Source organism: Salarias fasciatus, chromosome 9 (genome assembly GCF_902148845.1).
Source record: "Salarias fasciatus chromosome 9, fSalaFa1.1, whole genome shotgun sequence".
Lineage (NCBI taxonomy): Eukaryota > Metazoa > Chordata > Actinopteri > Blenniiformes > Blenniidae > Salarias > Salarias fasciatus.
This window is the reverse complement of record NC_043753.1, coordinates 19,312,449-19,383,632: the sequence shown is the minus strand read 5'-3', so window position 1 is coordinate 19,383,632 and position 71,184 is coordinate 19,312,449. Positions and strand designations below refer to the sequence as shown.

Below are 71,184 nucleotides of genomic sequence, written 5' to 3'. Positions count from 1 at the left end.
CTCCAATGCGGCCGATCCACCTGCGATCTCCTGCCAACGTCCAGTGTGTCCAGCTGATCGTCAACCCCCCCACCCCCACGATGGCCGGTCCACCTGAAATGGCCCATCGCCATCACGAGTCGCGGGGCATCGGGGCTACCAGGCTCGCTGTGGCTGCGGCCAAGCGCCCCAGAAATTCTAAAGAGCAACGTCCTCTACACCGGCAGCTGCAGCTGTGACCCCTCTACGACGGCAGCGGCCGACGCAGGTCCTCTCACCTCCGACCACTGGCAGCCGCGGCGAGCCCGGCTGCCAGTGGTCGTGGGACTCTGAAGAGGGGTGCCCCTGGTGACGCGGCGTTGGTCCCTAAGCATCCCAGATTGGCCCTGCCTGTCCACCATCCGGTGAGGAGTGCCGAGCGTGTAGTATAAGAGGATTTATGGCACATAATGGTGATCTAGGTGGTTACATTCTCGGTTGAAATGTGTTCAATACTGAGTAAAGCAACATATCAAAGCGAGTTTGACTGAGGACCGCTCCGCTTCATGGACATGCAGTGCACAACACGTGGCCACGACTGGTCTAACGAGCTTAATCACCGGGGTTCAGCCAGCTGCTGAGCCCGGCTGATCTCCTGAGTGAAGTTCTCCACCAACAGCGCAGCCACAGCCTTCCGGCCACTCCCGGCATGGCGGTCGGCAGGCTGCCAACCGGCGAGCGGCTGCGCCCCGCTTCGGGCGGCTGCTCGTAAAGGAATCTTCACTGTCTGGGCTGTGCAGCCGCGCGCCGTGCTCCCCGGTTGGGAAACTGGAGGACAAACTGTGTGATTATGGTGACTGACAGGTTAGAGGTGGATAATGTGCTTGAAGCTTCATGTTTGCTGTTCTATTTGAACTGGCTAGCTTAGCTACAAGCAAGCAGCGGTTGTTTGCTCATGTGATCATGTCGCAAAGTTTTATGGGAACAGTAGTCAAAATAACAGAGACTGACAACAGGGTGGTCTTTATTACCATATTTTCCGCAAAAAAGGTGCACTAGATTATAAGGTGTGCTGTTGGTTTTTGAGAAAATTAGAGGCTTTTAAGTGTGCCTTATAGTGCGGAAAATACGGCACTCATGCCGAACCTGGTCACCATCGTTTTTGCTATTTTGGTTTCACCATCAAAATCACTAGAAGCTCCTGAAATTCACCAAACAAACACAAACCGTGTCAATGCTGGCCAAAAAACAAACCAGACATTAAGATGTTGTGATTAACACATGTAGTACATGGTTTTAATAAATTATGTAGCTTCTGTTATGATCACAAACACACATTATGTGCCAATGTTCAAAATAAAAACCAACATTATCATGCATGTTTGGTTTGTAAAGCCAGTCAAAGCCATGTTACTATAATAGATTACTGCTCCTGTTTACTGCTAATATGGTATATGTGGCCTCACAAATCTTATGACTAAAACAGCTTTGTTATTTTCTGCACCTGTGGTAATGTAGTCATCCCCAAAGATGAGCTCCTCTGCTACTCAACCGCCCAAGCTGACGTCCATCTGAGCCAGGAGCTGAGCTCGTGTCTCACTCCAGCGGTCGTTCTCAGGGAGCATGGACACCTGGAGGACTGAAGGAACAGCAGAAACTGTTACAAGTAAAGTTATGGATAAATGTTATTCTGTAAAATAAATTTCTAGAGCTCACATGTCCAAGAGTTGGTCCTCTGGGCATGATCGTGGCCTTATTGATGGGCATTGCATCTTTGGTGCAATAGGCAACGATGGCATGACCAGACTCATGGTACGCAGTAATTGTCTTGTTCTTCTTGTCTATTTCAACACTCCGCCTCTCAGCCCTGCCATGAAAAAGATACACAAAGAAGAAATGATTTCCAATCAAAGGTCTCATCCTGTTTTGTGCACAGATCATTAACATAATGAGAGACGTGCTGTGGAGCAGATCAAAGCATTGTGTGTATTCACCCATGAGGATCTTGTTCTTTGCCACCACCTTTAATTAACAGTGTTTTTATGAACCAGAAGAAACGAAGGATGGTACCTTTTGGCAGCTTTCCACACAAAAAGGTAAGTTTCTGTGGATTGTTCAGAAACTCAACAACATCTTGCAGCTCATACTTTGCCTCCTTTACTCCTTTGACATGCTCAAACGTCACATTTTTCATCTGAATGAGGTCCACTGAAGAGTCCAGACCAGATGTTGTGCAGAACCTCACTGTGAAATCAGTAAAATTGCATGTTAAGGGTTTGTTTTACAAAGTCTCATAATATGATTAGTGCTGTCATGCGATCAAAAAAATGAATCTAATTAATAACAAGATTAATAATTTATTAATGTAATTAATCACATTTTAATATCATATGTGCTTTAGGTCCCCAAGTGAAGAATTCGAATTCTAGGACGTTACAAAATTGTAGCGCGTGGCTCATCAAATGAATACACTGAGAACAGAAGATTTGAAAGCCACATTTTTATTGATGATGAATGAACGCTAAGTCAGGACGTGTTGTCCAAAATAAATTCTACGCCCAATCAGGCAACTGAAATAACACTTTCAGTGTGTTTCATAAATGAAATTCAAACAAAGAAAAAGTTGAAGTACATCCCAGCAAACCAATTCAGCCTGGTGCGCTATTCAAAAATGCAGTACAAATATAAATAGAAAAATTCTGAAATAGAATAAGACTGAGTCTCAAATAGCCACTGAAGCGAACTAAATACAAAATGCTCAATACTAAAGCTAACTCAATACAGCAATTCAAAATGAATACTACAAGTACAACAGGCCTCTAAATAAGACAACAATTCCATTCACATTGAATTGCCACTCAAGTGTGCTATAATTAATCTTCGATTAATTTTTTTAATGTGTTAATTTGCAGTGTAATTAATTAATCTAATTAATGCATTAAAGTGACTGCCCAAATATTATACAATAAAATGACTGGTTATAGCAAAGATTAACACTTATTTTGGGTTTTTTTTAATTTTTTTTACAAGTATTTATACAGCTGTATGCAACAGAATAATCAAATGCTTCATGCACACTATACTGGGATTTTTAAAACAAACCCATTTCACTTTATATCATTGGAGATAGTGACGGCCTTCATTGAGTCGCACTGTGCATGTTGTGTTGTGCTTTAATTTGAAAGCATAAGAAAGAATGAAAACTGAAACAAACCAGCATCAGAGAAGGAGCCTTTACCCGAGAGAAAAAGAGTTCTTGACAAACCATGAATACCGACAAGTAGAAGGACCAGCAGGATCAGTCTGGTTCTCCTTACTGAGTCTGTTAAAAGCAGAGATCAGAATTATTCCTCTGTAATCCAGCTGCACTGCCATCTACAAGTATTTTGCTGCCGCGGTAACATTCAACGCAAGGGACTCTCTTGACGACATGAAGGTTTCACTTGCCTTCTGTTGTGAGTGAAGGCTTGAGACCTCGTGAATCCCTCAGTGAAGCCTGTCTTGAAAACCTCTTGCTAGTTTTCTGCAAAGTTCTTTTGTGAGATAATTGTATCTGACTGAAAATGAGCCATACTGAGCATTCCTCCATGATTGTCTGGTCGTTGATCTCAGTGTCTTAAAACCTCGACTCTAGACCCAAACTACAGGTTGTGCAGTTGTATTTTTGAGGAATAATGTTATTATTGAACACCAACTTTGTTTTCAATTAACATAAAAAACTCAAATATCAATGCTGAATATTTTTGGAAGTTGGAGTGGGGCTTTTTTAGTTTCAGTATCTTGTGTGTGCAGGTGACTATTGCTGTGCATAATTACTAGGCAACTTAAAAAAAAAAAACAAATATATATCCATTTCACTTATTTATTTTCACCAGGGAAACCAATATAACAACTCAAAATTTACAAATATACATTTTTGGCATTAAAAACAAAAACAAATCAGTGACCAATATAGCCACCTTTCTTTGCGAGGAAACTCAAAAGCCTGCCATTGTTGAATAATTATACAGTATTCTTCATATTATGTTTATCCAGTACTCATTACATTATGTTATTTAGTATTATTCATATTATGCATGTTTTTGTTTAGGTATAGTGTGTTTTCGTAAACACGTGTGGAAAAAATGTATCCTTTTATTTTTTTCTGCCTTAGTCACTCTCTTTTAATTTTTTCCTTTCTGGTTCTTCTTTTATTTACGACATTCACTTGGCAGCCTGCCAGGGGCAGAGGTCACCTAGTCTGAGTTTTATTTTTTCACAGATGGAACCCACGTGACGAGTGGTGCAAAATATATTGTTGTGGGGAAGTCCCTAGCGTGTATAGGTGAGATGTATTGAAAGTCTGAAAGTCCTGATAAGATGCACCAAGGGGGGGGAGGAAAGGTGGAAAACAAAACATGCAGGTGTGCCAGTGTGCAGGTCACTGAGTGACAGGTCATAAAGTTGAGAAAAGCCAGATGCAGGGGAATTCCCAGAAAAACAGTATAAATAGAGGGAGCTGAAACTGTCCGTGCGCCAGTTTCAGACGGTCAGGCTGGTTGCCGGGAGTTTCAGTAATAAAACTCTCTATTTTGCATTGTGACTCTGACTCCGTCTGATTTTTTCATGGAGGAATCAAGAGTGGATACAATTAAAGATTTTTCTGAAAAATGTGTTTATGGGTTTTTGTCCATCGCAACTGGCCTAGGATACTTTTTAAATAAAAATCCACGACACCATCCATAGATTCTGTCAGTGTCTTGATCTGTTCACGATCAACATTGCACACAGCTGCAACCACAGCCTCCCAGACACCGTTCAGAGAGGTGTACTGTTTTCCCTAGCCTCGTAAACCAGCCCCGCCCACTCCTCATCCACATTTGGACTTTGGAGATGGGGAGGGTCTGGGGACAAGGCAATAGAGTATTTGCAGTCAGGTGACCCGGAAGCTGGCGACCGGAGGACCACCGCCATATTGGAGTGAAAACATTCGCAGTGAAACAATACGCGGTTTCATTCATATACACTAGCACATGTTCGGTGTTCTTTAACGTTGAAAACGTTGACTGATAAGGAGTGTAGGGATATTGTTGTGTTGTCAGATCACGAGGACAATCTTGACATAACACACAAAGACCATTACCGGGAGAAACTACGGATTTCAGGTTTGCAGCATGACCCATATGCACAGCTGAAACTCAAGAACTCCATGATCTGGAGTACGCAGACATTTACTGTTATCTAATCGACACTTCTTCGGCACACACAAAAGCAGCGATGAAGGTGTACAAGAGCCTGAATTCATACAAGCATTTTGTTTCAGGCTTTGTCGGAGCACTGGGACAGTATTGGATCGGCAGCAACGTTCTTGTAAAGTCTAAGGTGCAAGTCTAAGGTGCGTAGATCTGCTAACTTACATGTCAGTGTTGAATTCCAGGCCAAAATGGAGTTGTTCATCATGTAGACTCACAGTCAGCTCTTTTATGTTTGTTTCTTAGGAAAAGCGATCATCAGCAACATTGAAATAGCCCTAAATTGTTGACAATACAGAACTATACTTAATTGTTATAATGCACTTCCCACCATTTACACACATTCTTGTCTTAAAAGACTTTATTTAACAAGTTGGTGACTGAAGACAGCAGGTGCAATAACTTCCGGTATTTCATAATTCAGCTGATTTTTTTTTTTTTTTTTGACTGTACAGAGTAAAGCAGTAGACACTGAAGTTATTAGCTGCAGTGTCTGTGACAAATACAAGTCACTGTTTTAAACCACAACATTTCTGACATCATTGTTTTAATGTTCCAGATTGGATAGTTGTTTAGATTGGAATAAAAACATATTTGATTAAGTGTGCACACGCCGCGCACGCACGCAAACCACACCCCCCTCCGAAGTGAAGCTATCCACTTCTCTCTCCATTCTACATCGGCCGGAAAATTATAGTTACTAAACGTAACTACAGTTCTATGAGTGTCTGCGTGCCCACCTATGGGCTTCGCTATTGGTACTCTCCCTGGCACCAGCCAATCACTGAGACAGATCCGAAAACTGAAGCGCCAATCCAGCATTGCGCGCTGGCACACTGCCATGCCCCTCACCAAGGAGATATAATCAATTTGCGCCCGCTCAACTTCCTTCTTCTGAACAGCCCAGGAGAAACAGAAGCAGGACAGCTGGGCTTGCAGGTAGGTGGGTACGCACACACTTGTAGAACTGTAGTTACGTTTAGTAACTATAATTTCTACTTTGCGTGATGCTTAGCCCACCTACGGGCTTTGCTATTGGTACACTACCAAGGCGGAGGCCGTAGGGATAAATGTACCCCCAGCTGGAAAGCTGACAAGATTGGCGCAGAAAAGGAAGTAGGCAGGCCCTACGCCCAATACTGCCACACCAAACCCCCACAGACACTGGTGGCAAACATCCTCGCACCGAGGCGCCGACCGCAGATGTGTCCAATAAGCACTGTAACACCACGGCAAACATACGCCAGCCAGGACACCAGAGTCACAACGGCAGGCAACAGAACCACACACGGCCTGAATCCCCCCAGGGAAGCAGTAGCCAGTCTGAACAAGAACCAACACAGTTTAGCGACAGAACTGCTGTTCTCGCTGAAAACTGACGTGGTCACAGAATCTGTGCACATATCCATCAGATAGGAGCGCAAAGGTGGATGCAGAGGCCCAAGAGATGGCCTGGCAGATGTCACCCACCGTGACACCTCTGCACAAAGCCGCAGAAGCAGCAACGCTCCGCGTAGAATGAGCGCGAATCACCACAGGCGGCGGGTTGTCTATGAGGCGATTCCGTGTCTCATAGGCAGCCGCGATAGTGCCCCCAATCCAGTGGACAACACATTGGAAGGACAGCAGGGCGCCACGCCCCCTGGCCCCAAACCGCCCAAACAGCTGGTCAGCCATGCGCTCAACGTAGCAATGCAGAGCCCGGACACAGCAACCGCAGCCGAGGGTCGTCTCCTGACGAGCCAGGCAAGGAGCAAATGCCCTGATCCGGATCACTCTCGACCGAAAGTCCAAAGTGATCACCTTGGGATGAAAAGCCGAGTTAGGTCAAAGGTGAACCAGTCCCCTGTCTTGACTGAAAGTCATGCAGGAAGGGTGGACCGACAGGGCGCAGAGATCCCCAACCCTCTTGGCAGAGGCCAATGCCAAAAGGAGGGAAGCCTTGAAGGAGAGAAAGCGGACATCCGCCTGCTCCAAAGGCTCGAAAGGGGGTCCCATGAGACCATCCAGCACAGTGTGGAGGTCCCACGGGGGGACTACATGCCTGGGGGGCGACCGCAGCCGACCAGCCCCTCACAGAAACTGCTCCACCAGTGGGTGACTGCACGCCGAAAAACGCCCAAAGGCTTCGTGGCCCGCAGTGATGGCAGATGCAAACACCGCGAGAGTAGATGCAGCGCAACTGCTATCCAGCAAAGCCTGCAGAAATTCCAGCATCCCGCCGATGGTGCAGGAGACTGGGTCCAGGCCCTTCTCTGAGCACCACGATGCGATGAGGTGCCACCGAGACCTGTAAGCCTTGACAGTGGAGGGGGCCCTGGTGCTCTGGATGGTGGACACCACAGCCGGGGGAAGATCTAGGCCAACTAGTCTCACCCTCTCAGCATCCAGGCCAAGAATCTCCTGAGCAGAATGGGGCAGGACCGCAGGGCGCCCCCTGCCTGCAGTAGGGGGTCAGGTTCGTCGGGGATCGGCCAAGGATCCCCGACTGCAAACTGAACCAGGTCCGGGAACCACCTGGTGTTCGGGGTGTCTGGGGCCACCACTATCACCACTATGGAGGCCCTGTACCCTCACCCTGCGCAGTAACGGGGACAGGAAGTGGGTCGGAGGAAAGGCGTACAGGAGGCCCGGAGGCCAGACCCTGTGCGCGAAAGTGTCCATCCTGAGCGGGAATCTGTCTGACAACCTGAGCGAGAACCAGAGTGGGCACTGTGTTTTCTCTGCAATGGAGAAAAGGTCTGCTGCGGGGGGCCCGCACCTGTGCCAGAGTCGGGCTGCCACGGGGTGACAGGCTCCACTCATCGAGGAGTGAGCCTCCATGAGACATTCTGTCCGCGCCGACGTTGAGAACCCCGAGCATATGTTGCGCTTTCAGAGAGGACAGGTGCCGGTCCACCCACAACAGGATCTCGGCCAACTTGCGATGTAGAGAAGGAGACCTCGTCCCTCCCTGCCTGTTCAGGTACGCCACCACCGTGGTGTTGTCTGACCTGACCAACACATGACTTCCCCGCAGCCTGGCCTGGAAATGGAGCAGCATCCACCTCACCGCAGTCATTTCCAGCACATTGATGTGAATGGGCGTGGAGTCCTAGGCACCGCCCACCACGAGGTGGCCTAGCGTCCCTCCCCAACCTGCGCGAGACGCATCTGTGAACACCTCGACGTGATGCGAGACGCAGCCCATGGGGACTCCCTGATGGAGAAGAACCGGATCCTGCCACACACCGCGGCACTGGCCGCCCTGATGCTCCGCGGCGCGCTGAGCACAACGCACCCCTCTCATGAGGGAGCAGCACACGGGCAGGAGCTGGGCAAAGAATTGCGCTCGTTAGGCGTAGTGGGGGGCGTGACTGCCGTCACGGTCACCCAAACATCCTTGGAGCTCTGCGTCCAGCGGCGGCAGGGGGCCTCTGACAGAGCGGGCGCACCGGCTGAGAAGAGGCTAAGGCCATGCTCCGCACGGCCCCGCGGCATGAGCGCGGCGAGGGGCTGCTGCTCGCCAGAATCTCTGGGTGCCGCCACCAGGCCATCTCTCACTTCAACACTTCGCTCCACTTGTCGAGGGAGAAAACTTTGCCAGGCTAGGCATGTGTCTGTCATGCAAGCGCAGTGAGAAAAGAAGGACTGGTGCTCTTTAGTGATGTAACGGGCCTGACGGCGTTTAATTGTCACATTTTTCACAACAGAGTCGCTCCGCGACTCGGGAGCGTGGGACCGTCTTTGCTGGTCAGAGCCCCTACCCCTACCATACCTCCCTACCCGGGAGGATGAGTAACGGTGGGCAGCTGGGCAACTCTGGCCAGGTGCCGCGGGATTCCAGGGGGCAGACCTCCTCCACTCTGCACGACGCCGGCGCAGTGGATTCAGCACACGGCGGGGCTGGAGGTGGGGGGTGAGCTGCTGTGAGCCTCGGGCCACTGCCTCCAGCTGTTCGATGATCTCCTGACAGCGTTGGCCATGGCACAACCTCCGTTGATGGCGGTGTCGCAGCACATCCACATCAGGACCTCGGCGGTGTTCTGAATCTCCTCCATGTCCTCCGGTGATAGCTCTGGCCGCTCATGGCAGAGCTTATCAATGGAGCCTAGGAGAAAGGTCATATTGTTAGCTAAGGCGAACACCTGATTTCCATTAGCATAACCGCGGTCCAGAAAGGCAGCCATGCACCTGTCTCTTTCAGACGGCAGCACAGACTTTCCGCCGGGCCAGGGACTGGAAGTGGGTAACAGACAGAGCCTCACGGAGTCCTCTATCACTGGGACTCTGGAGACAGGGGGCCAGCCGTCCACACAGCAGTACTCACGGTAGCCTTTCACCGCGCCCTTGGCGGTGAGGGGCGCACACCAGTCACGCTGCACGCTGGCCTGGAATGATGGCACGGCGAGACACAGCACCGCAGGCTAGGACCGAGCCCGAGACTGGGTTGCTAGCCCGAGTGCGAAGTCGCGCTGTGTCGGCTCGGGAGGCTGCGACGGGAGCCGCAGCTGTGGTGAAGAGCCCTGCGAGGTGCTCCACAGGCTCGTGGGGGACACTCAGACGGCTGGCTTTGGAGAACATGGAGAGGGAATCATCATACCATGCAGACTTCTCCGAGCCGGAGGAGCCACGGCAGCTCAGGAGATTCCCGCCCAACTCAGCGCAGTCGGTGAAAGAGGCGGGAATGGTGGTGAGGTCCGAGCCGGTCTCGTCAGGAACGGAAGCCAATGAAACAGTGCCCATAAATGCCGCTCGACGCTCAGATTTTTCGAACAGGAGGGCGAGGCAGGCAGGACAGGAAGGCCGCTGGTGCTGATGCTGCCAGCCCAGGCCGGTGAAGCACCGCTGGTGGTGGTCTTGCCCGAGAAGCGGCATGCCGCAGCCGCGGCAGGAGAATGGCCCCACGCCGGATGGCGACTCTTTTCGGGCCGGCTTGTCCATATCTTCTCTTTGTCTTTGTCTTTGTCTTGAGTCTGGAGCTTCAGATCAGTCTCGAGGCTGAAAAAAAAGAAGGGAGTTGAGCAGGCGCACGCCGATTATATCCCCTTGGTGAGGGGCGTGGCAGTGTGCCAGCTCGTGTGCAGGATTGGCGCATCAGTTTTCGGATCTGTCTCAGTGATGGCTGGCACCAGGGAGAGTACCAATAGCGAAGCCCATAGGTGGGCTCTACACAAAGTAGAACCTGTGAAACGACAATCCTGCCTTTTTCCCTCTGTAGTTGGTACACCCAACACAGCTGAGAACCATGTTTTCACGACTTTGATGCAGACTTCTCTGCTGAACGCGCCAGTCACACTATGCTGCTCTGGGGTTTGTTTTGTTCCAACATGGCGGTGATTGCCTGGCGTGCATTGCAAGGATGGTGTGTGACGTCAGCTGCAAGTACTCTATAAAATAATAATGCGACAGTGCAGTGAAACAGCTGAGTCAATCAGCGTTGTCGCTTTTTGTTTTCAAATTTTTTGGGGCGAATTCAGGTGCCAAAACCGGAAGTGACACCATCACTGCACGTAGCGTCTTCCAAAACAGACATAGCAGAGATTACGGAAATGAACATTAGCCATTGTGTGAAAGCAGAAATAAGTGAAGTTATAGCCAAAATACGAAGTATTACAACAATGAAGCAAGAGGAGGTGTCTGTGCCTGGTGAGTTTCTAACAGGAAAAGACATTTTCGCATGTTGTTGCATATAGAGAAACTAATTCATTTTGATGTCATATTTATTTTGAAGCGCTGATTGGCTGAAGTGTGCGATCAGTCAAAGGAGTAACCAACACCCCGTGCACGAAGTTTGTATTGTGTTGTCCCCAGACCCACCCCAGCTCCAAAATTCAAATGTGGATGTGGAGTGGGCAGGGCTGGTTTACGAGGTGATGTTTGACCTCCCTGTAGATCTCACATTTGATGAGGGACCACAGGTTCTCTTTGGGGTTCAGATCAGGTGAATAAGGAGGCCATGTCGGTAATGCTTCCTTTTACGGTACGGTAATTACCGTACCTTACGGTAGTGAGGTGTGTATATTTCCGTTTTGTTTGGTGTTTTATTGATTATTATTGTGGTGGTAGTATGGTGGCTTTGCAGCTGGGTGCTGGCGTGGCTGTGGTCTCATGTACAGGCTTGGGTGAATGTTTCGGTTGTAATGTTGATTTCATGTGTGTATTTGAAGGTTTAAAGATATTTGTGTTTTGTGCAATGTGTATAGTTGTTAATGTGTAAGTTTCTGTTTATTAATATGTATATTTGTATGTTTTCAGCTCTCATGTTTGGGGTTTGGATGTTACAGTGAATAAACCCTGAGCATTAAGAAGGAAAAGTTGTGCTGTCCTCGTTTTCATCACGCCGAGGGAGGTACAAGTATGGACGTGGATGACATGACAACACCTGGCGACGGCGGTCCTGGGTATTCAGGATAGTGGAGATCAAGGGTTCCTGTAGACGGGTCTGCAGAAAACACATGATGATGTGAATTCACAAGACTGGAGCAGTGTACTTATTAATGTTGATTTATAGTGATTGTTTGTCACTGTTATTTGTATTTTATTTTTTGCAAAAGAAATCTGTTCTGATTCTTAAAAAAAAAAAAAAGTGCCTGACTGCTAAAAATTTGCACTGTTTTGTAAATTGTTTTATAAGAAGTTTAACTCCATTTGATTAAAATGTTTATCTTTGGCAGCTCTCTTGTTTTTGCATGTCTGTCACAGTGAGGTGTTTGGAGTGAGGAAGTATAATATTAATGCATTCATCTTAATGTAATGTGATGGCTGGTGATGGTGGTTTTTGATGGAAACTCTGATCTCCTGACAGATACAGTGTGCTGTTCAGAGACTGTATCACAGACACTGATGGGGTTTGCTGCATTTTTGGTGCAAGTGTGTGGGGTAATGTGAAAGCTTCCTAGTAACGGGCTAAATACTGAGTAATTACCAGGTAATAACATGGAAACAGACCTCACTTCCTTTTACAGTACAAATCCACTTTAATAACTATGCAATTTCCAGGTAGATATTTTTCTATTTACTGGGTAACAAATAAGCAATTACCATGTAATAACATGGAAACAGACCTCACTTCCTTTTACAGTACAAATCCACTTTAATAACTATGTAATTTCAAGGTAGGTATTTTTGCAGTTCCTGGGTAACGAATAAGTAGTTACCAGGTAATAGCGTGGAAACAGGCCTAACTTCCTTTTGCAGTAGTCGACAGTTCAACCGTAATTACCAGGTAAATGTTGTAGTTACTGGGAAATACTAGGAAGTTACTGGGTAAGTAGTAAAAACCATTTGACTACTAGGGAAATATATAGCGTACACACCTAGCAGTACCTAGTAATACCTAGTAAAAAGTCTACATTTCCCAATGATTACATGGTAATTACTTAGCAATTACTTAGTAAGTACTTGGCAATTAACAACATAGTTGCTATATACATTATAATTATCCAGTAATTAATACTTACTACCAGGTAGTTACTTGGTATTTGCCTGGAATGGGCTTGGTAATTACTCTAAAAGTACTAGGTAATTAGCAACATAGTTACCCTGTAATTACATGGTAACTTTACAGTAACTTCTCCTTATTACATGGTACTTACCTTGCAATTACCATGTTAATACATGGTAATTACTGTATCGTAAAAGGAAGCGTTACCGCCATGTCATTATTTTTTCTTCTTTTAGACTTTTTCTGGCCAGCCACGCAGTGGAGTACTTAGATGCATGTGGTGGAGCACTGTCCTCCATGAAAATCATGTTTTTCTTGAACAATGCTGACTTTTTCCTGTACCACCGCTTGAGGAAGGTGTCTACCAGAAACTGGCAGTAGGACTGGGAGTTGAGCTTGATTCCATCCTCAACCCGAAAAGGTCCAACAAGCTAATCTTTGATGATACCAGTCCATACCAGTACCCCACCTCCGTCTTGCTGGCATCTGGGTCGAAGTGGAGCTCTCAGCCACGGGGCCATCCATCTGGCCCATCAAGACTCACTCTCATTTCATCAGTCCATAAAACCCTAGAAAAATCAGTCTTATGATATTTCTTACCCCAGTCTTGACGTTTTATCTTGTATGTCTTGTTCAGTGGTGGTCGTTTTTCAGCCTTGCTTACCTTTGCATTGTCCCTGAGTGTTGCACATCTTGTGCTTTTTGGCACTCTAGTGATGTTGCAGCTCTGAAATATGGCAAACCTGGTGGCAAATGGCATCTTGGCAGCTTCATGCTTGATTTTCCTCAGTTCATGGGCAGTTGTTTTGCGCCTGGTTTTTTAAACATGCTTCTTGCTGTTGACTATTTTGAATGAAACGCTTGATTGGTCAATCATCCCACCTCAAAAGCTTGGCAATTTTAAGAGTGCTGCATCTCTATACAAGAAATCTCACTCACTATTTTTGACTTTTCGAAGTCTGTTAAATGTCTCTTCTGACCCATTTAGTGGGGCAGATTGCTGAAAAAATCTTTCACTTGGTGACACAAGCACCAAAATTGGCACACGGGTGCTTCAGAACCTCCTCTTTCAGAAAAGCATGTTAGCCAACTCAAAAAAACAAACTGGCCACCTTTTTTTCAAGATGGCTGCCATTCATTCCAGTATGAAACAGTATTTGTACTAAATATTGACAAAGTAATGACATTTTGATGATCTGTACAACAAAATATATGTTTTCGGACACGAGGAATCAAATTCTGCAATCAAAATTTCAATATCATTAAGGATTATAGTGATATGATAACAATTATATGAATTAGCACTGTCTCAGTAGTGGTATCTCAAATTGCCATGACACAAGTACAACAGACTGAACTAACTTGCTTGACTTTAACCTAAATCATTGTTTTACTCTTTGCATTTAGGGGTACACAGTTGTGTGCACTTCAGGATGTAGCGATAACATTTGCATGGTCCCTGACATTCACCCGTGCAACGACATTTTGTCAGCTACTGACAAGACTGAGCAATGGGTGGGAGGGTTGACCAAAGAACTTCCCAGGCTTCCCCATGCTTTTTCCAGCCCCAGTTGCCAGGGCTTTCAGAATGCATTTCACAGACTGTTGCCTTGATGCAATCCATATTGAAATTTTCAAGGCATCATTGGCTTTATTATATGAACATACATTCATTTTATATTTGGACCATAAAGAAACTGTGTTAATTGGAGTTCTCTTCAAAAAATGCAATTTGTCAGGTTTGCTTTGGCAGCCATCTCGAAAACTGGCAGCCATCTTGAATTTTCTGATGGCTAACGTACTTTTCTTAAAATGTATGTTCTGAACATCATTTGTACCAATTCTGGTGCTTGTATCACCAAGTGAAAGATTCTTATGAAATATTGAGATAATCTGCCCCACTAATTTGGCCAAAGGAAATGAAGTTGCCTAACAATTATGCACACCTGATACAGGGTGTTGATGTCATTAGAGCACACCCCTTCTCATTACAGAGATGCACATCACCTGACATGCTTAATTGGTAGTAGGCTTTACAGCTTGTGCCACTTGGAATAGGACAGCATGCATGAAGAGGAGATGATGTGGTCAAAATACTCATTAGCCTAATAATTCTGAAAACCCTGTAGATATGTTGGTGATGTTGACCATCTGATATGAATCACATTAAAAGCTGTTTATTTCTCTTTTCTGTGTGGGTTTATTATCTGCAAGAAAAGATAAAATTGACATATTTAACTGCCAATTCTGCATAATACATTATGATGATATTTTTGAATGCTGAGAGATAAAACTAAAGCTGACCTGAACATCAGCCTGGAGTGGACTCTGTGACAGGCAGAAGATTTCCCTGTATTGATTAGAATTTAATCAAATGTAAAAAAAAAAAAAAAAAACAACAACATAAAAGAAAACCCAAACTGTACAGTTTACAAACATTACCATTAGAACCATCAAAACATGTCTGTTGTAATATAATTTTTCTTTTGGTTTCACGATTACTACATTCATAAAACAGAGCAAGTAAGACTGTGACAACATAGAAAGTGATTCCAGATATCTGAAACAAACACAAAATCAAATAATAACATACTGTTCAGGTAAGAAAACTTTGAGATCAAATACACATTGTGCAAATGAAAAGTATAAACAGTCAATGGCATTAAGAATTCTTCTGTACAGTACTCATATTTTTCAACAATTCAGGATCATGATGCTCTAATGACTGATTCTAAATTGCTTCTGGTTGTGACTTTAAAATCTGGTGGAGAGAACATTTCTGTCTTCAGCTGGAGGAAACTCTTCCATTTCACTGTCATGCACACCCTGAGCTGCTTCACTCAGCATGCTGATCACTGTTGATATTGTGGCATCAGGATCCAATAGTTTCACCAAAGGCACATTCACACCTCTCTCCTGAAAGATCAGATTTTGCAGAGTCATGGCCTGCATGGAGTCAATGCCCAAGGAGGACAGATTTGTGTCATCTCCCAGCTCACTCTGATCCAGGCCTATGGTCTCACTTAGCAGAGAGATCACATAGAGTTTTGGTGAGACAACATCAGCTTTTATATCTTCACACTCCATCGCTTTGGATTTTTGGAAAGCTTCCTCAACTAATGCTGACAGACGCATTGTCAAGGCCCTATTTTGAGAAAGGATGTTGTAGCGGATGTTTCTGAAATGAAACCTGCACACAGCTTGTTGGGGTCGGTTGAGCACAAGACATTGCTCCAAGCTTTTATGAACTTCAGGCACATCTAAAACCATCATGCCTTTTGCCTCCAGAAATCGCTGGAAATGTTCTTTGTTCAAAAGCAAGCCAAGGTTCAGGGCACCCCAGTTGATAGACTGTCCAGGCAGCCCAAGCTTGCGCCTGTACTGACAAAACAGGTCTAGAAAAGCATTGGCTGCTGCATAGTTTGTTTGGGATGAATTTCCCAGAAAAGCAGAGATGGAGGAGTAGCACACAAAATAGTCCAACTTGCACTTCTGCGTTGCATGATGCAGATTCAGGACACCATTGACTTTGGGTCTAAAAACCTCCTCGTACAGAGATCTGTCAAGAGTTTCAATCAGCCCGTCACGCAAGACAACTGCACTGTGAAACACCCCCCTAATCGGACAACCGGGAAACTTGAGGTTGATGGCAGAAATAACCTTGTGCACATGCTCAGAAACAGATATGTCACACTCCATGCTGGTGATGCTGTTGCCACACTGTTTCTCCATATTGAGTATCTCTTGCTGTACATCAGGTTTTGGTTTGCTCCTTGAGAGTATTACTATGTACTCACCGCCTCTTTGAGAAATGAACTTTACAGTTTCAAAGCCCAAACCTGAAAGACCTCCTGAGACTATATACACGGCTCTCTTTCGAAAAAGCAGTGTGTTTGTTGGCATCAGTGGAATGGCAGACAGCTTCTGGCCATCACCCTTTTCCAGAGTCACTACAGCCAGTGTCTTTGCGCAAAAGTATGACTGTGGTTTCTCTGAATCAAGGCATCTGCTTCCAGACTTTTCACACTGAAAAGTGAAGTTTCGAAGTGCAAACTTCCTGTCGAAATTCAGGGACCTCAACCAGTGTTGAATGTGTGGCTTGTGTGCTCTCAGGTATCCCTCTTTGAAAATATCTGACACCTGGATTGTGTGTACATGAACACTGCCCTTAAAGTTTTGAATCACTTCCTGAGTTTTCACACCCTCCGTTGGACATTCACAGACGATCACAACATGTTGAATGCCTGGAAATGTTGAAACCTTAGCAGCCAGGGATTCATCCAGTGGAGGCAAGATGACGCATGCTTTCATGTGCCTGACATCGACGAAAGAGTCATTGCATTGTGTGCCAACTGTTACATTCCAGCCAGATTTGGTACAAGCACACGCCAAAACCTCCACCAGAGCAGAATTATGCACTGAGCAAAGGATCCCTAAATTATGTTTGGCTCTTGGCAATGCTTGACGAACAATCTCGAATGCGAGGACAAAGTGGGAAACATTTGGTGTTTTCTCAAGATATGGGAACCTTTTGGTGCGGTAACAAACATCTTCTGGGACTCTCACCTTACTAGTAGCCACCACAGGATAACATACAGCAACATGGTCTCCTACTTTCAGTTTCCTTACATCTGTTCCCACTGCCGTAACAGTCCCACTGAAGTCAAGAGCAAGCAGCTTGTGTTTCTGAGATGAATGCTTGTTCCAGTACAATGTCTGACCAAATTTTAGATGTGAGGAACTGACAGGGAAATAATCAAATGTATGGACACACAGTTTCCTTGGTTGGATTTCCACCAATGTCTCACTCATTTCCTTGGCATCTAGTTCAAAGCGAATGGCACTGAGTTGAGTTATATTGTATGCATCATTTGTTTGAAAGACACATGTTTCAGGCATTGAAGAGTTGTAATGGCCCTCTGAACTGTCAGTAGTTTCTGGAGGGGTACGGACAACAGAAGGCTTCAATATCTGCCCATCTTTTACCACTAACTCTGGGTAGCTGCTGCAAGGATATGACCTGAGGACCTCAGACAGTGCCTCGATGTCCTTGGCAGAGACAGTGCTTATATCAATGAGCTGAAAAGAAAGCTCTGGTATCTCCGCAGCGAAAGATCTTGTCATCCCAGCCAGAGCAAAACCTGGATTTATGTGGTCTACGGTGATATCAGATGAACAATATGTTACTGCTCTAATTGAGTTTGGGAAATGGATTTGTTTCAGGTGAAGGACAATTTGTCGGAAAACCTCACAGCAGCTTGTCAAGTTCTGAAGAACAACATCGGCACCATGTGAAGTGAGGTTTTCTTTGCCCCAGAGAAACAAGACCTCATCAAAGTTGTTCTCAATATCTGTGATGTTGAGATTTTCCAACAGAGAAGGAAACCCACTGCTCAAAATGTGTTTTGCATGTGTGAATGATACATATCTGGAATTCGAGTCCAGATGCTGTTGCAAACCTTGAGCAATCCCAATAGGGTCACAGAAGACCAGGGCCTTTGGAGGAGGAGCAGGACTGAAACCAGGGATTACACTGTAGACATTGTGGTAGAAATACTCCTCAACAACATGAGAGGGGCTGCCAAGGTATTTGATCATCACATGCTTAACCTCAACCAACACTCTCCCCTTACTGTCTACAAAGCAGCCACAGACCTCAAAGTGATCAGTGCCCACATCAGTGGCTCGCAAATAAACAATCATCTCCTTTTGCAAGGGTTCAAACACTTTCAGACTTCCTATTTTGGCAGGAAATCCTGGTCTACCAGCAAAGATGTGTTCAACTGTAACTGGAAGAAGCTGCATCAGATAATCCAACACAACGGGATGAATGTGGTAATCATAGAATTGAGACATCAGTTCCTCAGGGACTGAGATGGGTGCAAAAGCCTCCTTCAGTTCTTCCCCATAATGTATGTCTGCTTTATTTTGGAATACATCCCCATATTGGAAGCCCCCCTGAGAGAGATAGCCATAGAACTCCTTAAGGTTCACAACAGATGTACATCGTTTCTGGATGGAGGTCAGTGAAATGCATGACTCCTCAAGCAGCCTCTCTTCATTCAAAACAACAGTGCCTGATGCATACACAGCAGAAGAGGAAAGTATCATGAATCTGGTTTCTTGGTCTTCTTGTTCAAGTTGCACTTTAAGTTCAGGTGATTTCTGACTCAACACAAATGGGTTGTGAAAACTGACACTCAGCTGGACAGAATTGAGGGGCACTTTTGGTTTTGCAGCTGCCATGAATGCAGCTAAACCCACCTCAGCATAGAAAGCACCAGGGATGATGGGTATCCCATTGTACTTGTGCTCTGTCAAGTAGGAAGAGGATTCGGACTTCAGATCACAGGTGAAAATGTTGCTTCCACTTCCTGTCTGATGGAGCACTGGGTGGTCACTTTGTGTATTTTTCTGTGCTGCTCCAATGATAACATCTCTGTGTGAACAATCAAACTGGTATCGTGGGAAAGACAGTGGCATCGTCTCATAGCCCCGGTAGAAAGTGTTCCAGTCTACTGGAGCACCGAGTTCAAAAAGTTGAGGAACAACAGACCTGACTGATTCATGATCTTTCTTTGGCAACACAGAGGCAAGAACAGCTGTGCCATTTCCCAGAGTTTCCATGATGTTTCTTTGCAGTGCCCTTCTTGGCCCTATCTCCACAAAGACTAAGCTCCTCTTATCATTAGCTACTAATCTCAATGCCTGCTCAAAAGCCACTGGCTCACGAATGTTTCGGGCCCAGTACTCGCCTGTGCAGAAATCTCCCTGCTGAACTTCCTTGCCTGTTACTGTTGAAAACAACTCTGCGTTAAGCTCATTCATGTGCAAGGAGCCAATTGCCTTTTCAATATCTGATAGGATCGGGTCCATCATGTGGCTGTGGTAGGCAGTGGGAACATCAAGCAGGCGGAGGAACAGATTTGGACCAATAGCTGAGTTACTGAGCTCCTCGTGGAGGTTCTCAATTGCACTTGCGTCACCAGAAAGGGTGCAAGAATGAGGACTGTTGAAAGCAGCGACACAAACTTTACCAGCGTAGGGAGGAAGAAAAGATGATACCTCTGAAACAGGCATGTTGCTGACCACAAGCATCATCCCTCCTGTGACTTTCCTCTGGAGAGTGCTCCGGAAATATATGACTTTCACTGCATCTTCAAGTGACAAGAGGCCAGAACAGTGAGCAGCTGCAACTTCACCAACAGAGTGTCCAAGAACTGCATCAGGCTTCACCCCCCAGTGCTTCAGTAAGGTGGAAATCCCCACCTGGACGACAAAGAGAAGAGGCTGAATAACATCTGGATTGTTGAAGTCACTACTCTCAGTCTCACTCTCAAGTGTCTTCAGAATGTTAAGACTGCCCAGACTTTGGAAACACAGGGATATCTCAGCGATCTTTTCTCTGAACACAGACTCTTTTTCCAGGAGCTGCTTGCACATACCGTGGTAAGTGAGACCGTTACCGCAGAACACAAAAACCAACTTGGAATCTAAGGTGGCTGGGGTGACATTTTTTCCAACAGAAGCTCTCAGTTTCTCTTTAAGGTCAGTAACACATGATGCCTCAATGACTTTTCTGAATTTATGCTTTTGGTGGCTTCTCCTGCAGGCTGATGTGTAACACAATGACTGCAGGTGAACTTCCTCATCTGCCTCCAGCTGTTTGATGGTGTCTTCCATAGTCATAGAAAGGGATTTCAATGAACTGGCTGATGTGACAAAGTAGTTCACTTGTCTTTCATCAATTTTTTGCTCAGCACATGGTTGCATGTGCTGTGTGACAATGGCGTGTGCGTTTGTCCCCCCAAAGCCAAAGTTGTTCACTCCAGCAGTTCTTACTCTACTTGTTTTCCACTTTTCTGTTTTTTGAGGAATTTTGATGTTCAAGGATTTGGCATCTACACTGGAACTGTCATCAGAGTAGAAAACTGAGGGAACAATGGTCTTATGCTTCATCATCAGGAGAACCTTGATGAGTCCGGCCACTCCAGCTGCAGATTCAGTGTGTCCAATGTTGCTCTTCACAGAGCCAACCCACAGTGGCTTTGAACCAGGGGGTCTGGCTTTAGCAATGACATTTGAAATGCTCCCTGCCTCTGTTGGGTCTCCAGCTGGAGTTCCTGTCCCGTGTGCTTCTATGTACTGGACATTTTCCAGGTCGGAAACTGAATAGACCCTTCTGAGCAGCTCCTCTTGTTGTGTCATGGAGGGTTTGGTGATTGGAGTGACAGAGTGTCCATCTTGGTTTACTGCTGTTTTACTGATGACACCCCAGATATTATCACGGTCTCGGAGAGCCTGGAAAGAAATCACATGGCACCAATCAAGCTGAAAGTAACAGAACAACAGTTACTTGTTTAGTTTTTTCCACATTCACACCTTTTTAAGGGGCTTCAGGAGAACAACCCCACAGCCCTCCCCTCTGCCGTAGCCATCTGCTCCTCTGGAGAAAGGTTTGCTGGTTCCATCAGGGGAGATCATCCTGGCCTTGCTGAGTGCAACAAATACTCTTGGCTCAATAATGCAGCTGACTCCTCCACATACAGCCATCTCAGAGTCACCTGATAAGAGAGAGAAGAATCCTTTTCCTCAATAACGCTTGATGCCATGCTGTCAGTCATCCACTACGCTTGCTGGAGTGACTTTCACTCCAAGTTTGAGTTCCGTCAGACGACATACTGACCGAGTTTAATGGATTGGCAGGCAAGATGCAGCGCAACAAGAGATGATGAACAGGCACAGTCTATGGACAGCGAGGGTCCAGTAAAGTTGAAGATGTAGGAGACTCTGTTTGCTGCAATGCTCATAGCGAGCCCTGTGCCTGTCCAGTGGTTGATCACACTTGGATGTACATATGCTGCGTTTGTTTCATAATCTCTGTTCATTATGCCTACAATAGAAAACAGTAGAAAACATTTATTTCCTGAGCATTTATGACTCTACATATGTATAGCGTGAATTAATTCTATTGTTATCTGAGAACATCTTGTCATTGTCTCACCAAAAAACACTCCTGTCCTTGTTCCGCTGGCCTTCTCCATAGGAATGCCTGCATTCTCTAAAGCCCGGTATACACACTGCAGGAGCTGTTTTTGTTGGGGATCCATTTGTTCCACTTCCTTGTCACTAATACCGAAAAACCTGTGGTCAAACTCATTGTACCTGCAAATGTTCAGAAAACATTATATTGACATTTTGTGTTGTGGATTTTTGAAATTCACCATAAATATTTCTATTTGCAGAGCAGAGGTTGAAGTAACTCATTGCAAATATTAATATTGTTGTCATTAATATATTTTTGATTGATTTGTTTCACACATGTAATTGTACAAATGCTTAATTACAGTTGAATGTGTGCATTTCTCACCTTCACTTAGAGCTGGGCAACGATTAAATTTCTTAATTCCGATTAATCGCATCCCAATCCTGTAGTTAATTGCGATTAATCACAATTAAAATGGCTCATTTGAAGTCTGCCGAGGCCATTCAAACTTGTGTGTCATCATTTTACAAGTCATCAAATATGATTTATAGCTTAAAATACCAAGTCTTTACCAAGAAAGTCCCCCCCAACACACACACACACACACACACACACACACACACACAAAACTAAGAGCAGAGCTGATGAAAGATTTAAGTTTCTTCTGAGGCCACTTCCTCAAACTTCATTCTATCTCTGAGCATCAGACACAGAAGGCAGCCTAAATTCAGTCACGCTGAATTGTGCCTAATATTTACCTTTATTAAGCCCGCTAGTGTCTTGACGGAAATTTTACTTTATTTTGCGTCTTTTCAGCTCCTTAAAAAGACCCAGCGGGCTGAAACGTTGCACCAGCAAAACACGTGATTTAAGTTTCATTTTCATTTTTGTCATATTTGCGCTCCTTATTTCAGTTTATATTGACATTTTTTGTTGTGAGTTTTTGATATCCACTATAAATATTTCTCTGTGCAGAGCATAGGTTGAAGTAGCTCATTGAAAATATTAATATTGTTGTAATTAGTAGTTTTTCATTGATTTGTTTGAAGTATGTAATTGTACAAATGTTTAATTACAGCTTAATGTGGGAATTTCTCAAACTCATTTCTGATAAATCCATAAATTATTGCTGCGTGAAATAAGGAACTAAAATAATTTTTTAAGTTTTTGATCTATTTGTTTTCAGTAAGTTCACTCTTTTAACTGAGAAAGATAAAACATGCTCCTTTCTGTTTGTCTGAGAAATGCGAAGTGTACACAAAAATTTTATATGCAATCTTAAGTCACTTAAAAGTAATTAATGCTTTACAGATGAAATGATAAAATATTATTCTCATGAATGATAGAAAGTTCTGAAAACTCCAATGAGAACATGCACTATATTATGTTAAACATATATAATTATGGCTATCTGAATCTGTTTCCTGTTAGAGTTTAACGACATACCTATCAATGAGGGCAGCCTTGGCTGTGCGGGATTTTCCCACCTTGTTGTCATCTGGGTCATACCAGCTGGATACATCAAACCTCTCTTTGGGAATTTGCACAGCGCAGTTCTTCCCCTCCAGTAGAACCTTCCAGAAGTTGTCGAGCCCCTCCCCTGCAAAAGAGCATGATTGAGATTGAACAAAATTTTAACATGATTATCCATTTGGACACTTGGGTGAAGAGAGGAGCAGAGCTGTCGACCAATCACCACCTGGTGGTGAGTTGAATTCGTGTTGTGAGGGTCTGCTGGGAACGTCTGGTGGAACCCTCTGTCAGCATGGTTTTCAACTCCCACCTCCGAGAGAGCTTCTCTCATGTCCCGAGGGAGGCTGGGGACATTGAGTACGAGTGGACCATGTTCTCTACCTCCATTGTCAAAGCAGCTGCCCGGAGCTGTGGTCGTAAGGTCTCCGGTGCCTGTCGGGGCGGCAACCCCCAAACCCGGTGGTGGACACCGGAAGTAAGGGCTGTCGTCAAGCTGAAGAAGGAGTCCTATCGAGCCTTGTTGACTCATGGGACTCCAGAAGCAGCTGACAGGTACCGGCAGGCCAAGCGAACTGCAGCCCGAGTGGTTGTGGAGGCAAAAACTCTGGTCTGGGAGGAAATCAGGAGGCCACGGAGGAGGACTAGCGGTCAGCCTCGAAGAAATTTTGGCAAACCATCCGGCGCCTCAGGAGGGGAAAGCAGGTCTCCACTAACACTGTTTACAGTGGACGTGGGGGCCTGCTGACCTCAACTGGGGATATCATAGGACGATGGAAGGAATACTTCAAGGAATCTCCTCAATCCCATTGCCACATCTTCAGTGGAGGAAGCAGAGGCTGAGGTCTCAGAGGTGGACTCGTCCATCACTCAAGCCGAAGTCACCGAGGTGGTTGGTAAGCTCCTTGGTGGCAAGGGGTGGATGAGATTCGCCCTGAGTACCTTAAGTCTCTGGATGTGCAGGGACTGTCTTGGTTGACACGTCTCTGCAATATCGCGTGGCGGTCGGGGACGGTGCCTCTGGATTGGCAGACTGGGGTGGTGGTCCCCCTGTTTAAAAAGGGGGGCCGGAGGGTGTGCTCCAACTATAAGGGGATCACACTGCTCAGCCTCTCTGGGAAAGTCTTTTCCAGGGTACTGGAGAGGAAGATTCGACCAATCGTCGAACCTCGGATTCAGGAGAAACAATGTGGTTTTCACCCTCGTCGCGGAACACTGGACCAGCTCTATAACCTCCATATGGTGCTCGAGGGTTTGTGGGAGTTCGCCCAACCAGTTCACATGTGTTTTGTGGACTTGGAGAAGGCGTTCAACCGCATCCCTCGCGGTTCCTTGTTGGGGGGTGCTCCGGGAATACAGCGTCCGGGGCCCCTTGTTAAGGGCCGTCCGGTTTCTGTATGACCAGAGTAGGAGTTTGGGCCGCATTGCCGGCAGTAAGTCGGACCTGTTCCCAGTGCATGTTGGACTCCGGCAGGGCTGCCCTTTGTCACCGGTTCTGTTCATAATTTTTATGGACAGAGTTTCTAGGTGCAGCCAGGGGCTGGAGGGGGTCTGGTTCGGGGACCACAGGATTTCATCTTTGCTTTTTACAGATGATGTTGTCCTGTTGGCTCCGTCAAACCTGGATCTACAGCATGCACTGGGGCAGTTCGGAGCCGAGTGTGAAGCGACAGGGATGATGATCAGCACCTCCAAATCCGAGGCCATGGTCCTCGACCCGAACAAGGTGGCTTGCCCTCTCCAGGTTGGTGGAGAGACCCTATCCCAAGTGGAGGAGTTTAAGTATCTTGGGGTATTGTTCACGAGTGGGGGACGGATGGAGCGTGAGATTGACAGGCGGATCGGTGCAGCGGCCGCAGTAAAGCGGTTGTTGTATAGGTCCATTGTGGTAAAGAGGGAGCTGAGCTGAAAGGCGAAGCTCTCGATTTACCGGTCAATCTACGTTCCCACCCTCACCTATGGTCATGAGCTTTGGGTCATGACCGAAAGGACAAGATCCCGGATACAAGCGGCTGAAATGAGCTTCCTCCGTTGGGTGGTTGGGCGCTCCCTTAGAGATTAGGTGAGGAACTCAGTCACCAGGGAGGAGCTCGAAGTAGAGCCGCTACTCCTCCGCATCGAGAGGGACCAGCTGAGGTGGCTAGGGCACCTTTTTAGGATGCCTCCTGGACGCCTCCCTGGGGAGGTTTTCCGGGCATGTCCCACTGGGAGGAGACCACAGGGAAGACCCAGGACACGCTGGAGAGACTATGTCTCTCGGCTGGCCTGGGAACGCCTTGGGATCCTCCCGGAAGAGCTGGAGGAAGTGTCTGGGGACAGGCAGGTCTGGGCATCTCTGCTGACACTGCTGCCCTCGCGACCCGGCCCCGGATAAGCGGTGGAAGATGGATGGATGGATGGATGGATTATCCATTTAGAAAGAAAGACATTATTCATTATTCAGACTCAGTGGTACCAGAGAGATTTTGTCCTTGGCTTTTCACCCTTTTTGAAGATTCATGAAGGGTCATGCAGCCTTGCTCATGGGACCACATGTAAAAAGTGGATTTCACTTTTCCTGTTGAAATGTCTTGAATTGAATCAGAGCTTTGGAAGATTGAGCAAAGATTTAATCGATTCAGTCTCAAATGAACACTGTCAAAATGCCAACTTTCAGATATGTCCCAAATAAAAATTGTACATTTTCCTTAATATACATTACACGGGGTCACAGAAACCGACATATCCCTCTGTAATTCCATACATCTGTCTGTTGTGTTCATTTAATAAACAACCACACAGAAAAAGTGTTTTTCTTTCCAATAAATTGATTTAAAAAGCAAAACTTACTCATGTTTTAGATTTATCAGAGCACAATCTAAATATTTCAAATATTTATAGTTGATTTCTTTTTTCATTTACTGCAATAAAAAATATAGTATCTCAAAGGTATCACTGTGCACGCCTTTCCTCTGATTTCCTGTTAGCTTGGAGTTCTGCTTACCTCCTGGAAAGTTACATCCAATTCCCACCACAGCAATACCATCTTCAGCTTCTTCCATCATGACAGAACGTCACTGAGGAAAACAGTGAAAAATGAAAAATACTCTCTGCGTATTCACAGTCATGATAATCATGCATGTATAGGCTGCAGCAGAACAGAAATAAGGCTCAAGAAAAGTACTGTAATTAGATCAATAACAGTTGAGTAAAGCAGCAGCGTTTCCTTACCTTCATCCTGCTTTCAGGTTCCCTGAGTGATGGTATCACTGCAGGACCTGCAACTGATTCTTATAGCCAGCTGCTTTTCTTTATTAAACATTTATGATAGATTGTATACGTGTCCATGGAGATGAATTACTCCAGTGCACACATTTGTGGCTTCTTGGGAAATGATAACTAGATGTAGCACTCGTGTCAGTAATTCCCGAGTAACCACGATCACTGGACCAGTTCTAGGTTCGAACTGAGTGGGGGAAAGGAAATAAGACACCAGGAATCACTTATAACAAAAAGCCGGCAACTTTACTTAACTTTGACACAAAACAAATGGACAATTATACAGTAATGAAATAAACACTCCTTTTTTCCTTTAGGAATGAACAATGTTTGAATTGTTATTTGGAAAAATTCCAAAGTTCTAATTTGGAATCTAACAGAAATTATTTTAATTCCTATTTTATCTCTTTCTTTGATTTGGACCAGTCAGATTAAATTATTCTAATATAGTCTCAAATAAAATAAGTAAGACCTACTTAATTAAGCTTTCCTTGAGTAACTTTTATTTTAGATCTTTGTATTGTGGGTGAATAAATGTATATAAATCACCTCTTTTAAAGTTTAATTTAGAATTCCCTTTCTCTTTTTGCTTCCTTAACAGAACACAAAATATTTCACCAATTGAAATCACAGTACAGATGAAAAATATCAAAATGATCAATATCAAATTCACAGTTCCAAGATTATCCTGAGTCAAAGCACTGCCTCAGTCTGAGTCTTATCTCAGCGAGTGAGAGAAAGATCCAGATCCTACCGCAGGAGTGATGCAGAAACTCAGCTCAACCAAGCTGAGTTGGACTGATGCGGCGATGGTGTTGCACGGAGACGACAGTTCAAATCCTCGTAGGTGCTGAATCCTGGGTCAGGCTCTCCATTCCGGATGTCATCCACGTGCGCCGCTTCCTCTGGTGCTGCTGTGCAAGCAGCACAGATCATCTGCAGCTTCACCATGCTCCAAAGCTCTCCCAGGCAGGATAAAAAAACCTGGCCTGCACGGCAGGCCGTACACAAAATAAAGTCTTTTAAATCAAAGCTTAAATTGTGCAGTTCTTTAAGTTCCATCATCATGAATTGAAGTAAAAAAATGAAAAAAGATGGTCTCTGCTCAGCACACATGCATACAGCCACACTCATGAGGACTTAAACACAAAAGAAAACATCATAAACTCACCAAAACTGGTGTTCCAGAAGCATCAGAAACGATGCCCGTTTCACAAAGTGTGCTTTCACGAAAGCATTAAATAGTTTTTTGATATTAACACTGGATCCACTGAAAAATTCAGTACTGTTTGGGATGCATCTAAGGCATTCATTCGGGGGAAAATAATTGCATATTCAAGCAAAAAGAAACAGACTGACAGAGCGAAAATGGTACTTTTGGAATCTCAATTGAAAGATAAAGAAACACAATTATCTGTTAAGTATACTGAAACACTACTACGGGAGGTTTGTAACCTAAAATTGGATTTAAATGAAATTTATAATAAAAAGGCAGAGTATGCCCTCTTTAGAATGAGAATATACTTTTTTGAAAATGTGGAGAAGGCAAGTAAGCTGTTGGCAAGACAGCTGAGGCAGCAGGAGGCGTCTTTTATAATTTCAGGGATCAGAAATGAAAAAAGACAAGTTGTAACTAAAACGCAAGAAATCAATCAAATATTTTAAAAGTTTTACTCAAATCTTTACTCTTCAGATGCACAGGTTGAACACAAAAAGGTGGAAGACTTTTTTGTGTCAGACCTGCCCAGACCTGCTGTTTTTGTCGTTGTTGGCATTCTTCCCTCAGAATCAGAATCAGAATAGCCTTTATTGTTATCGCAACAAGTTACCGAAGTTACAAGTTACAACAAAATTACTTGGGTTTTAAAGACGCCCAGGCAGCCAATTACGGCGCTCCGTCTTGAAAAAGAAACAGAGTTAAAGAAACTCAGACAGAAATTGGGGGAGGGGGGAAGGGTGGTGGTAAAAAAAAAAGATACATCAATTCAGATCACGGTTCTTAAAGGGAGTCGTGATTAGAAGTGAGAGACCAAAAAAAAAGCCAACCTGTGTACATATACAGCAAGACGCATGAGACAAGTTGCTATCAGACTAACGGATCAGCGGTCTCAGCTATAACGTCAGCGCAACACGTCATCACCACTAGTCGTCAGCAGAAAAGTGTGGTGGAGACGTTGAGAGTGGGGGAGGGAGTGTGTGTGGCATGTATGTGGCATTTCAGTTCATCAGTCCATGTACGTGTGTGTGTGGTTTGGCCCGCCTCCCCTTTGCGCTCCAACTCGGATGGTAGTAGCTGGGACGGCCTTGAACGAAGCAGTCCAAAAGTGAACTTGGGTGGCAGCTGGGAGAGAGAGAGAGGGAAGGTAGAGAGAGCAATCAATCTTGTCCTTGAATTTTCAGGGAGATGTTTAGTCTTCCAGGAGTGTCAGACATAATCAGAAGTTATTTTGTTTTGGTGTGGAAGGAGCCGTTTGGCCTTCCTTTGCTCAGTATCTCCACATTTCAGACAGAAGCTGGGTTTAACCCTCTTGGTGATGGTGACACCCAACTTGCGTCTCAATCGTTCATAACCCAAATTGTCCACCTTTCGAAAGAGTTCGCACAAACAGTCAGTCTCAGCTTTTTCCCGTTGATTTGAAAAGACCATCTTCCCTTGGGCGTCCTTTGTGGTGGCGGTCTTCTTAATCCTCCAGAGGATCAGGTCGCAGCACAAGCCAATCAGCAGCAGGCCGATCATCATAAATCCGAAAAAGTAATCATCCACAATGACCTTGACGGACAGGGGTGCCAGGCATGTGACACCCCTCCACTTCTCACCGGTGTCCATCACATACCCAGCATGTCGAGTCCCGTCCAGACAGGCAGGATCCCCTGCTCCTGTGCTCTTTGTTGAAAAACTCATATCAATTGCATAGAGAGACCAGCCGATCAATTCCATGGTTGATATTTGGTTTGTTCGAAAAACCAAGTCAAGTGATTCCTCCAGTAAAACAGACGAGACAAGAGTGCAGCAAGCAGAGACAGCAGGGAGGGAGAAGCAAACTGGGAGCGATAGAAAAAGCGTCCGCCTCCTCCGAGAGCCAGCAAAAGAAGCCCCTCCTTTCATGCACCAAGCGCTGTGAGGCAATTTGAGGGTGTGATGCGGTGGTGAGCAGGATGGAACGCAGTCTGCGGCTCATGAGGATTTGCGCCTGTGATTTTAGACCATCAACAGGGGTGTTCCTGTACTCAAGTAGACTGAGGTAGGGGTCTTTTCTGTCTTCTTTTGCTTTTGTCCAGATTCGTTTAGCGGTTTGAACAGTTTTCTCAGTTAAGCTGTTGCTTTGGGGGTAGCGAGGGCTTGATGTGATGTGCTGGAAACCCCACTTTTCCGCAAATCTTTTGAACTCTTGTGAACTGTAGCATGGTCCGTTGTCACTTATGACTTTAGATGGGATGCCATGTCTGGAGAAGGCAGCTTTCATCTTGTGAATCACGGCTGTTGTGATGTTGGGCAGGCGTTCGAGTTTGAAATATCTGCTCAGGTAGTCACAGATGACAATGTAGTTTTCAGAGTGCCATGAAAACAAATCTGTCCTGATGGTTTGCCATGGGTTTTCTGGGATTTCCTGTGACAGCATTGGCTCTTTTGGGTTTGAGCGCCGGTGTGGTTGGCAAATGTCACATTTCATGACTGTTTCTTCAATCTGTTTGCTCATTCCCGGCCAGAACATTATGTCTCGTGCCCTGTGTTTGCTTTTTTCGACTCCGAAATGCCCTATGTGTATGCGCTGCAGCATCTCCTTTCTCAGTGAGTGTGGAATGATGATTCTTTCACCTTTAAGGAGTACTCCATCCACCTCTGTGATCTCATTGCGGTGATTACAATATTCACTGACGAGTGTGGGACATTTCTTGCGCATCTCCGGCCAGCCTGACTGAATTATGCGCTTAAGGGCTGTGAGTTGTTCGCTTTGGGCTGTTGCTGTCTTGATATCCTCCAATTTCTCTGCACTGACTGGTGCTGCTCTCACAATGCTGTGCACTTGAGTTTCCATTGTCTCTGCTAGTGAGCTGTCACTGTCGTGCATTGGTTTTCTTGACAGTGTGTCAGCTACTGGAATCTCCTTTCCCACTTTGTGAACGAGCGTACTGCTGTACTTTTGTAATGCGCGCAACATCCGCTGTAGACGTGGTGGTGCAAGAGCAAACTGTTTGCGTAGTATGCTTTCAAGCGGCTTATGGTCCGATTCTACAGTGACGTGACGTCTGTAGATGTAGTCGTAGAATCGTTTGCAGCCATAGAGAACAGCAAACAGTTCTTTCTCTATTTGAGCATAGTTCTGTTCTGTGGTGTTGAGCAGTTTTGAAGCGTATGCGACTGGCTTCCCGTTTTGCATGATCGTTGCACTGAGTCTGTTTTTGGATGTGTCGACTTGTAGCGTTACCTCTTTTTGTGGGTCAAAATAGGCAAGCACTGGTCCGGGTTCGGCTGTGAGTGTTTCTTTGATTTTCTGAAACACCTCTTCGTGTGCTTGGTCCCATTCGAACTGTGCATCCTGTCGTAGCAGTTGTCTGAGAGGCGCGCTCATTTCAGCCAGGTTTGGGGCGAATCTGGCAAGATAATTTACCATTTCGAGGATTGTCTCCAGCTCTGCTGCATTTTCAGGTGTTTTCATGTTCCTGACGGCTTCAACTTATCTCTGATCTGGTTTCAGTCCTTTTGCTGTGAGTTTGTGTCCGAAGAAGCTCACCTCCGTGACACAAATGCGACATTTTTCTGGATTCAGTTTTAGATCTCTCTCTCTTGTGCGGTTGAACATGGCTCGTAGGTTGTGGTCGTGCTCTTCTTTTGTTTTTCCAAACACTATGATGTCGTCCATGATGCCTGCTACACCATCCAGACCTTCATAGGTTTCGTCAATCCTCCTCTGAAACTCATCCTGGGCAGACACAATCCCAAAAGTGAGTCTTAGGAACCGGTACCTGCCAAAGATGGTCTTAAAGGTGGTTAGGTAGGATGACTCTTCACTCAACTTGATGGCCCAATAGCCTGACCGTGCATCGAGAATGCTGAAGAACTTAGCTCCAGGTAGCTTGTGGGTCACATCTTCGAGTGTAGGGAGAGGGTAATATGGTCGCATGATGGTTTTGTTGAGTTGTTACAACCCAGGCTCTGTGGGAGGTTACGGGGAGTGGTTTGTTGTGCTCTGCTGCTGCTCCCGCCTCTCCCCTCTGCACAGGTGTTCCAGATTACGGTGATTGCTCCATGGACCAGCATAAAAGCCAGAGCGTGCACGCGCTCGGGGTGGTCGTTGTCTCTGTGGGTCGTCATGGCTGCCTCGCTCCTCCGCCTCTCCACATGACAACATCCTCGGGTCCTGCTCCCGTGCGCCGGCTGCGGGCTCTGGACTTCCTGATGACCTCCTCCTGCGGCGCTCCGTTCCCGCTTGTTGGCCGCAGGCTCCTGTTGGCCTGATGGCGTCCACCGTTCACCTTTTGGTTATGTTAGCGGATCTTTTGTTTGCTTTACTTTATTAAACTTTCCTTTTATGCACGCTACCCAGTCTCTGTCTCCCTCGTTTTGTTGCGGTTTTGAGCCAGCCGTAACATGAGTGGACGTGGATCCAAGCGTAGTTTTTGTGTCTTGGGTTTCTCACAAATCACGATTTCATTGACCCATTTGGTGGGCTCTGTGAATTTGTGTATGATCCCGTCTCTTTCCATCTTTGCTAGCTCTGCTTTCAGGCGGTCTCTGAGGGAGAATGGCACTCTTCTTGGTGGGCACACGACAGGTGTGACGTTTGGGTCAACTTTGAAACTGCATTCATCCTGAAATACCCCAATGACTTTGAAAACAGAGTACTCATTTAGAATGTCTGTAGCTTGGGTAGGCTGCTCTCCACTGCTCGCATCAATGACTGCATACACCACTTTGATGAGGCCCAGGACTTTACATGCTTTGAAACCTAGTATTGGTGGTCCGTTGCAGTCAACAATGTGAACAATTTGTTTAGTTGTTTTGTCCCTGTATCTACTTGTTAGTTCGCATTGACCTTTTACTTTCAGTGGATGTCCCCCATATCCAAACAGCCTGTCTTTATCTTTATTTAGTGGCGTCTTGAGCTTTATGAAAATATTTGTTGGTCTGATGTTTGCCTGTGCCCTGGTGTCTAACTTGAAAGTTAGCTTTGTCTTGCTTGGCCCCAGCTGTATTTCAGTAAATGCACTGTCTTCATTATCTTCTGCAGATATGCTGTCTATGAACAGCTCAGGGTATGAATCATCAGCCTCTTGGACAGTGTGTACATCTCTATGTCTTTTATTCTGCGTGCTTGGCTTCGATCTGCAGGCCTTTGCAAAATGATTAAACTTCTTGCATTTTAGACACTGTTTTCCTTTTGTCGGGCACTCTGTTCACTTATCGTGATTTCCTCCGCACGCTGTGCAAACTTTGTCACTTGTTTTGTGCATGGGAGCGGCTGGTATTGCGCTTTTGCGGCATACTGCATGTACTTCATGGTTGTCGTTAGCCGTGGCTTTTAGCTATGATTTGGCTAGCTCATGGGAGCGGGCTATGTCAATGGCTTTTTCTAGCATTAGCTTTGGCCCTTGGCTTAGCAGCTTTTCTCTGACATGAGGGGAGTTGGTTGCAAAAACTATGCGATCCCTAACCATCTCATCACTTTTGTCATCATAGCCACAGTCTTTAACAAGGAGTTTTAGTTCTGTGACAAAATGTTCAAATGACTCACTGCTGCCTTGTGTCTTCTCGTGGAACTTGTATCTGGCGAAAATGGGGTTAGCCTTTGGGGTAAGATATGTTGAGAAGCCGTTGTAATACGTTTCCAGCTTTTTAGCTTGGTCTCCTGTGAGATTCCACATATTACTTATGTCTCTTCCTTTGTCCCCAATCCACAACAAGAAGAAACTGCATTTTTGTTCCTCTGACCTGTCTTTGAGTGGTGGAGTTCCACATGTTGGTTGAACCATCGGGTAAGTTGCTTGAGTACCAGTCCATTCTTGGAGCAGGTACGCCATAAGCATCCATTTTCCTCTCCTCGTTCTTTCTTCTTCAGAAAAAAAAAATAGGTCCATGGCATGTAGGTCACTCTGACACCATGCTGTGCCTGGCTAACTATTTAAAAAAAAAAAAAAAATCACACCGTGTGTCTTTAGCTCTTTTTTATTTCCAGCCGTCACGAAAAATATAATGTTTGTTTTCTAACATCAAGCTAGGTCTGCTGTAAGTGCCGGTACTATATATACGGTAACACTTTACTTGAAGCCCCCCTGTATAACACATTATAAGTACATTTATAAAACATTGTAATGCCATTATAGCACGTGTAGCTATAGGTATAAACACTCATAAATGATCACAATGCCAGGACCTAACCCTAACCCTGTGCTGTATAGTGAGCTATAAAGCAATGTGCTCATTTATGAGTGTTTATAACTACTTTTAATGTGTTATACAGGGGACCTTCAAGTAAAGTGTTACCTATAATTTCAATCAGATTAGCTTCAAACTTAATAAAAACCATAACAAATAAACTGCAATTGCAAATACAGTGGCAAATATACATTTGAAATTCATAATGTTGCTCACCAGACATTTAAAAGATATAAAGCAGTGTTATGCGAACTGTCTAACACCTTTCAAAGGAACATTACAAAAGAATTATGACAAAGAGTTACAAACTAAATTAGATCAGGCTTTAAATACAAAAACCTAAAGTAAGACACATTTGTGTTAGCTAAGGTTAATGTCTCAGAAAATTTCTTGACTGAAAACACTGAGTCAATCATATTATAATCTCTCTTCATTAGTACTTGGAAAGTACGCTGTAAATCAAGGAGGCTGATTGACAGGTGCTTTATCTGTAACTGTACAACTACTGTAATTTCAAAGAGCTTCTATCACCCATTCTTTGATACATCTGCTGCCAACTTGGCCAGTGTACTGTTTGGGTCCAGTATAGTAATCAAAGGTACATTTAATCCTGTTTCCTGAAAGATTTGGTTCTGCAGAGTCATTGCTGACATGGAGTCAAACCCCAGTGCACCCAGAGTGGAGTCATCATCCAGTTCATCCACACTTAAATTGGTTATCAGACTAACCATTGCTTTCACATTTTCATATGTACAAGACACATGATGAGCTGGCGATTCCTTGCAAACATGGTATTTGAGTTCCACCTCTACTAAAGCTGACAGTCGCTCTCTTAGAGACTTATTTTGTGAAAGGACATGAATGTTAAGATTCTGAAAGTTGAATTTGCATATCACTTGTTGGGGTCTGTTCATTACAAGACATTTTTTGAGTGTCTCGTGAACCTCACACACGTTCATTGTCATCATGCCTTTTGCTTCCAAGAACTTTTGGAAATTGCTTTTATTCAGCAGGAGGCCCAGATTCACGGGACCCCAGTTGATGGACTGTCCAGCAAGTCCAAGGTTTCTCCGATAATGGCAGAATGAGTCGAGAAAAGAATTGGCTGCTGCATAATTACACTGTGAGGCATTGCCTATGAATGATGAGATGGAGGAATAACACACAAAGAAATCAAGTTTGTAGTGAAGTGTTGCATAGTGAAGATTCAGTGCACCAAGGACTTTGGGCTGCAGCACCTTTCTGAAAAGAGGCTCATCAAGAGCTTCAATCAGTGCATCATGCAACACCGCCGCACTGTGAAACACTCCTTTGACCGGACAGGACATGAAGCGTTGTTTGATTTTTGACATTGCATCAACTACCTGCTTTGACACAGACACGTCACACTGGATATGCATGATTCTGACCCCATACCTCTTCTGCAGCAGATCAACTTCAATTTGCTTTTCATCAGACAAAGTACTTCTTGACAGTGTGGCAATGCAACCACCACCATTCTGGGCAATAAACTTTACAGTCTCAAATCCCAAACCAGAAAGCCCTCCACTCACAACATAAACACAGTTTGGCTGAAAGAGCTGTTTGGGTTGCATTAGCAAAGGGATATCAGACACTGGGCAGTCAAATGTTCCATTGTTTAAAACTACCTGCCGCACTGTATTTGCTGTGAAATAGGACTCATGATCTGTGTTGTTTTGAGGATCGAACATGCCTGATGAATGGTACAGCTCCTTCCTCAGAGGTACACTTGGTGTATCAAAGCCCAATGACTGCAGCCAACTGATGATATCCTTGTTTTGTGCAAGTAAATTAGCTTTCTGAAGAACATTAGGTACATCAAGCTTGTGTACATGAATGTGATCACACTTTGATGCAAACATGGTCTCTGCTGGAGGTGCAATGGGACTGCTACACACAAAAATCATGTGTTTCTCAGAGCCGCCACTGTCATGCACCTCCTGCCAAGAAAGATTGAATGGTGGCAGGAAAATGAATGCATGACTGTCATCAAAATGTGGAGGTTCCTGACTGAAATGTGTCTGTGAAGACACTTTCCAGCCTGATCTGTTGGCTGTAAGAGCCAAAACCTTCGTCAGGACAGAGGCTGAGTTCGAGGTGATGATACACAACTTCCTGTGCTGTTTTTGCACTTCAGACAACACTCTCTGCATGATAGACCATGCTAGTATATAGTAAGATACACATGAAGTCTCTTTCAGAAATGGGAGTGTCTTTGTGCTGTAGCACACTCCTTCTGGAATCGTTATCTTTTTCATAGCGACAACTGGGTAAGATGAAGCAACGTGGTCTCCCACTCTCAGATTATGAACATCTTTCCCAACAGCTGTTACCACGCCACTGAAATCCAAAGCCAATAGCTTGTGATTTTGTGATGTGTGTTTGCTCCAGTACATTGTCTTGCCAAAACTCCAATGTGTGCAGCTCACTGGGAAATAATCTGCTGAATGCATGCATACACTGCCTAGCTGAATTTCAACTGACTTGCCTTGAATATGTCTTTGAATTGTATCAGCAGCTATCGCTGACAAGTGAGTCATTTTGTAGGGATCCGAAGTCTGTAGAGCAAAGTTCTGCTGAAACATAGAGAGTTTTTCCTCGTCACACATGGCACTGTCCTTCATTGAGGTCCTAGTGATAGTTGCTGCTGAAGCCTGCCCTCTATTGATCCTGATGTCTTGTTGTTTACATGTGTTGATTACACGGGCCAGTGTTTCAATGTCTTCAGTGGTCACAGAAGCAAGGTCGACCAGCTGAAAGGAAATACTTGGCATCTCTGCTGCACAAGCCCTCAACATACCAGAAAGCACGAAACCTGAGTTAACGTGGTCCGCAGTCTTCCCTGTAGATCTGTAAGTTATGACATGAACAGTACAAAGATGCTTGCTCTCTTTCAGTCCTAAGACTGTCTGGCGAAATATGTCGCAGCAAGTCACCAAACCATCCAGCACCTGCTCACATGACAGGTGGCTGAGGTCCTCTACACCCCAAATGAAAAGGATGTTTTCAATATCCACATTATTTCTAAGTGACTCAAGCACAAACTCTCGAATTTGGTCTGCTTTTCCGTCTTGTTTTCTCTCCACAAGGATTGACTCTGGGGATACATAAGGCCTGAGTCTTCTGGCAATGCCAAGATTATCCTCAAACACAATTGCCTTCATTTTGCAAGTATGCAAGTGTTGCTCCACAGCTATTTCACTTGTTTCATCGTGGAAGAACAATGACTGAGGAACATTGGAGGAGCCTCGCAAAAATGAAATTCTCACCCCTTTGAGTTCCACCAAAACATCCCCCCGTAGGGTCGAAAAGCAACCACACACATCCAGGTAATCTGGGCCCTGCTGGGTGGCTTTCATGTATATGATCATTTCCTCCTGCAGAGGGCCTGATATGGTAATACTCCCGATACCCGAGGGGAATCCTTGCTTTGCTGTCATGTATCCCATTGCTAGCACAGCAGTCATTTGGAGAAAATAGTCCAGTAGCACAGGGTGAATATAATACTCATGGAAATGTTTGAGAAGTTCACCAGGGACTCGAATCACAGTCACAGTTTCCTTGAATTCACTTCCAATGCACACACAGTCAAGCTGTTTGAATAACGGCCCGTACTGAAATCCTGCCAGAGCAAGAAAAGAGTAAATCTCTTCTCTCTTTAAAATCAATTTGCACCGTTGATTTATCACATCAACACAAATTTTTGATTCCTCTAGTAGAAACTGACTCTCTGTACACCTGTATGTACCAGAGGCATGTGTCGCAGCAGCAGACTGTATTTTGAAAGAGACTTCTTTATCTTTGTGCTCAAGAATCACCCTCAACTTTTGGCAGTTGGAGTTGAGTGTGAGCACGCTCTCAAATCGAACACTGAGATGGAGCTGGGAAACAGGAATCTTTAGCTTCAAGTTCGTCATCACTGAGGCAAACACCAACTCAACATAAAATGCACCAGGCATGATGGGAACATGGTTGACTTTATGCTCCCAAAGATATGGTTCCTTCTCTGCAGAGATAGTGTACACAAAGTCTTTATTGTGTTTTATTTGATGTATGAGCAGATGTGGTTCAACAGGAAATAACTCCTGACCTTTTCTCAAGGCTTCAAAGTTCAGCTTCCTCTTGGTGTTGTCAAACTGATAAACTGGAAGAGGCGTGAGCAATGCCTCACAACCCTTGTAAAGCTGGTGCCAGTTAACATTAACTCCAAGTTCAAACAGTTTTGCTACTGTTGAGAGGGTTATGTTGCAATCGTCATTTGAATCAGCAGAAGACAGAACGACAGTGTCAGCTCCAAGAGTCTCACATATGTTTCTATAAAGAGCTCTACGAGGTCCAATCTCTACAAAGACCATTTTACCCCTCGATGGTTTGTCTCTGATGACAGCTTTTAATGCTTTTTCAAACAAAACTGGGTCTCTCGTGTTCTTCGCCCAGTATCTGCCTGAAGTAAAATCACCATCTGAATACTTTCCTCCAGTTATGGTTGAAAAGAGTTCACACTTCATGTTGTTGGCTTCCAAGACATTGATACCTCTTTCAATATCATCCATTACTGGATCCATCATGTGGCTGTGATATGCTGCTGGAACATCTAAGACATGAAGGAAGACATTTTGATCTGAAAACATGCTTTTCAGCCTCTTATGAAGGTCATCTACAGCCTCTGCATCCCCTGAAAGAGTGCATGACACAGGGCTGTTGAAAGCAGCAATACACGCTTTTCCAGAGAAGACTGGAAGAATATCCACAATCCTTTTCACATCTACATTGCCAACTACAAGCATTTTACCTCCTAATACTTTACTCTGGTGAATACTGCGGTAGTGCAACACTTTCACAGCATCCTCCAGGGATAAAAGACCTGAGCAGTGAGCGGCGGCAACCTCACCAACAGAGTGGCCCAGTGTTGCATCGGGTTTGACGCCCCAGTGCTTCAGGAGAGTTTCAATGCCAACCTGCATGGCAAAAAGAAGAGGCTGTGCCACATCTGGCTTCCTGAAATCCTTGTTTTCAGGTTCACCAGCCAGTGCTTCACTGATACCAGTGGTATTGTATCTCTGGAAGACAGTCTCTATTTCTCTGACCTTTTCTCTGAAAACAGCAAACTTCCTCATAAGGTGCCTGCACATCCCCCTGTAGGCAACCCCACTTCCACAGAACACAAAGACAACATGAATGCTAAATGTTGTTGATTCAACCTTTGTTTTCAGTGTAGAGCTCAGATTGTGTTCTAACTCGGACAGAGAGGAGGATGGAAAGACTTTCCTATATTTGTGTTTGTAATGACTTCTTCCACAGGCTGAGGTGTAGCACAGTGCCTGTGTGTCAACTCTTTGATCGCTCCTAAGTCTTTCTTGAGTGTCCATCATGGTAAGGATTAGTGATCTTTCTGTGGCTGCAGATAATACAAAAACATTTGGACAATGTATTTTTGTCTGCGTGGTAAGCGTGGTGTGATTACACTCTCTTAAAATCACATGTGCATTTGTACCACCAAACCCAAAGCTGTTGATCCCTGCCATCCTTCCCTGTAACCCATTTGTCTCCCACCTTTGAACTTCAACTGGAATATTTAGATGTAGAGATTTAATATCTATACTTGTGCTGTTTTCTGAGGAGAAAACTGAGGGAACAATAGTCTCATGCTTCATCATTAGAAGTACCTTAATGAGTCCGGCCACTCCAGCTGCAGATTCCGTGTGTCCGATGTTGCCCTTTACAGACCCAATCAGGAGTGTCTCTGAATCAGAAGATCTGTTTTTGGCGATGGCATTTGAAATGCTTCTCATCTCTGTCGGGTCCCCAACTGGAGTTCCTGTCCCGTGCGCTTCAATGTACTGGACATTAGCAATGTCAGAGTGTGAGTAGATTTGTCTCAGCAGCTCCTCTTGTTGATCCATGGATGGTTTGGTGATCGGCGTGGCACAGTGTCCATCCTGGTTGACCGCCGTTTTGCTAATGATTCCCCATATTTTGTTGCCATGCTCTTTGGCCTATATGTAAAGAAGCAGACTTCTCAGCATTTCGCCATATAATTCATTAATCACAGAAAAATTTATAGTATCAAACTTACTTTTTTCAGAAGTTTTAGAAGCACAACTCCACAGCCCTCTCCTCGGCCATAGCCATCTGCCGTGCGAGAGAAAGGCTTGCTGGTCCCGCCAGCTGAGATCATCTTCGCCTTGCTGAGAGCAACAAAAACTCTTGGCTCGATTATGCAATTAACTCCTCCACACAGAGCCATGTCACAGTCACCTATTTGAAGGAATGAAAAAATTCAATGTGAAATATTTAAATATGCTTGAAATTTTTTGGCAAACAGAACTACGTACCTTGTTTTATAGCCTGACAGGCTACATGAAGAGCGACCAACGATGAAGAACAAGCACTGTCGATGGCAAAAGAAGGGCCGGTGAGATTGAAGGTGAAGGAAATTCTGTTGGCAGCAATACTCATTGCTGACCCGGTGCTGCTGTAGTGGGTTATTGTGCTCGGACTGTTACTTCTGAGCATCTCGTAATCTCTGTTCATGAGACCTGCAAGGAGCACAATCACAATTAAAGCGTAGCAGGCAACAGTATGATGAACTCAGGAACGAGATTAGAAATGAAACATAAGCTGATTGTGAAGTGGATACCGATGTAAACGCCGGTTCTGCTCCCGCTGATGGTTTCCATAGCGATTCCCGCATCCTCCAATGCTCTGTATGAACACTGCAGAAGGAGTTTCTGCTGAGGGTCCATGTAGTCAGCCTCCACCTCAGAAACACCAAAAAACTTGCAGTCAAACTCATCAAACCTGTGAAAATGAAAACAGTGCATTCGTCATTGCTTAAAATCTTTCAAGAGAAGAAATTTGTTCTCATTCTTCCTGTACTGATCTAATACTTACCCCTCTATAAGAGCTGCTCGGGTTGTCTGTGTCTTTCCCGGTTTGTTGTCATCAGCATCGAACCAAAAAGTGGTGTCAAACCTCTCAACTGGAATATCGACTGCGCAGTTCTTTCCTTCCAGCAGAAGCTTCCAGAAACTGTCCAACCCCTCACCTAATTCAAAATGGACCACAAGAACTGTTGTTCATCGTCACTTTAGACAACACAAAAAACATGGTGTATCCTTGCAACAACATCAATTAAGCCATACCTCCTGGAAAATTGCATCCGATCCCAATGACTGCGATGTCCTCCTCTGCCTCTTCCATGATTCTTCTGAAGTGATTTTTTTTTCCCCCTGGAAGTTTCGCTTCAAATCCAAATCAAAGCGTAAAGCCTCTCCATGATGAAGTATAACACTCTGTGCTGGTTCCATCTGGTGCTGCTGTATCTTCACAGCTCTTTATAAAGGGTGAGCCAGCTCAGAAAACAGAAGAGGACATTGAGAAGGCTTGTTTCATGCAGCTGGCCTCAACAAAAGGCACTAATTACAGGATCAAGTTATTCAAAGGCAGCTGTGGAAAGACCTGCTTACAAGAAGCACATTCAAATGTATCGCTTTCAATGATTTTTTTTTCCAAGATAAAAAAACCTTTGTTTTAGCTACTACTAATCTACGAAGACATCTTTTGATCACAAAAACATATCTGATATATTCATTTTGAATCTTTTCTTGACACCGACCATAAATAACCTTTCCTTTTGTTTTGTTGTGAATATTGTAGGTATGTGTGAATATATTGTAGTCCTATAAATACACTGATCCTTGCTTGTAATGCTTGATAAAATGCTTGCAGTCGTTGCATATTTTCTGACATATAACCTAAGTGCTGAGGGCGAGATTTATGTTTTAACGAGTGTTTAACAAAGAGCTGTAGAAACCAAATGTAGGTCATCTTAAAAATTGAGCTCATCATCACGACTTTTTATGGTTTAAGAGATCACATCACCAATATAAACACAACCTCAAGCTTTACTTTATAACTGTCCTGATTTGGTTTGATAAAGCAGAGAAGACGTGTTGTTTATAGCTGTGACTGGCTTGATACAAAACACAGAATCTCACTGAGCTGTATTTACCATATCATGAAATTTCCTCACATGCCTCTAAAATTTAGAAAAGTTTTAAAAAATAAAGAATATTGGAAAGGTCAAGAAACAACAAAACCAAATGAATATCTCTTTGTCGATCACTACACAAACTCATAAGAGCGATCTTTATTTTTGCTTCAGGAAGGCCTAAACGCAAAGGGTCTAAAGGTCTAAAGCAGTGAACAGAAGCACCAAGCCACTCCTTTTTAAACACTTACAGTATATACACTCCTACCCGTCATCAGTCACAGGTCATTCAGGACGAATGGATCTCCCGCTGACTTCAAAGAAATAAGACACACCTTTGGGCACTTGAATAAATAAGAACAAAAAAATGCATCGTATGTATGGTAAAGCAAGAAAGATACAACAAATAGAGACAGAAATCTAATATGAGTTCAACAATTACACAGGGGTGTCACCTGCACCTTGCTACAGCAAAAGAGCACATTCTAGATTGAGGTACTTTAAGGTCCTATGGTGTTCACTAGTCTATGCAGATGAGAGAGACTGATCATTCATATCAACTCTGATGTATGAAAACACTCTGAAGGTCATTTGCTGTGAGAGTCGTCCATGATAAAGCATGTCTGTTGACTTAAGCGAACAATCATTTGTAGAATCAAACTTTTATTGTCATCTGATTAAATTAAAATTGCTTAAAAATTGCTGTGAACCCGACCGCCATCTCTAGAGGAAAGAAAGATGAACTGAAAAATGGAGGAAACATGGTCATTTCTCTGTTATCTGCACATCGACAACAGAGCCGATACAAACAAAAAAAAAAAGAATTAAATACAGGGCCTCCAAAAGGCCTGAGCTCATTCGCACAGCGTCATATTTACATGATTAAAGAGTGTAACAGGTCTACTGAGGTATCTAGTGGTCCAGGGATTTGCCCTCCAGCACCATCTGGATCTCTTTGGCATCAAGAGTTTCATATGTTAGCAGGGCGTCGGCCAGCTTCTTGTGCTCCTTGCTGTAGGTCTTCAGGATGTTTTTAGCGCGGTCGTATGAGTCCTGGATAAAAAAAAACAAGAAAAATATCAAAATAAATAAACTATACTTCAGTTAACAGTGAATTGAGAGCACTGAATTTGTCGGCGTTGGGCGTTCACCTTTAACAAAGCCCTGACTTCCTGTTCGATGGCTGCTTGTGTCTCGGGGCTCTGCTTGGAGACGTCTCCGTAGGTCATGACTCCGAGCTGCGAGAGAAAAACAAATTACATCCATGAGATGAGCAGAAGCTTGAAGTGGAATCCTTCAAGCTATTGAATCAATGACTTTATTTCATGTTGTATAATCACACAGTATGTCGTGGTATCGCTAAAGAAATGTAGTTTTGAGGCTGTTTTATCACTGTTGTCTGTAGCTTATCAAAAAATCTGATTTACTTTCATTTTAGTTGGAGACACTCACCATTTATTAAGATGGAGACTGATGAGAACTAATATGTAAAATTCATCACTCTAAATTGATTAGATTACTTTTTTTTTTTTTTACCTTATCACTCATGCCGAACCTGGTCACCATCATTTTGGCTATTTTGGTGGCGCCATCAAAGTCACTGGAAGCTCCTGAAATTCACCAAACAAACACAAAGCGTGTTAGTGCTGGCCAACAAACAACCCAGACGTTTAAGATGCTGTGATTAACTTGTGTAGTAAATGATTTTAATAAATTATATTGCTTCTGTTCACAAACACACATTATGTGCCGATGTTCAAGATAAAAACCAACATTATCATGCATGTCTGGTTTGTAAAGCCAATCAAAGTCGTGCTACTATAATAGATTACGGCACTTAGCACTACCTTTACTCGTAATATGGTATATGTGGCCTCACAAATCTTATGACTAAAGCAGCTTTGTTGTTTCCTGCACCTGTGGTAATATAGTCATCCCCAAAGATGAGCTCCTCTGCTACTCGACCGCCCATGCTGACGTCCATCTGAGCCAGGAGCTGAGCTCGTGTCTCACTCCAGCGGTCGTTCTCGGGGAGCATGGACACCTGGAGGACCGAAGGAACAGAAGAATGTGTTACAAGTAAATAAACTTATGGATAAATGACATTCTGTAAAGTAAATTTCTAGAGCTCACATGTCCAAGAGTTGGTCCTCTGGGCATGATCGTGGCCTTATTGATGGGCATTGCATCTTTCGTGTAATAGGCAACGATGGCATGACCAGACTCATGGTACGCAGTAATTGTCTTGTTCTTTTTGTCGATTTCTACACTCCGCCTCTCGGGGCCTGTCATGAACATGATACACAAAGAAGAAATGGTTTCCAATCAAAGGTCTCATCCTGTTTTGTGCACAGATCAGTAATATAATGAGAGATGTGCTGTGGAGCAGATCAAAGCATTGTGTGTATTCACCCATGAGGATCTTGTCCTTTGCGAACTCGAGGTCCTTCATTGTCACCATCTCTTTCCCGTCCACAGCTGCCTTCAGGGCAGCCTGGTTGACCAGGTTCTCCAGCTCCGCGCCAGAGAATCCCACCGTGCCCCGGGCAATGATCTCTGCCTCAACGGCTGTGAATCAATACACAATGTCTTCAAAGCACTGATCACAGACAAGTGTGTCCTTCACAGCAAAAGCCAACAAAGACACTCTCTGAGGAGGAACCTGGGTTGCTTATCTAACATTTGATCAGTGCGTGAAAGGGTAAAAAAAAATTAACAAATTCCAAAGTCTGAACTATTCTTCCTAATATTAAAGAGTATTTCACAGTCAAACCTACCAGGATCCACTTTGATCTTGGAGAGATACCAGTTGAGGATTTCTGTGCATCCTTTCACATCGGGGCGAGGCACCGTCACCTGCATGTCAAACCTTCCAGGCCTGACCAGCGCACTGAACAGCAACAACGATCCAGCAGTTATTAGGACTAAAATTTTATTTTATTTATTGTATAAAACAAAACTACAAATCTGACTTTACAATGAAAATCTGATTTAATGACAGCCTTACATCTTATATACTTAAGTTGCATTTTCTTAAAAATTCTGAATTGTGAACGTACTTATCCAAAGCTTCAGCAAAGTTGGTAGCACCAATAACGATGACGCCCTCATTTGGTTTAAATCTGCAAAACAGCAAAGCAATTGATCAGTATCGTGGATCATCCTTTGGAGCCTTTTCTTCTTCACAAACTTTACTTGAGAACAAACTGACCCATCCATTTCAGCCAGCAGCTGGTTGATGGTTTGTCTGGAGTACGGATGCATCGGAGACTCAATCCTTTTCCCGCCCACGCTGTCCAGCTCGTCAATGAAGATGACACAGGGAGCATTAGCCTCCTCTGCAAGCCACAAAAAAAGGAAAAAAAAAAAATCATCATTTTTCTAGACATATCTTCAATAGTTGCACTCTTTTTCTCAAATGAGGCGAGCTTACTGAATAAGTTCCTGATTCTGCTCGCACCGACGCCCACAAACATCTCATCAAACTCGGATCCGGAGGCGTAGTAGAAAGGAACGTCGGCCTCCCCGGCAACAGCTCGAGCCAGGAGAGTCTTTCCAGTGCCGGGCGGACCAACAAGAAGGATCCCTGAGAGGACAGAGGACAAGGAGATCAATCAGCATCTGAATAAAACACCACTTTTAATCAACTATGTGTTGTTGTGAACCATAAAAAACAAAGGATGATACCTTTCGGCAGCTTTCCACCCAAAACGGTAAATTTCTGGGGATTTTTCAGAAACTCAACAACATCTTGTAGCTCATTCTTTGCCTCCTCTACTCCTTTGACGTGCTCAAACGTCACATTTTTCATCTGAATGGGGTCCACTGAAGAGTCCAGACCAGATGTTGTGCGGAACCTCACTGTGAAATCAGTGAAATTACAGGTTGAGGGTTTGTTTTTCCAAAGTCTCATAATAATCATACAATAGAATGGCTGGTTATAGCAAAGGTTAACACTTATTTTGTTTTTTTAAATATTTTCTATAAGTATTCATACAGCTGTATGCAACAGAATAATCAAACGCTACATGCACACTACACTGGGCTTTATAATTACAAGATAAATCCATGTGTACAAGGTGATTCGTAATTCTTCTGCTGAAAATAAACTCCAATGAAACACATTTCACTTTATACCATTGGAGACAGTGACGGCCTTCAATGAGTCGCAGTGTGCATGTAGTGTTTTGCTTTGATTCGCAAGCATAAGAAAGAATGAAAACTGAAACAAACCAGCGTCAGAAAAGGAGCCTTTACCCGAGAGAAAAGGGGTTCTTGACAAACCATAAATGCCGACAAGAAGAAGGACCAGCAGGATCAGCCTGGTTCTCCTAAGTGAGTCTGTTAAAGGCAGAGATCAGTATTATTACTCTACAATCCAGCTGCACTGCCATCTACAAGCAATCTGCTTCTACGGTCACAATGATTGCAAGGGACTCTCTTGACTAGATAAAGGTTTCTCTTGCCTTGTGTTTTCTGAGTGAAGGCTTGAGACCTCATGAATCCCTCAGTGAAGCCTGTCTTGAAAGCCTCTTCCTGCTTTTCTGGAAGGTTATTTTGTGAGATAATTCTATCTGACTGAAAATGAGCCATCCTGAGCATACCTTCATGAAAGTCGGAGTGCAGGCATCAGATTCAGTATAACCATTGTAACCAGACTCTGTTCATCTGGTCTTCGATCTCAGTGTCTTAAAACCTCGACTCTGGACCCAAACTATCAAGACAGACACATGAGAAATCATGAATCAATCAAATCCACCACTGTATCTGTTTCACGATGAGTGAATTCAGTTCCTTACCAGGCAAAAAGTGTAGATTTGAGCAAACTTCTCTCAGAGGACTGTGATACTGTCTGTGGAATAATGGTGGGGCAAAACCTCCAGCACGCCTGTGTGAAAACCCTGTGGGACAAATTTTAAACAAATCAGATGTTTCAGGCAAAAGGAGGATGTTAAAGGAGTGTGAAATTGTGAAAAAAGTGAACCATATGCTGCTTACCGTGCTTGTTTTGAAAGAAGCTGTTTGTGTGACTGGTCTTCCATATCGAAGGGACACCAGGAGCTTCGTCCTGTCATGGTGTGAGGATGGAAGGACCCACGCGCAGGCAGTCAGGCAGAGTTCGGCTTGCTTATTTCCAGGATGCAGGGAAACAGGAATGCAGAGCTGAGGTGCAGGCAGGGACACAGAGCACACGGACAACCCACAACGAATCGACACGACACACCAGGGTAGCAGGGCTTAAGAAGAGGGCAGGACAGGTCATACCCATTAGGGCGGTAACGAGGGGCAAGAGAACATGAGGAGCAGACAAACACAAAACAGGACCCGAGCGCCCCCATCAGGTGGCAGGGGCACTGGGCGTGACACCTCTGGTCCCGGTGAGTACAGCAGCCTGCTGACCAGCTCGTCCAGCTGACTCACTCTGACCTCTGACAGGCCCAGCTCCCTCAGACTCACACTGGGCTGTGGAAACACAAGCAACAGTCACTTATCTTCACTTATGGTTAGCATTCATTAATGCAATCATCGCTGCTTAATGTGAAAATCACCTTACGAGTTCACTAGTTACAGGCATGTTCTCCCGCTAGCGAACGAATGATTTGGCTTTTTTTTTTTTTTTTGGTTGTTTGTTTTCTATCAAAAGCATTTATACTATTGATTTAGTTCTGTGCAGGCCTTTTGTATTAGGAATACAACTGCATTTATTTGTTCAAAATTGTTCAAAATAAATTAATGAATTAATTAATAAATTGATGTCGGTCAGTTCAGACAACAAATTTTGAACATTGAACATCGCCCTCTTGTGGACATGATATACAAACTTTACTTTGCCCCACTCAGCTTGCCTGCTCTTCTGGTTGTGGCCCTCATGGACAGGCGTTGAGAGGCAGTGGAGGTCAGAGGGTCATATCTCTACCTTTCACACATGATGTTGTCGATGAGCGATTTAATCATATTCTCAATAACACTTTCAATCTCGTCTTACCTGGTTGTAAACTTAATTTTTTTTATTTTGCATAAGTCTTTCTTTCAAACAATTCAAAATTAAAACACTAAAAAAAGAAAGGAATACACATCCAAATGGTAAAATGGTAAATGGACTACACTTATATAGCGCTTTTTCATCTGCATTAGCAGAGACCAAAGCGCTTTACACTGCATTATCACCAGAGTTGGGGTCCGTTACTCAAAAAAGTAAAGAGTTACCGTTACTCGTTACTTTTGAAAAAAGTAGTGCCTTACACTACTTGATTACTCCATGGAAATAGTAACGAAGTTACACTATTCGTTACTGCATAGTGCTGCGCGGAGCTGTGCTCCGGTATATCCTTCCACGGAGCACTGCGCATGCGCAGATCTGTGTATAAAACGTTATTTTAACTTATTGAAAAGAAAAGACGTCTTTTAAAATGTTTTATAGCCATTCGGATTTACTTCACGTGCTAATACACCGTCCCCTGGACCACTGGAAGGAGTGTTTTGTCTACTTTTGTAGTCCGGCTCTGATTGACTTCCAGCTAAGCTTCGAGCTAAGCTACTGCGATGCTAACAGCTGGGAACCAGAGACACAAGGTATTTATGAGCTTGTCTAAATTTGTCAATGATAGGGAAAGGGCGTGGGTCCCTAATCCTCGGAGTATTCATTTAAACGGGGCATTTACAGTAGGAGGGAGTGCAGTGTTGTCAGTGGGGCACAAATTTTTATAAGGCAACCAATTTTACTTTGACGGTTCCATCAGCCCTGACCCAGAAGAGATAGTGTGTTGTTGCTCGTATGGCCACCGTTCCATCTACTGGTGGTAATAAAAAGAACTCCGCTTAAATAATAATATTTTGGTTGCTCTATTTGCAGTCATTGTAAAAGTAACGATCGTAGCGTTTCATTTGTAACGTTAGTTTAACTACCAATCTAGAAGGAGTAGTGCCGTTACACTACTCGTTCCCATCAAAAGTAATTTAACTACTTGTAACGCTCGTTACTTGTCGTTACATACCCAACTCTGATTATCACATTCACCCATTCACACACCAGTGGAGGCGGCTGCCATGCAAGGCGCTCAGTCCATCCACCGGGGGAAATTCAGGGTTCAGTGTCTTGCCCAAGGACACTTGGACATGCAGACAGGAGGAGACAGGAATCAAACTAACAACCTCCCAGTTGTCAGACGACTGCTCTCCCCACTGAACCACAGCCGTCCAAATGAGAAAAAAAGAAAATATTGAAGAGACAACACAATTTGCCCTCAATTTGTGTAAATCTGGTTTTACATGATTGAAAGGGTGAAGTAGGATTTAATAAGCAGTACAACATGGTGTTATGATCTCAGTATAACTGTAAAAAGTTATTATAGCAGCAGCAAACTAACTCATACCTCATCAATCTCCTGAGGGAATTTACTTTCCCATATTGACCAATCCGATTTCTCGGTTGCGGCCACATCGTGGCGCTCCAGGGTCTTCCTCAGGGATGCATGGTTGTGACAGGTCGGCTGTGGGATTCAAATTTGTGAAATCCTAATTCCAAGTCCTCTTCTCTAACATCTCGACTGCCTCTGCCCACAAAAACTAATATAAATGCAGCCAAGAAAGGAACAAGACAGTCACTCAGATTGTTACTCGTTTGCCTTTCATTTATACTGGACAACAGAAAATGGTCAAATGATCTTGAACGTGCAGTATTCTTATTCAACAGATTCCATTTGTTCATCATGATGCTGTGCTCCACTTTCAGTGACAGGAAATCTCCCAGTGTTATCATAAGATAACACATCTGCAGTTATTGTTGCATCTTGTGATCAAAGGGCCAGATTGTATAATAGATGTTACAAAATCACGTGGCATAATAGGTCAAGGTTCCATTTTTGGCCTATCTCTTTTTTACAGTTTGGACATTAGCATTGCCACTAATGTTTAAATTATAATAGCAAAACTTTTTTTTTCCATTGGATGTAAAATATGCTGCATTTTTGTATTTCACATGTGAAAATGTGACAGGATTGGAAATTGCTTTAAAACTGTTGACATACTTTAATGGACCTGCCCCCACACTGTCATATAATTCACTGGTGATGAAACCTTCACATATCACTGAATCATTTCCAAGATGCCATAAATATGTGTACTGGAGTAATTCATCTCCATGGACACGTACACAATCTATCATAAATGTTTAATAAAGAAAAGCAGCCGGCTATAACAATCAGTTGCAGGTCCTGCAGTGATACCACCACTCAGGGAACCTGAAAGCAGAATGGATTTAAGGAACCGCTGCTGCTTTACTCAACTGTTACTGATCTAATTACACTACTTTTCTTGAGCCTTATTTCTGCTCTGCTGCAGCCTAAGATTACCTGGATAATTATCATGACAGTGACGACGCAGAGTATTTTTGATTTTTTACTGTTTTCCTCAGTGACGTTCTCTCATGATGGAAGAAGCTGAAGATGGTATTGCTGTGGTGGGAATTGGATGTAACTTTCCAGGAGGTAAGCAGAACTCCAAGCTAACAGGAAATCAGAGGAAAGGCGTACACAGTGATACCTGGAGTCAAACTTCATATAACTTCAATATTCTTGATGTGAAGTAGGAGCTCGAACCGTGCTACCGTCATACTGGCCCTAATTTATATTGAAAAAAAAAACATATTGAATATCACTGACAACTAATTTGTTCATTTTTTTCATTTTGAGATACTATCTTTTCTATGACAGTAAAATGAATAAGAGACCAAAAAGACTTGAAATATTTAGATTGTGCTGTGATAAATCCAAAATATGAGGAAATGTTGCTCTTTAAATCAGTTTAAAGGAAAAAAATTAACTTTTCGGTGTGGTTGTTCATTAAAGGTGCATTAAGGAGTTTTACAACCTTAAAAATACTTATTTTCCACCAAAAATATGTTACACATTTTTAATGATGTGTACAATGAGCCCTGACATATTCATTACAAGTACCTCTAACAGCGCTAAATTGTCACTTGAAAGCTGCAGTTCCGGTCCGGCACCAGAATTTTTGTGGGGAGAATTTGAAAGGAATGACGTAATGCACGCTCCGGCTGTTAGGTTTCATTTTGTCCGCCATTACTCCGCCAGATGCTTAGTGAGCAACAACTGAGCAGGAGCTTCCAGAAAGTAAGAAAAGACTGGCTTCCAGCACTGCCACAGCTCCAGCACAGACTCCACCAGGTAAAAGAAACTTAAATCTTACTTGAGCGCTACTAAACGAGCGAAGACGAAGTTTCCCTCTTCCGTGCACGCAAGCCACAGGGACGAGTTTTTCACTAAGCTGCATTACGCCCAAGGCCTGCAGGGGGTGCTGTTTCGCATAAAACGTGCAAACTCCTTAATGCACCTTTAAATTACAACAACAAATGGATGCAGAGAATTACAGCAGGATATGTCTGTTTCTGTGGCCCCATGTAATGTATATCAAGGAAAATGTACAATTTTTATTTGGGACATATCTGAAAGTTGGCATTTTGACAGTGTGTTCGTTTGAGACAGGATTGATGAGATTAAATCTTTGCTCAATCTTCGAAATCACTGATTCAATTCAAGACATTTCAACAGGAAAAGTGAAATCCACTTTTTACATGTGGTCCCATGAGCAAGGCTGCATGACCCTTCATGAATCTTCAGAATGGGTCAAAAGCCAAGGACAAAATCTCTCTGGTACCACTGAGTCCGAACAATGCAGAATGTCTTTCTTTCTAAATGGATAATCGTGTTTAAATTTTGTTCAAACTGAATCATGCTCTTTTGCAGGGGAGGGGCTCGACAACTTCTGGAAGGTTCTACTGGAGGGGAAAAACTGCGCTGTGCAAATTCCCAAAGAGAGGTTTGACGTATCCAGCTGGTATGACCCAGATGACAACAAGGCAGGAAAATCCCGCACAGCCAAGGCTGCCCTCATTGATGGGTACGTCTTTAAACTCTGACAGGAAACAGATTCAGATAGTCATAATTACATATGTTTAACATAATATAGTGCATGTTCTCATTGGACTTTTCAGAAGTTTCTATCATTCATGAGAATATTTTTTAAGTATTTCACTTGTAAAGTGTTTATTACTTTTTATTGACTTTGGATTGGATCTAAAATTTACGCGTACAAGTCGCATTTATCAGACAGATAGAAAGGAGCATGTTTTATCTTTCTCAGTTAACAGAGTGAACTTGCTGAAAACAAATTGATCAAAACCTTAAAAAAATATTTCAATTCATTACTTTACTCAGCAATAATTCATGGATTTATTAGAAGTGAAGTTGAGAAATGCACACATTAAACTGAAAATAAAAAGTTGTACAATTACATACTTTAAACAAATCAATGAAAAAGCTGCTTATTACAACAATATAAAAGCTAGGGTTGGCGATTTGAATGAGTGTGATGTGCTGCGGGCACATCGTGGTTTTTTTTATGGACAGTTTCACGTTTTTTTTTCCCCCCTTCAGATATTTAGGGAATATTTATCCTGTTTATATTTATCCTAACAATGAGATACATTTTTTTAAATACTGGTTAAAATGATCTTTATGACCCGATGGGAAGCAATTCATAGCGTGTTTTTAAAGTAGTTTGGAAAATATCCGCTATCTACAGCAGGAGTAAAACGGGACAAACAGCAACCAATAGTCTTGAGGGGACACCTTTTTTTATGTAACCAGGTTAACCCATGGTTAAAAGTGTCTAAAGTTTTTTTTCTTTTTTAAAAAAAAGGAGCTCATTACTGGAAAATGTTTGAAAAATTAAAAAGAAGAAAAGAGAATGTAGTTCATGTCTTGTGAATATGAGAATTTCATTATTTGATTTGATTGTTTAAAGTGTTCTAAGTATTATGAGTGCCTTATTGCCATTTAAAACTGTGTTTTGAATGTGTATTTTATTTTGAAGGGTCACTGGGTGAATCGGAAGTACTGTGTGTGTTTTTGAGACAAATGGGGAAAGCTGATTGGTCGTTTGAGGGGCAGAGGAACGAGTTGGGCTAAGGAGCAGCAATGAACAGGGATGGAGAAAACGGGTGGAAAGAAAACGGACGAAATAGATGCATGTGTGGGATTATCTGTGGATTTTCTACTCGAAAGTCGGCTGAAGAGATTCCGAATCCATGTACTTTTGGGTGTAAACGGACTGAGGACTTCCAGCACGGAGTTTTTGTATCGTTTATCCTGCCGTGGACTCAGAGGCGCTGTGTTTTCACTGGAGAAGTGGATCAATTAAGGCCGCCACTGACACGCGGTGTTTGCTGCTGACCAAGGAGCGGACTTTCAGCCAAGTTAGTTACTGGAACAGTGAGTACCACGGGCTGCAGAGTGGCGTTTTTCCCGAGGAGGTGGAGGAGTTTCCATGGCTGCTCCTGACCGTCGCTGGGCTGCTGCTGCTGGCTGGTGACTGGGAGGTGAGGGAGCCTGGGCCTGCGCACGTGCTGAGGCCTGCAGTCTGCAGAGGCCTGCATCCGGCTAAGGCCTGCATCCTGCACTCGGGACCAAGGACTGGTGTTCATCAGGGAGTTCTCTGCCCAAACGGTACCAACTTTTCTTTTCAGTGCTCTTCAGAGTGAAGCAGCCATTCAGTTTTAGGCCACACCGCACACGAGCCTCGCTTCAGGCCTGCAACGGAACTTTTAATTTGAGGTCTGTGTGTGTGTGCAGTGTGAGAGTGGGCCCACTGAGTTTTTTTTTTTTGTTTTCATTTGCATTTGATGGACTTAATTGATTGGTTGGTTGACTGTGGGAGAGGGGAGATTCTATTCATTGTTTATTGTGCATTGTTATTTGTGGCTAAAGGTTTAATACAGTTTGGTTGTTTGAAACTTGAGAGAGTGACGGCTGGTCATTAAATTTCATTGGTCTTTCTATTTGTTTCAGCTCAGTTAAAAAAAATTACAACTCAAGCACTTTTAAAACAAAATAAATTAGTATAGAAGAACTCAGGGCCCTCCCCATAAGTATATGCGGAATAGAGGGGCTACATTTAAACCAATCAAATCCCTTCGCTGATCGACTTGCCCCCTGCGCGTACATGTACGCGTGCACTGACCCTGGTTCAGTGCGCGCGTGGGTGCTCTTGTGGGTAAAAGGACGGAGCGTCGTTGCAGAATGGCGGAGACGAATGTTTGGGGGTTTACTCACCGTTCAGTGTGCCATACCTTGGCGTTGTGCAAATAAAGAAAAACGAAGCGCTGAGGACAGGAACGCATTGGACGCGGAAGTGCCGCGCGCGAACGTCTCCGCGTCTCCGCTCCCAACAGGAGCTCCTCCAATGGGGTGGGAGCTGGGCGGAGCTAGCTAGGCGGAGCCTTGGGGAGGTGCTACATGCTAATGCTAGTTTTCCAAGATCGCCAACCCAAGCTTTAATATTTGCAATCAGTTGCTTTGACCCCTGCTCTGCACAGAGAAATATTGAAGGTGAATTTCAAAAATCCACAACATAAAATGTCGAAATATTGTTTTCTGAACATTTGCAGGTACAATGAGTTCGACCACAGGTTTTTTGGTATCAGTGACAAGGAAGTGGAACAAATGGATCCGCAACAAAAACAGCTCCTGCAGTGTGTATACCGGGCTTTGGAGAATGCAGGCATTCCTATGGAGAAGGCCAGCGGAACAAGGACAGGAGTGTTTTTTGGTGAGACAATGACAAGAACTTCTCAGATAACAATGGAATTAATTTTGATAATATGTAAAGTAAAAAATGATCAGGAAATAAATGTTTTTCATTGTTTTCTGTTGTAGGCATAATGAACAGAGATTATGAAAAAAACGCAGCACATGTACATCCGAGTGTGATCAACCACTGGTCAGGCACAGGGTTTGCTATGAGCATTGCAGCAAACAGAGTCTCCTACATCCTCAACTTTACTGGACCCTCATTGTCCATAGACTGTGCCTGTTCATCATCTCTTGTTGCACTGCATCTTGCCTGCCAATCCATTAAACTCGGTCAGTATATTGTCTGACAGAACTTAAACTTGGAACGAAAGTCACTCCAGCAGCAGAGTAGATTATTGACAGCATGGCATCAAACATTATTGAGGAAAAGAATTCTTCTCTCTCTTATCAGGTGACTCTGAGATGGCTGTATGTGGAGGAGTCAGCTGCATTATTGAGCCAAGACTATTTGTTGCACTCAGCAAGGCCAGGATGATCTCCCCTGATGGCACCAGCAAACCTTTCTCCAGAGGAGCAGATGGCTACGGCAGAGGGGAGGGCTGTGGGGTTGTTCTCCTGAAGCCCCTTAAAAAGGTGTGAATATAGAAAAAAATAAAGAAGTAACAGTTGTTACGTTACTTTCAGCTTGATTGGTGCCATGATATTTCTTCCCAGGCTCTCCAAGACTGTGATAATATCTGGGGTGTCATCAGAAAAACAGCAGTAAACCAAGATGGACACTCTGTCACTCCAATCACCAAACCCTCCATGACACAACAAGAGGAGCTGCTCAGAAGGGTCTATTCAGTTTCCGACCTGGAAAATGTCCAGTACATAGAAGCACATGGGACAGGAACTCAAGCTGGAGACCCAACAGAGGCAGGGAGCATTTCAAATGTCATTGCTAAAGCCAGACCTCCTGGTTCAAAGCCACTGTGGGTTGGCTCTGTGAAGAGCAACATTGGACACACTGAATCTGCAGCTGGAGTGGCCGGACTCATCAAGGTTCTCCTGATGATGAAGCATAAGACCATTGTTCCCTCAGTTTTCTACTCTGATGACAGTTCCAGTGTAGATGCCAAATCCTTGAACATCAAAATTCCCCAAAAAACAGAAAAGTGGAAAACAAGTAGAGTAAGAACTGCTGGAGTAAACAACTTTGGCTTTGGAGGGACAAATGCACACGCCATTGTCACACAGCACATGCAACCATGTGCTGAGCAAAAAATTGATGAAAGGCAAGTGAACTACTTTGTCACATCAGCCAATTCATTGAAATCCCTTTCTATGACTATGGAAGACACCATCAAACAGCTGGAGGCAGATGAGGAAGTTCACCTACAGTCATTGTGTTACACATCAGCCTGCAGGAGAAGCCACCAAAAACATAAATTCAGAAAAGTCATTGAGGCATCATGTGTTACTGACGTTAAGGAGAAACTGAGAGCTTCTGTTGGAAAAAATGTCACCCCAGCCTCCTTGGAGTCGAAGTTGGTTTTTGTGTTCTGTGGTAACGGTCTCACTTACCACGGTATGTGCAAGCAGCTCCTGGAAAAAGAGCCTGTGTTCAGAGAAAAGATTGCTGAGATTTCACTGTGTTTCCAAAGTCTGGCCAGTCTTAACATTCTGAAGACACTTGAGAGTGAGACTCAGAGTCGTGATTTTAACAATCCAGATGTTATTCAGCCTCTTCTCTTTGCTATCCAGGTGGGGATTTCCACCTTACTGAAGCATTGGGGGGTGAAGCCTGATGCAGTCCTTGGGCACTCTGTTGGTGAAGTTGCAGCTGCTCACTGTTCTGGCCTCTTGTCTCTTGAAGATGCAGTGAAAGTCATATATTTCCGGAGCACTCTCCAGAGGAAAGTCACAGGAGGGACGATGCTTGTGGTCAGCAACATGCCTGTTTCAGAGGTATCATCTTTTCTTCCTCCCTACGCTGGTAAAGTTTGTGTCGCTGCTTTCAACAGTCCTCAGTCTTGCACCCTTTCTGGTGATGCAAGTGCAATTGAGAACCTCCAGAAGGAGCTACATAACTCAGCTATCGGTCCAAATCTGTTCCTCCGCCTGCTTGATGTTCCCACTGCCTACCACAGCCACATGATGGACCCCATCCTATCAGATATTCAAAAGGCAATTGGCTCCTTGCACATGAATGAGCTTAACACAGAGTTGTTTTCAACAGTAACAGGCAAGGAAGTTCAGCAGGGAGATTTCTGCACAGGCAAGTACTGGGCCCGAAACATTCGTAAGCCAGTGGCTTTTGAGCAGGCAGTGAGGTCAGTAGCTAAAGATAAGAGGAGCTTAGTCTTTGTAGAAATCGGGCCAAGAAGGGCACTGCAAAGAAACATCATGGAAACTCTGGGAAATGGCACAGCTGTTCTTGCCTCTGTGTTGCCAAACAAAGATCATGAATCAGTCAGGTCTGTTGTTTCTCAACTTTTTGAACTCGGTGCTCCAGTAGACTGGAACACTTTCTACAGGGGCTATGAGACGATGCCACTGTCTTTCCCACGATACCAGTTTGATTGTTCAGATAGAGATGTTATCATTGGAGCAGCACAGACAAATACACAAAGTGACCACCCAGTGCTCCATCAGACAGGAAGTGGAAGCAACATTTTCACTTGTGATCTGAAGTCTGAATCCTCTTCTTACTTGAAAGAGCACAAGCACAATGGGATACCCATCATCCCTGGTGCTTTCTATGCTGAGGTGGGTTTAGCTGCATTCATGGTAGCTGCAAAACCAAAAGTGCCCCTCAATTCTGTTCAGCTGAGTGTCAGTTTTCACAACCTGTTTGTGTTGAGTCAGAAATCACCTGAACTCAAAGTGCAACTTGAACAAAAAGACCAAGAAACCACATTCACTATACTTTCCCCTCCTGCTGTGTATGCATCAGGCACTGTTGTTTTGAATGAAGAGAGGCTGCTTGAGGAGTCATGCATTTCACTGACCTCCATCCAGAAACGATGCACATCTGTTGTGAACTTTAAGGAGTTCTATGGCTATCTCTCTCAGGCTGGCTTCCAATATGGGGATGTATTCCAAAATAAAGCAGACATACATTATGGAGAAGAACTGAAGGAGGCTTTTGCACCCATCTCAGTCCCTGAGGAACTGACGTCTCAATTCTATGATTACCACATTCATCCCGTTGTGTTGGATTATCTGATGCAGCTTCTTCCAGTTACAGTTGAACACATCTTTGCTGGTAGACCAGGATTTCCTGCCAAAATAGGAAGTCTGAAAGTGTTTGAACCCTTGCAAAAGGAGATGATTGTTTATTTACGAGCCACTGATGTGGGCACTGATCACTTTGAGGTCTGTGGCTGCTTTGCAGACAGGGAAGGGAGAGTGTTGGTTGAGGTTAAGCATGTGATGATCAAATACCTTGGCAGCCACTCTCATGTTGTTGAAGAGTATTTCTACCACAATGTCTTCAGTGTAATCCCTGGTTTCAGTCCTGCTCCTCCTCCAAAGGCCCTGGTCTTCTGTGACCCTATTGGGATTGCTCAAGGTTTGCAACAGCATCTGGACTCGAATTCCAGATATGTATCATTCACACATGCAAAACACATTTTGAGCAGTGGGTTTCCTTCTCTGTTGGAAAATCTCAACATCACAGATATTGAGAACAACTTTGATGAGGTCTTGTTTCTCTGGGGCAAAGAAAACCTCACTTCACATGGTGCCGATGTTGTTCTTCAGAACTTGACAAGCTGCTGTGAGGTTTTCCGCCAAATTGTCCTTCAGCTGAAACAAATCCATTTCCCAAAATCAATTAGAGCAGTAACATATTGTTCATCTGACATCACCGTAGACCACATAAATCCAGGTTTTGCTCTGGTTGGGATGACAAGATCTTTCGCTGCGGAGATACCAGAGCTTTCTTTTCAGCTCATTGATATGAGCACTGTCTCTGCCAAGGACATCGAGGCACTGTCTGAGGTCCTCGGGTCATATCCTTGCAGCAGCTACCCAGAGTTAGTGGTAAAAGATGGACAGATATTGAAGCCTTCCATTGTCCGTACCCCTCCAGAAACTACTGACAGTTCAGAGGGCCATTACAACTCTTCAATGCCTGAAACATGTGTCTTTCAAACAAATGATGCATACAGTATGACTAAAATCAGTGCCATTCGCTTTGAACTGGATGCCAAGGAAATGAGTGACACATCAGTGGAAATCCAACCGAAGAAACTGTGTGTCCATACATCTGATTATTTCCCTGTCAGTGCCTCCCATCTAAAATTTGGTCAGACATTGTACTGGAACAAGCATTCATCTCAGAAACACAAGCTGCTTGCTCTTGACTTCAGTGGGACTGTTACAGCAGTGGGAAAAGATGTGAGGAAACTGAAAGTTGGAGACCGTGTTGCTGTATGTTATCCTGTGGTGGCTACTAGTAAGGTGAGAGTCCCAGAAGATGTTTGTTACCGCACCAAAAGGTTCCCATATCTTGAAAAAACACCAAATGTTTCCCACTTTGTCCTCACATGGGAGATTGTTCATCAAGCATTGCCAAGAGCCAATTATCAAAATAATTTAGGGATCCTTTGCTCAGGGCTTAAATCTGCTCTGTTGAAGGTTTTGGCATGTGCTTGTACCAAATCTGGCTGGAATGTAACAGTTGGCATACAGTGCAATGACTCTTTTGTCGATGTCAAGCACATGGAAGCATGTGTCATCTTGCCTCCGTTGGATGAATCCCTGACTGCTAAAGTTTCGACATTTCCAGGCATTCAACATGTTGTGATCGTCTGTGAATGTGCAACGCAGGATGTGAAAACTCAGGAAGTGATTGAAAGCTTAAAAGACAGTGTTCATGTACACACAATCCAGGTATCAGATATTTTCAAAAAGGGATACCTGAGAGCACACAAGCCACACATTCAACACTGGTTGAAGTCCCTGAATTTTGACAGGACTCTTCGAAACTTTACTTTTCAGTGTGAAAAGTCTGGAAGCAGATGCCTTGATTCAGAGAAACCACAGTCATACTTTCGCTCAAAGAAACTGGCTGTAGTGACTCTAGAAAAGGCTGATGACCGGAAGCTGTCTGCCATTCCACTGTTGCCAACAAACACACTGCTTTTTCGAAAGAGAGCCGTGTATATAGTCTCAGGAGGTCTTTCAGGTCTGGGCTTTGAAACTGTAAAGTTCATTTCTCAAAGAGGCGGTGAGTACATCGTAATACTCTCAAGGAACAAACCAAAACCTGATGTACAGCAAGAGATACTCAACGTGGAGAAACAGTGTGGCAACAGCATCACCAGCATGGAGTGTGACATATCTGTTTCTGAGCATGTGCACAAGGTTATTTCTGCCATCAACCTTAAGTTTCCCGGTTGTCCGATTAGGGGGGTGTTTCACAGTGCAGTTGTCTTGCGTGACGGGCTGATTGAAACTCTTGACAGATCTCTGTATGAGGAGGTTTTTAGACCCAAAGTGAATGGTGTCCTGAATCTGCATCATGCAACGCAGAAGTGCAAGTTGGACTATTTTGTGTGCTACTCCTCCATCTCTGCTTTTCTGGGAAATGCATCCCAAACAAACTATGCAGCAGCCAATACTTTTTTAGACCTGTTTTGTCAGTACAGGCGCAAGCTTGGGCTGCCTGGACAGTCTATCAACTGGGGTGCCCTGAACCTCGGCTTGCTTTTGAACAAAGAACATTTCCAGCGATTTCTGGAGGCAAAAGGCATGATGGTTTTAGATGTGCCTGAAGTCCATAAAAGCTTGGAGCAATGTCTTGTGCTCAACCGACCCCAACAAGCTGTGTGCAGGTTTCATTTCAGAAACATCCGCTACAACATCCTCTCTCAAAATAGATTCCTGACAATGCGTCTGTCAGCATTAGTTGAGGAGTTTTTCCAAAAATCCAAAGAGATGGAGCATGAAGATATAAAAGCTGATGTTGTCTCACCAAAACTCTATGTGATCTCTCTGCTCAGTGAGACCATAGGCCTGGAGCAGGGTGAGCTGGGAGATGACACAAATCTGTCCTCCTTGGGCATTGACTCCATGCAGGCCATGACTCTGCAAAATCTGATCTTTCAGGAGAGAGGTGTGAATGTGCCTTTGGTGAAACTGTTGGATCCTGATGCTACAATATCAACAGTGATCACCATACTGAGTGAAGCAGCTCAGGGTGTGCATGACAGTGAAATTGAAGAGTTTTCTCCAGCTTAAGACAGAGATGATCTCTCCACCAGATTATAAACTCACACACAGAAGCAAAATAGAATCAGTCATCAGAGCATCATGATCCTGAATTGATGAAAAATGTGATGAGTACTAATGGTGTCGATGATTCGACTAACGATTCGATGATTCATTCGAAGGGGCCTGATTTGACTGCCAATCATACAGTCGAAGCATTGAAAAAATGTGGTTATGAAACGAGGACCATTCCATTACAGTTGTATGGGGGTGCTGAATGACTGATTTTACATAGAATTGCTTGGGGGTTTTTTTCCAAATAAACATGATATCAAGCCTATTTGATATACATGTTAGCCTATCAAATACACTGTGGAAAAATTTACTTAACTTGTAGTTTTATTCAATATTCTCTCTATTTAGTGTTTGTGAATGAACCACCATGGTGAGTGGCACAATCCGATTTTGCGCAGAGCTCCGTCACAGAGCAGCATCTCGGTGGTGATTTGGCTTAAATTTAAAAGGCTCAAAATGTCGGGGAAAAAAACCCAGAACTTCAGACCAAGTCAAAGATGATCCAAAAAAAGTCAAATGCAAGTTGTGTCCTTTCATATCACTCCACAACAACATGGCTTTCCACCTTAAACGGGTAAGTAGCCAGATAATTGGGCTAATAAAAGACGGTTCTGTTACTCAATTCTCATTTTTAATGCTGACTTTTATTTCATTTGATTGTAATATTTTAGGTTATTATTATATTATGATTTTTATTTATCTAAAAGGCTAATTCTATTTAATTTAGTGTTTGTTTTTGCATGGATGTTGCGCTGCGAAACGACCCGACACAGTGCAATTAAGCCTATTTCATTTAATTTGAGCAGATAATGTGAGAAATTGTTTCGCCAAAAAATGTGAGCTTATCTGCAGAGATTATAGATACAAATAAATTACATGTTTGTAATTACATGTTTAAATTGCCTGTTTGTTAGAAGTGGGTTTGGTTCTGGTCATTTGAACTAGACTTCATTTGTTTGATGTTTAGAGTTACCGACACTTTGTTCCAGTTTGTGTTTCAGTGTGTAGGAAAAAAATAAGTGTTGTTGCCTGCGCTGTTGTTTTTTTTTTTAATTTTTTTTTTTTTTTTTTAATTATTATTATTAGTGCAATCAGGGCCGGCTGTAGGCATAGGCACCCCGACTCTGATATCCCTTTCACATTGCAACTAGCGGGTCGACCCATGTTTTCGACCCGTGTTTTCGACCCACTAATAGTCGCCTTTTGTGTCCTTTCACACTGCATGCAGACCCGCATCTAACCGCCTGCTGGCGAGCCACGTCGCTGCGTCTTCCCGCGCTGATAGTGTCCCGCATTGATGACATCATCAGCACGACGGAGCAAAGCGAAAGTAAACAATGCAGCGGAACACAGGACCCATTACCTGTAGACGAATCTCCTCTTCCCCACGGATCCAGAGGAGCTCTCTGGTCTCGCTATCTTGCCAATACTGGGTCCTCTTGACGAAGGAAATCTCACGCTGTGTCCAGAAATGACAACTAGCGCGCTAACGTAGCTACGCTGCGTCGACGTCATCACGTAAGTTACCGCGTCGACTCGCGTCTGCCTTTCTCGCTCCCTTTCGCCCTCCCACTAAAAAGGCGATAGTAGCGACCCGCTAAAAACCCGCGTCGATTGCAGGGTTGAAAAACCCGGGTCTAATGCCGAGTGAACACTTTCACACTGCCATGAGGACCCGGTTAATTAGCGGGTTTAAACGGGTTTTTTGGCCAGTGTGAAAGGGGTATCCGTGTGCCATGTGAGCACCGCTCTGCGCTGTGCTGCGCTGCTCCGACGGCCCGTGTAGGCACGCTCCGCAGCCCCCCGCTCCCCCCACTCCGCCAAACAAGATGATAGATTTGACTATCAGTCGACTATTGGCAGGATCGGACGAATCAGATTCGACTATGGAAATTCTTAGTCGGGGACACCTCTAATGAGTACTGTACAGAAGAATTCTTAATGCCATTGACTGTTCATACTTTTCATTTGCACAATGTGTATTTAGGGACCGAGCCCCGGAGGGCAAGGTGGCCGCAGGCCACCTTGCCCGTAGGGCAAGGTCTCTATTGTTTTTCGTTCGTTTGTCGTTCTCGTTCTCCTTCTATATTATTATTATACTAACGCCCAAATAAACGCGAATTTGACCCCCTAAACATGCACGAAAACTCACCAAATTTGGCACGCCCGTCATGACCGGCGAAAAATTTTATAAAATACAAAAACGAACACCATCAGCTCTCTAGCGCCACCTATATCCCAAAAAACGTCTAAAACAGTCGCCACGACCCATAGGAATGTCGTAGAGAGATCAAACCAACACTCACGCGTTCGTCTCATCATGATCTACATTTCACGCACTCACACCCCTGACCTAAATCCAACAGGAAATCCGCTATTTCCCTTTCAAAGTAAAATTTTGATCAAAATCACTCCTCACGAAAAAATTATCTCCTCCGAGACCGTTTGTTGTACAGACATAAGAGTCACGCAACGTGAAAGAGGACAATTTTCTCTACAAAAGTTGTGAACAACTTTGTCAAAAGTCCCACGGTGTGGATTTTATTAGCGTTCAAAGTTGGAAGTCTGAAATCCTGCCTTTCTCCGGCCCTCATCCGTTATAATGGGGAAAAAAGGAAAAAAGTCGCCTTTTTTCAGCACCTCGAACAAGTGGCGACTGCGGCTAAACCGTGACTCCTATCAACAAACCGAGTACACGCAAAGTTCCAGCAGGTTCTACCGAACAAGATGATGTAACATAAGTGGGGAAAATATCATGTTATATGTATGTTTTCACAGGTAAGAAAAGGTGTGCACTCTGCATTTTTTTTGCTCTCAGTTATAATGGAGCCGGATGGGGAAAAATCTCGCGCTTCTCACAAACTCAGGCCTCTACAGTCCAAACTAAAAGTCTGACTGCTCTGAAAGCCTCACCAACTGAAAGACAACAAATTTTCCTGTCAAACGTGATATTTTTTGTTCACTTATGCCAAACAGCAAAGGAACAAGGAGCAGTTGTTTCCCCAAAAAAGACTTTTATTTTCTCCTCTCTCCACTCTAACTCACATTACCATATATGGGCATGCATTGCAGTTACACAGCTGACAGCAGCTGTCAATCAAACTCTGCCACTGATTGCCTTCATTCAGTGACTCTCAAAAGCAGATGGGAGAAGCTAACAACTCCATGTTAGTGGATGACTGATGCCACCAGCTCCATGTTAATGGATGGAACATGCTAAGAACTCCATGTTAGTGGATGGGAGATGCTAACTACTTCATGTTAGTGGATGGGAGATGCTAACTACTCCATGTTAGTGGATGGGAGATGCTAACTACTCCATGTTAGTGGATGCAAGATGCTAACTACTCCATGTTAGTTGATGGGAGATGCTAACTACTCCATGTTAGTGGATGCAAGATGCTAACTACTCCATGTTAATTGATGGGAGATGCTAACAGCTTGATGTCAGTGGATGGGAGATGCTAACTACTCCATGTTAGTGGATGGGAGATGCTAACTACTCCATGTTAGTGGATGGGAGATGCTAACAACTCAATGTTAGTGGATGGGAGATGCTAACAGCTCCATGTTAGTGGGTGGAAGATGCTAACAGCTACATGTTAGTGGATGGGACATGCTAACTGCTCCATGTTAGTGGATGGGAGATGCTAACTACTCCATGTTAGTGGATGGGAGATGCTAACTACTCCATGTTCGTGGATGGGAGATGCTAACTACTCCATGTTAGTGGATGGGACATGCTAACTACTCCATGTTAGTGGATGGGAGAAGCTAACTACTCCATGTTAGTGGATGGGAGATGCTAACTACTCCATGTTAGTGGATGGGAGATGCTAACTAATCCATGTTAGTTGATGGGAGATGCTAACAACTCTGTGTTAATGGAAGACAGATTCTAAAAGCTTCATGTTAGTGGGTGGACGTCTCAGTCGCTGGCCGGCGGGGAGGCTCGGTCCCGACCAATGCCGCTTGCGGCTTTAATTTATCTCACAGTTTTCTTGACTGAACAGCATGTTATCATTATTTTATTTTGTGCATGTTTTGGATATCTGGAATTGTTTTCTATCTCGTCACAGTTTTCCGTACTTATTCTGTTATGAATATGATAATCTTGAAACCAAAAGAAAAATTACATTACAACAGACATGTTTCGATGGTTTTAATGGTATTGTTTGTAAACTGTACAGCTTGGTTTTGTTGTTGTTGTTTTGTTTTTTTTTTAAGATGTACTTGATCAAATTCTAATAAATACTGTGAAATCTTCTGTTTGTCACAGACTCCATTTCAGGCTGATGTGTATGCATGGCCAATGCTAAAGTGTGCTCCTGTGTTCTGTTACAGATGTGATTAAAGAAGTAACTTTGAATCCATGCATGCCTGGACAATTTTCAATATGTCTGCACAGGTGTGCAACATGAATACACACACAAAAGTGAAATCAACAGCTTTTAATATGATTTATAGCAAATAGGTCAACATCACCAACAAAATCGAATTCTATTCTCATTTTTCATCCTCCAATGTCAGAAATACACTGCAACCTTCACCAAGCACTCCAAACAACAATCCACATGTAAACACTGCAGGCTCTCATCATTGATTAGGCATTAAGTCAGATTATTAGCTTTGTGATGAGAATGTAAACAGCACAACTATTTTTTTCTTTTTTTTTTGCCATCCCCTTAAATATCAAACTTGCAACCTGCATGATCATGATCTGCACATTTTGTGAATACATCATATCACCTTGCTAGAGGCATTGTTTTCCAATTGGACATTGCTGTCAGTTGAAATCATAAAAAATATCCAGCTGATATTATTTGTTTTTTTATTTGGTAGTAAGTTGCAACCAATTTTTTACATCACAGTGAGAAAAGAAAACGTGATTTCAATTATTTGGTTTTCACTACCTGATCATTTAATGTTCACTTGACAGCTGTTATATTTTCTTACAAGTTACATTTTACATACACAATTCAGTACTTGCAAAGTCATAATTGTGTAATTTCCATCAGATTAACTTCAACATTAAAAAAAAAATTGCCAATAAATAGCAATTGTAAATACACATTCGAAATTTCATTTAAGTCTGTTTGTAATTCTGATTTTTTTTTTATTATGTATACAGATCAGTGACGTGCAGTCAGATGGGAAGAAAAAAGAAAAAGAAAATGAAATAAAAGGTTGTATTTTCCAGTGATTTTTTTTAAATTAATTATCCATTTAAGTTCACCGTTTTTATATTATCTTTGAATTTTCCCATTTACCATGAAAATACTGAGAAGAGACTAGGGCAACGGACACAGCGAGACGCAGTGCTGCCCCGCCCACATCCGGAGGCCAGGTTTGACTGGGCCTAAGATGAGGGCGGTGCTGCCTCTTTATGTCACTTTTAAATTTTCAGATACCTATACTATATGAACTACATTTTTATAGTTTAGTTGATTTATATAATGAGCCGTGTTTTTGTCATCAACTCTGCAATGTGTTTCTTGTGCTATATAATCAGTGGCCTCAAAGCATAAGGGAGGCCAACAATTCTCCAGCGTCATGTTAGGTAGCACTAATGATGTCAGGCAGTGGCCGTGGAATAAGCCACTTACAGGGAGTGTGTCAAGTGCTGAATCATCAATTTTTTTCTTCACGCCTTGTCATACATTCGGAACGGAGGATTATATTCAGTTTGCATGTTCTCCCTGTGTGCGTGGGTTCCCTCCGGGTACTCAGGCTTCCTCCCACGGTCCAAAAACATGCATGTCAGGTTAATCGGTCAACCTAAATTGCCCTAGGCGCGAATGTGAGTGTGAATGGTTGTATGTCTGTCTGTGTTAGCCCTGCGACAGACTGGCGACCTGTCCAGGGTGTACCCCGCCCTCGCCTGCAGCAGCTGGGATCAGCTCCAGCCACCCGCGACCCTGAAAAGGACAAGCGGTAGAAAACGGGTGGATGGATGGATGGATGGATGATGTTCAGAAGCTAAAACTATTCTCAACATTGGATTTCCGCTCGAAGGAGGAAATAATAGCATAGACGCCAGAGCTGAGAGATTTGCTTCAGAGCACGGATTGGAAAACCAGCTCCTTTAAAATGGACTGGTACTCCAGAAAGGACTGGCTGTGTGGATGTCCACTGAGAAAGTGTCTTTTCAGCATTTCCTGCCTTCTTTTCTCACCCAGTTCATTTATAAGTAAAGGTAAGACCATAATGACATTTTTTTTTTTTTTTTTTTTTTAAATTAAATGTGCTTTTTGGTGTGCTGGAACCAAAACACTGAAAGTACATGGTAGGGAAAAGCCAAAGCATGAAGAGCAGTTTTTTGTGAAACTTTTTTTTCTTGTTTTTTTATTAAATGCGTGTAATTTTGTGTGCTACTTGTGGCAACTCCAAACCAACCTTGTCGCCTGAGATGAAAGTTTAGGGTCCAGTATTTGTCCGTTGCGCTGCCGACTTATCCAGGAAGCACAATGATGATCTGGATGTAGTTTAGAAGGTTTAATTGCCCAAAAAACGGCATGCGTTCTGACATGCGCCAACTGCGGTTGCAGCAAGTCCGAGTGGCGCTAGTGTTTTTGTGTTTTTGGTGGTTGTTTTGTTTTGGAATGTGCTGGTAGAAGTACTCGAGGGATGAGCTCCTTGAGTTGAGGCGCACATCGAGGGAAATCAAGCATCCGATCCCGCATGAGATCAAGAAGCCCTTCCGAGGATGCCGAGCCGGCGCTAGGCTAAAAGCTAAAAGGTGGAGGTACAAGCCCTTTGTGCCATCTATTATAATGGGTAACGTAAACTCTTTGCCCAAGAAGCGCGATGAGCTGGAAGCCCTGATGAAGTGCGAGAGTGCTTACCGGGAAGTTTCATTATATCTGCTTACGGAGACCTGGATGAATGAGACCCTGCCGGACTCTGCTGTTAGCATCCCCAGCTTCACACTCGTCCGAGCGGATAGGGCGGCGGAATCCTGCAGGAAAGCGAGGGCTGGTGGACTTGCCGCGCTGGTCAACAACAAGTGGTGCCATCCCAGTCACATCACGGTGAAAGATAAAATCTGTACCCGTGATGTAGAGCTCCTGGTGGTCGGATTAAGATCATATTATCTCCCGAGGGAGTTCCACCTGGTCACCACCATTATTGTTTACATCCCGCTGCGTGCGGACGTGACGTCAGTGTGTGACGTCATCCAGGAGTCAGTGTCCAGGATCCAGTCCTCACATCCAGAGGCGCTCATCATTATTTCAGGGGACTTCAACCATGTTGATGTGAGCCCTCATTTAGGCGGCTTCACTCAATATGTGCAGTGTCCAACCAGACATAACAACACTCTGGACCTGTGTTATGTGAATGTAAGATCTGCTTACTCTGTCGTGCCTCTGCCTCCCCTTGGAAAGTCCGACCACAATCTCATACACCTCAGACCAGCATACAAACCATCTGTGATGAGACTGCCTACAGTCAGGAGATCTTTTAGGCAGTGGACCCCCGAAACAACCAGTAGGCTGAGGGACTGTTTTGAATCCACAGATTGGAATCTGCTTGTGGGTTCAGGCATGGACAATGACATCAATGAGAGCGTGGTCTGTGTCACAGACTACATACATTTCTGCACGGATGTGGGAGCGCCCCTGAGAACTGTGCACTACTTCCCAAACAACAAGCCGTGGATCAAAAGTGACACAAAAAATCTGCTGAACTGTAAAAAGGAGGCTTTTAAGTCTGGTGACCAGCAGAGAATGAGGACTGCTCAACATAATCTGAGGAGGGCTATGAGACAGGCCAGGAGGGAGTACAAAGCAGGACTCAAGAGGAAGCTGCAGGATAAGAGCTCCCGAGAGGTCTGGAAGGGCATGAGAACCATTACTGGTTTCAAGGAGAAGGGATGTGTAGCTCCTGGTGATGTGGACACGGCGGATGAGTTCAACCGTTTTTACAACCGGTTTGACTCTGCACAAACGCAGACACACACTGACAGATGCGGCCACTCCACCTCGGCTGCTGTGACCTGCTCCTCTTCTCCACCCGGGAGCGGCTCCACCTCTGCGGCTGTGACCTGCTCCTCCTCACCACCCAGCAGCTGTTCCACCTCTGCGGCTGTGACCTGCTCCTCTCCTCCACCCAGCGGCTGCTCCACCTCTGCTGACGCGCCCGCCTTCACTATGGAGGAGGTGTGTGTGGAGCTGAGGAGGCTCCATGGACGGAAAGCTGTGGGTCCTGATGGGATATCACTACGGCTGCTGAGGGAATGTGCGTCAGAGTTGGCTGTGCCTCTCCAAACCATCTTCAATTGGAGTCTTCAAACTGGATGTGTCCCTGCGCTGTGGAAGACCTCATGCCTTGTCCCAGTGCCTAAGGTGGCAAGGCCTGCAGGGATGAAGGACTACAGACCAGTGGCCCTAACATCCGTGGTAATGAAGACTTTTGAGAGGCTGCTGCTCCGGCTGCTCAAACCTCAAGTGGAGGGGGCGCTGGACCCCCTTCAGTTCGCCTATCAGGACAGCATGGGAGTAGACGATGCTTGTTTATGGTCCATCGGGCGCTCTCCTTTCTGGAGGAAGCTGAAGGCTATGTGAGGTTGATGTTTTTCGACTTTACAAGCGCCTTTGATACTATCCAGCCTCAGCTACTGAAGGGGAAGCTTGAGAGGATGGGAGTGGATCCTCTCTTTGTTCGCTGGATCCACAACTATCTGACTCTGAGGTCACAATACGTCCGGCTCGGGGGGTGTGCATCTGCGACCCTGATGAGCAACACTGGTGCACCGCAGGGGACTGTACTACCTCCCTTTCTCTTCACACTGTACACTGCTGACTTTGCTCATAGATCTGCTGCGTGTCATGTGCAGAAGTATTCAGATGACACTGCAATTGTCGCATGTGTGAAGGGTAGGGATGAAAAAGAGTACAGGGAGCTCATCGCGGGATTCACCACCTGGAGCAGGGACAATGGTCTTATTCTGAACACCTCTAAGACGAAGGAGATGATCATTGACTTTGGCAGGAAGCCCTCTCATCAACCTGTCATCATCAACGGAGAGAGTATTGAGGTTGTTCACACCTACAAATACTTAGGTGTGCACCTTGACCACAAACTGGACTGGTCAGAGCAGGCTCAGGCCCTGTATAAGAAAGGACAGAGCAGGCTGTTTTTCCACATGAGACTTAAATTTTTTGACGTGTGTGGTGACATGCTGTACATTTTCTACCAGTCTGTTGTTGCAAGTGCTGTTTTCTTTGGGGTTACCTGTTGGGGTGGCAGTATGACAAAAAGAGACAGCAGTCGGCTGGACAGACTGATAAGGAAGTGTGCATCTGTGATGGGGAGGAAGGTGGACTCTGCTGGTGCAGTCTTGGAGAGGAGGATGAGGGCCCTAATGCAGAGTATCTTGAGGAACCCCAAACATCCACTGCACGACACAGTCGCAGCTCAAAAGAGTGGCCGGAGTAACAGGTTCCTGTCATTGCGCTGCAGAACCGAGCGCTTCAAGAGGTCATTCATCCCCTCAGCAATCAGGCTGTTTAACAGATGTGCCTGAGTCAAACCGAGTACATTAGCACTGTTTTATTGTACTTTTGTTATTTATTTGCGTGCAAATGATTTGAGTGTGCTGCTGGACACCCGAGTTTCTCCCTTGGGAGATTAATAAAGTTTTATCTATCTATCTATGCGTTGCACGTGGACGCGCGCTTACAAAACAATATGCGTTCCACTCAGATATGTGGACATGCGGATATGCAAAACAATAAGTGGTCAACAAAAATTACGGAGACCCACTCTCCTCTGTTCAGCAGAGCTGACTGCTGGTAAACAGGCCTTTTTAAAAGCTACCTGTCAATCACTGCATGCATCACGTGACCCAAGCTCCCGCAACACCATGTGACACATTCACACACTATTATTATGGCTCCTACACTACTTGTGAACACGCTGCTATGGAGGGCTCATATGACGTTTGTAAATCTGAATGATAGATAGATAGATAGATAGATAGATAGATAGATAGATAGATAGATAAGACTTTATTGATCCCACGATGGGGAAATTTCACTGTTACAGCAGCCCAAAGAAGAAGTACCACAGTCGCAAATAAATATCAATAAATAGAAATCAAGAACACGAAGTGCAATAAAGTTTGCAGGCAAGCATTTCACACATTTTGGAGGCAACCACGTGCACATCCTTAGCACCAGAAACAGGAGGATGGGGCATGCGCCACTGCCCATAAATAGATGGATGAGTATGCAGACCGGAGGAGGCAAAAGCACATCAAAAACACCACACGGGAATTTATACAGTGGCATTGAATAGTCTGACAGACGCTGGAATAAATGACCTGCAAAAACGCTCCTTCTTACACCTAGGGTGCACTAGTCTGTTGCTGAAGGAGCTTTTTAACGAGTTCACAGTTTGGTGCAGAGGGTGGGAGGAGTTTTCCAAGATGGACAGTAGTTTGGCCAGAGCCCTCCTCTCTCCCACTACCTCCATGGAGTCCAGAGGGCAGCCACAGACTGAGCTGGATCTTTTAATCAGTCTGTTGAGTCTTTTCTTGTCTCGCTCAGTGCAACCCCCCCCCCCCCCCAGCACACCA

The 71,184-nt window shown here is 44.2% G+C and overlaps 4 protein-coding genes, 1 long non-coding RNA gene and 1 pseudogene across 5 annotated transcripts in view; 2 read left to right on the top strand and 4 right to left on the bottom strand.

Annotated features, from left to right (window-relative positions):
• The window catches only part of LOC115394756 (highly reducing polyketide synthase easB-like), a 10,927-nt gene extending 10,709 nt beyond the window's left edge, over nt 1-218 (top strand). The window contains exon 8 of the mRNA XM_030100101.1: nt 1-218. This exon is cut by the window's left edge and continues 32 nt beyond it. Coding sequence (XP_029955961.1) covers nt 1-218 — 218 coding nt within the window.
• Nucleotides 219-1,508: 1,290 nt separating this feature from the next.
• On the bottom strand, nt 1,509-1,974 carry LOC115394348 (uncharacterized). The gene is made up of 3 exons (XR_003932065.1): nt 1,953-1,974; nt 1,675-1,825; nt 1,509-1,589 (listed from the first exon to the last, which is right to left on the bottom strand). It is a non-coding gene; the product is annotated as an uncharacterized LOC115394348 (long non-coding RNA).
• A 13,395-nt stretch (nt 1,975-15,369) lies between these two features.
• Nucleotides 15,370-26,328, bottom strand: LOC115394755 (phthioceranic/hydroxyphthioceranic acid synthase-like). The gene is made up of 7 exons (XM_030100100.1): nt 26,282-26,328; nt 26,055-26,127; nt 23,048-23,201; nt 21,620-21,780; nt 21,302-21,508; nt 20,998-21,179; nt 15,370-20,916 (listed from the first exon to the last, which is right to left on the bottom strand). The coding sequence occupies exons 2-7, from the start codon at nt 26,113-26,115 to the stop codon at nt 15,370-15,372; spliced, it is 6,312 nt and encodes a 2,103-aa protein (XP_029955960.1). The 5' UTR covers nt 26,116-26,127; nt 26,282-26,328.
• Nucleotides 26,329-34,231: 7,903 nt separating this feature from the next.
• Nucleotides 34,232-40,928, bottom strand: LOC115394754 (reducing polyketide synthase FUB1-like). Its single transcript, XM_030100099.1, has 6 exons — nt 40,871-40,928; nt 40,620-40,773; nt 40,366-40,526; nt 40,061-40,264; nt 39,802-39,983; nt 34,232-39,721 (listed from the first exon to the last, which is right to left on the bottom strand). Exons 1-6 carry the CDS (start codon nt 40,926-40,928, stop codon nt 34,232-34,234), a joined length of 6,249 nt encoding a protein of 2,082 aa, XP_029955959.1.
• Nucleotides 40,929-42,280: 1,352 nt separating this feature from the next.
• On the bottom strand, nt 42,281-47,293 carry LOC115394753 (ATP-dependent zinc metalloprotease YME1L1-like; annotated as a pseudogene).
• Nucleotides 47,294-50,143: 2,850 nt separating this feature from the next.
• Nucleotides 50,144-60,560, top strand: LOC115394752 (phthioceranic/hydroxyphthioceranic acid synthase-like). Its single transcript, XM_030100098.1, has 6 exons — nt 50,144-50,204; nt 51,483-51,636; nt 54,185-54,345; nt 54,453-54,659; nt 54,781-54,962; nt 55,044-60,560. The coding sequence occupies exons 1-6, from the start codon at nt 50,144-50,146 to the stop codon at nt 60,558-60,560; spliced, it is 6,282 nt and encodes a 2,093-aa protein (XP_029955958.1).
• The last annotated feature ends 10,624 nt before the right edge of the window (nt 60,561-71,184 follow it).

Coding starts and splice junctions, on each gene's coding strand:
- LOC115394755 (XM_030100100.1), bottom strand. CDS start 26,115: ATGATGGAAGAAGCTGAAGATGGTATTGCTGTGGTGGGAATTGGATGT. Junction 21,509..21,619: donor AAGGACAGGAGTGTTTTTTG/GTGAGACAATGA, acceptor TTTCTATTGTAG/GCATAATGAACAGAGATTAT. Junction 21,180..21,301: donor CTGCCAATCCATTAAACTCG/GTCAGTATGTCG, acceptor CTCTCTTATCAG/GTGACTCTGAGATGGCTGTA.
- LOC115394754 (XM_030100099.1), bottom strand. CDS start 40,928: ATGGAAGAGGCAGAGGAGGACATCGCAGTCATTGGGATCGGATGCAAT. Junction 40,527..40,619: donor CGAGCAGCTCTTATAGAGGG/GTAAGTATTAGA, acceptor TCATTTTCACAG/GTTTGATGAGTTTGACTGCA. Junction 40,265..40,365: donor CAGAACCGGCGTTTACATCG/GTATCCACTTCA, acceptor TGCTCCTTGCAG/GTCTCATGAACAGAGATTAC.
- LOC115394752 (XM_030100098.1), top strand. CDS start 50,144: ATGATGGAAGAAGCTGAAGATGGTATTGCTGTGGTGGGAATTGGATGT. Junction 54,346..54,452: donor AAGGACAGGAGTGTTTTTTG/GTGAGACAATGA, acceptor TTTCTGTTGTAG/GCATAATGAACAGAGATTAT. Junction 54,963..55,043: donor TCCTGAAGCCCCTTAAAAAG/GTGTGAATATAG, acceptor ATTTCTTCCCAG/GCTCTCCAAGACTGTGATAA.